Below are 72,089 nucleotides of genomic sequence, written 5' to 3'. Positions count from 1 at the left end.
CTTATCGCTCCAAGTAACAGACTAATATCCACCACTGAAATGACTTCATATTTTACCATATTAATTCACCACTAATCCTTTATAGGCTTCCTGAATAGCGTGCATCAACAAGCACTAAATAAATACAAACCGTTCTCCTCCTCTGCTATCATTCCAAATCCAAATAACTGACTAACCTATCCACTGTACTTGCATGTTTCACTATACTAATTCAACACTAATCCTCTATGGGTCCCGGAGTAGCGTGCTACTTGCCGAAAAAGCGATACGACGCCTCGTCAAGGGTAGTAAGCGCTATATAGATGCAAATACAATACAATACAATACCTCCCACCCCATCTGCAACATCTCAGCTGACCTCCGCCCCACCACGAGCAGCAACATCTCCTTTACCCCAGTCCCACTTCTGGAGGTGAAGATTGACAACACTCTTAATGAGGATGGAGGCACCAGAGGGAGGGGGCTGGCTGGGCCACGGTCACAGGCCCATGGGGGCAGGGTTGGTGGGAGGGTAGTGGGCCCACAAAGTGAGGCCACTGGTGCCACTGACACCAAGGCCAACATCGCCTGAGTCCTGGGAGCTTATGAGGCCTGAAGTTAATCAAAAGGAGACTAGCTTAAGTAAAGAGGGGGGTTAACAAAAAATAATAAATTTTTAGTTCAAAGGACTCAAGTATGTTTCGTCAGGGGGTAGTGGCAACTTGTGAGTGTGCTCATGAAGCCCTCACCCACCAACCTAGTTGGTGGCATGCTTCATCATCGGGCCCACCCAGTGACACCTAGCGTGTCCCGGGTGTGCTTCGACGCCTGATTACAGCGGATCAGGTATGCCGCTGAGTGTGCGGTGAAGAGTGTTATGAAAAGTGGATTAAAACGGCTTGGCATAACTGAATTCTTTGAGATCTTTGTCAAATTTTTTGATTTTGGCTTGAGTCAGGTATTCCTTGTACTCATTTATTTCTCTATTTTGGTCATCTAGCTTATGCAGTGATGGTAGCTTTGAAGTAGCTCTCTGTGGCTTGGATTTCAATCATGATAGCATCCGATAGTCGCTTTGCTATTTTGATAATGAGTATCATCCAGTCCCTGATGCAATGCCAGGCGATCTGGGCCCAGTCCTTCCTGAAGGTAGGGTCATCAAGGAAGATTCTGGGTGCGTTGGTTACTAGAAGGCCCCTTGGAGCCGTGTTGGTTCTAAGGTACTGGGCTAGGATTGTCCCATGAAGGATGGTTCGTATTCTGTTGCGCTTTTTCTCAGTTAGGGTCTCCCAATTGGTCAGCAGCGGCTCACAAAAACGAGGAGGAGGAGGAAGAGGAAGAAGAGGACAACGCTGGCCTAACAACTGGCAAGGAGGGCAACAAGGCCACTGTGTTGGAGAACATGATGGCACACATATTGGAAAAGGACCATAACACGACAGGGAACAAGTCCAATAGAGTCTAAGCAACTTCTATCCTATCACTGTGCAAGCTGACTTGGTACCGGAGTTCTACACCCAAAGTCTGTGCCGGACATTCCCAGGAACAGTCCATGTCCACTTCGTACTTCAAACAGTATCATATACCTGCTGATTTCACAAATGTTCAAACGAAGATAACATGGTGAAGGTACCTTAAACAGATCAATACAAAGAAATAAGCTAGGAAGCCATACATTTGACACCAATCACAGTCCACTTCTGGAGTACACAATACATGGTAAACTACACAAAGCAACATCAACAACATGTGCATGTGTCAAGACCTTCCTCCACAAACAGCTGTGCACATAGTTTGCCACAGCTGTACATACCTAATATGTATCCATAAACGTCCTCACAGCATCACACCAACATTCACTGTAACAGTCAAAGTCATGACCTCTCATAGCATACTTACACTCATTAGAAGAAGTTGTTGATGAGCTCTTGACGCATGTCAACTCATTCCTCTTCACCACTATCATCATCATTTGGCATTTCAGGATACTCACCCGGTGGCTCCTCCTGGTCTCCATCCTTTGTGATGAGAGGGATGTTCCATCGCAGTGTGCGGTCATGGAGCAAGCAGCAAGCAATGGTGATCTGACACACCTTCCCGGGTTAGTAGAGGAGGGCTCCCCAGTCATGTCAAGACATCATTCAAGAGCCCAAAAGCCTGCTCCACTGATTGCCATGCTCTTCCATGGGCCTCATTGAAGTGGAATCCTGCTGGCGTTGTCAGAATCCTCAGTGGTGTCAACATCCATTGGCATTTGGGATACGCTGAGTCTCCTAGATGGAAGACAGACAGAAGTGCAATAATGAGTCACACACTTTCAGAAGATGCGACCTGACATCACACACACAAAGGTTGAACACAATACTCACCAACAAGCCAGGACCTCTCCTGTAGTAGTTGTAATATCAGCTGGGGTATGGTGCTGTTCTGGAGTATAAAGGAGTCATGGGTACATCCTAAGGATCTGGCACAGATGTGTGTTATGTATAAATCCGATAAAGAAATCACTTCAACATTAATAGAATGGAAGTGCTTCCTGTTCCTATAAGCCTTTTCACTGACTTGCGGTGGTACTAAGGCAATGTGTGTACCATCAATAGCTCCAACCACATGTGGGATGCACCCAAATCCATAGAGGTCACACCTCCCCGAGACGGCCCAGAGGGACGCCCGGAGTACCGACTGGACGAGCGGTGCTCTATTTACCTGCGCCGCGGCCAGGTGAGGTGGAACTTTTCTCTCCTGCAAATATAGGAGAATGAATACACCTAGGAAATCCAGGTGACACTCGCCGTTTATTATTATTCCTTATCACTTTTGCAAGCAGTAGCGACAATCGGTCCTGAAGAATGCAGCTGACACCTACTGGGGTCAATTAGACTGCAGAAACATGTTGACCTATTCATACTTATAGTAGCTATTTGTTTAAACTACTATTCGCACTGGTTTTTTATTGACTTAGAAGTAGAGAGGTAACGATTAAAACTACTTTTTCCTCTTTACTCTCTAATTTTATCTTATGTCTCACCACATTTTCACTTCACTAGTTTCACGCACTGCTTTATAGTTGTCACCACACGTCCATATCCTTCCTGGATACACCGGTTCACAAACATTGTACAACCTATAGTAAAATCATTCTGGTCATGGTTGTAACATCTTCTTCCGGTCTGAAGGACCCCAAATGATGACAAGGGCGGTACCGGTCGACAACTGATGGGTATTTTTTCCACCATCAGAAGAGACTTTCCTTCACATTAGGTATATTTTATTCCACATATACTTTTCACTCGGATTGTTGGTCAGGTACCTAGTTAGCTTTCATTTCCAATGTCCTTTTGAACCACAGCTATTTTGTGTTTTTGTAGACACCGTTCAAATTAGCCACAGCTTCACGTCTAGGGAACTGGCTGGAGCTGTCCATTTGTCTCATCATTGCTGAAAGCACATCACGTAGTACACCATTGAACATAGGTTGTGACATTCTACAAGATATAGCCACAGTGTTCTGAAAGGAACCTGTGGCCCGGAAATACAGTGCTGCCATGAGTTTCACCATTGGTGTCAGAGATGTGGGATAGTTTCTTCGAGGACGTAAATGAGGCTCCAACTGGTCACATAAATCTTGTATTAACTGCCTATTGAGACAATACTTCCTGATTACGCCTCTCTCTTCTATAGTTTGACGGTCTGGAAATGGTCGGTATACTGGAGGCTGTTGTCTCTTCCCTCTGCCAGGGTACCTATGTGTGGAGTATGTATGGATAATGGTTACAGTGTCCACTGACATTTACCAAGACACACCCAAAAGTCATGAGACACACATGCCAGCATATGTTAGCACTGCATGAAAATTCCCAACATGATTTCATAAGATACAAATGCATACATATCAACATTTGGGATGAGGAAAGTTGTCGAGATGCCGAACAATGATCTGGAGCTGCGATTTCATACTTATCACCCATTGACCACTGTTGTATGAGAGGCCAATCCAAGCAGAAGACAGCCTCAAGTAAGACATTGATTGTCCTGAGAAATACGGGAGCCTTCTACATGAATTGGATCGAATGCCATTACTGCAAGTTCCACCTATCATCCCCAATCTGAACTCTACATGTGTCTGTAACAGCACTGTGCACATCATCAAACTTCTATTGTATGGTGGAAACCGTCAATGTGTGGAGCCTGCATTGCACAGATAACTACCGTCACCTTTTGTGTACAGTGCACTGCAGTAATCATGTGTTCATGCACAGTAATGTACCACAATAGCATTTGTTTATTGGTATAGGCAGAGGACTGGTGTCATACATCAGGTGACATGCTCTAACATATTTGTACTGGCGGAGACACACTTAGAAGATTATTTTCTATGTGGATTTCGAAACTGACATGGCAGATGTATGACCTCACTAATGGGACATGCTGAATCGCTGACCACCTGTGGATTTAAACTGTGCGGTAGATGGCTTCCTCCACAGCGATCACAGCTATAGGCTAACGTTGGATAATGTGACCGCCGCGGTTCAAGGGTTGTGTTCGTCTACATAGAAGACAGCCTATGTGGACACCTGACCTCGCTAATGGGACATGCTGATTTGCTGACCCCCGGCTGATTTAAACCGCGCTGTAGGCAGCTTCCTTCACGGTGGTCACAGCCATAGGCTAGCATTGAATAATGTGACCGGCGCAGTCCAATGCTTTTGGCCATCTACACAGAGGACCGCCAATGTGGTGTACGTGTTCGATGCCGTTTGAAAATCAAATCACTTGCCTCCAGACACTGCTGCTTACAACACCTCCTCAACTTCATCAGCTGTGTGCCATCTCTGGGAGCTGTGATTGCACACTGTATAGGGAGCAAGGCCCCTGCCTTCACTCTAGAGGAGCTGGAGACCCTGGTGAAGGGGGTCCTTCTCCTGTATCACCAGCTCTATGGCCCACCAGAGGAGCAGGTGAGTACTGCTAATACAGTCTGTACTCTGCAACAAATATCCTACCCTAACCTATAGGCCACAATGTGTCTCAGAGTCCCAGACTGACATCAGAGTTTCAAATAGTGTGTCCCTTACACAGGAAAATCATGTTATGGTTCATGTGGAACTGTACTTTGTGGACTTCATATCACCATATTGATGTGTAATCAGTCCTAAATCCTACACCGGTTACATGCACGTATCAAATGCATGTATACATGTTTTTTTGCCTATTATGAATTTGCTATTCAGTACATAGCAGATGTGCTAACAAATGTATAGGCCTTACACCCTAACTTGTGTATGCTTCCCGTAAGTTGCATGTTAGGATGATGTGAAATATGTGTACAGTCCCATATATCACTCAACATACATGAGGCCTCACCAAACTGTTGTCTGGGAGATACCAACACTCTAGGACCTCCAGAGACACCCACAACTGTCATGTCATAAATAGGATGCCACAAGATGTACTTTTAGGTATGGAAAATGTGGGCATATCATGGTCATGCGTGTACAGTATGCTCAGGCTGCAGAGAGCAAATCCTAACAATGAGTTGTGCCCTGTATGGTCCAGGGCCAAGGCTGTAACAGAGATAATGTGGCCTAAATGAGTGTAACTTTACCATGATTTGGCCTTGATTTACCTAGTATTACTGTAGTTGGTATGGTGCATGATGAGATCCCCAGACCCAAGACTACTGTCCATGGACCCATGTTGTCATTGTGTGTCATTGCCTTAGGACAGGCACCTTACTCCTACATTTTAGATTTTGTTGTCCTATGAGTGATGCTAGCATTGTACGGGAACATTACCCATGTGAAACATGTACACTGTGGATAGTTGGTTACATCTACAGTGCAGTTCAGATGTGCATCACCAGCTATGTTAGAATAAGCAATCATGTAGTATGTTTAATGGTATGTTGCTGTCATCCCATACACACTGCCACATATGGTGTATCGTGTGATTCCAGGACTTCCCACACAAACACATGCAGAAATAGTATGATGTCCAAATGAGTAAATCACATGTCCACTGATCCTCAGAGTGGAAGTTGTCAGTTACACACATGCCTGCCATTTCATTTTGACCCAAATCTTAGATTGTAGTCAATGCAATGGTAGCAGTGATGTCTTGGACTGTTTGAATAAAGTCATTTATTCAGACTGCTCAGGTGTCTTTTCAGTGATGCACTAGTACTGGACCCTTCAGGAGGACACAATGGCATGCTGTGGTACATGTTAACTAATTTCGGAGCAAATGTTGTGTGGGCCAGGGCTACTTGATGCCTGTGGGCTGGCCTAGTCGGTATATGCATATTCAGGATTGAGGGTAGCCCTTAGATGACTCAAATAGTGTATAGTAATGCTTTTTGTGGTACTCAGCATGTGCGCTTTATACATGCAGTGTGTGCAATATAGATCAATGGTTATGCTTGCTGTCTACAACCTCTTTTTCACTGTACCACATAACCTATATCTTGCATGTCTACTCCGTTTCTTCGTCTATTGCATCCATACAGGTCACGGCCCATCAGAATGTGTCCATATGGAAGGCCTTCGCCCGGAAGGTGCGGACCCTGGGGGTCACTCGTCGGCATAGTGTTCACTGCAGGAAAAGGTGGGAGGACAGGAGAGCTGGACTCGTAAGATCGTGGGGGTAAAGCTGGGGCTGACCTCCCAAGCCAGAAGGGGCAGGCACCGGACCCTGACCCCCCCTAATGGCCCGCATACTGACAGTGGCATACCCAGACCTTGTTGGGCAGTTGAGGGCCCACCAGTAGCTAGGAGGGGGGGTATTGGCCAGAGTGAAACATTCTGCATGACCATCTATCTTTTGTTACAGGCAGCTATTTCCCCATCAAGTTTGAAGGTGACTTATGTTCCACGCAATGGGATAGTTGTTGCATGTGTAGGTCTGGTAGGGGGTGCAAGGTGCTAACCATAGACTATTGTACATGTAACCAGGAACAATGCAGGGTCCAGTCAAATGGCAGTTTCCAGAGTTGAACAGCCACATGGCTACCTAATGTCACAGATCACCTACTTTATCTTTTGCTGTTATATGTGACATTAGTCCCAAACAGGCCACTTGTCACCCTTGTGTCTGGAGTGATGCTCCCTCACTACTGTATCTCGTGTGATGGTGGATCACTTTATTGTGGCATGGCATACAATGCACTCTAGATGCAGATACTGAGCACTACATACCTTTGGTAAGTGGGGATTGTACCGTATCATGAGGTGACTAACAGCACTGGGGCCATCTGTATTGATGCCTACATGCTGGTATGTGTACATTTATGTGTTGTACTTACATATGTACAACTGTTCCAGGCATGACCTGAGGCTCTGCAAGGTTTTCATTCTGATTGCTACACATTTGTATGTGTTGGCCAATGTGTACATGACACTAGAATTCCGTGATGGGCATACAGAGTAAATGTAACCACATACAAGGTTGCGTAGACATGGGTGGGTGAGTCACACACACCCAATGACACTGATGGATGTCAATAGCCAGGTCAAAGTGTTGAGGCAATGACATCATTGGAAGACTTCCAATACTATCTGGCAAGGTGAGTTTGCATGTCATTGAAAAGGATGTATTCAGTTAGGTGTGATACACATGTGCATTTTTGAAGGGTCATTCTGTGGCTGATGACATCCATGGGGGAGTGACATGCTGACATGTTGGGGTCATATGTAAGCACTCAGTAGTACAATAGTATTTGTGTTTGCGGGACAAGGAATGTAAAGTGTATTCCCTTCCCTTTTGAACATGAGTGAGGCCTCTTTATGGACTGAATATTTCCTGAGCCTTATGTACTTTCAGTTTTCTAATGACATTGACATTTGCAATGTGAAAAAGATGTGCTTACATGAATCAATCCTGACTGGGGATGTTCCTAGGCAGACTCATGTACAATGTTTCTTTGTGCTGAAATTGCATACCACTTGGAGCCACTCTGTCTCCATTCAACTCGTCTGTATTACATGTGACACCTAGCTAAGCTACTCATGTGCAACTTTCAGCTGCACCATCTGGCAGTGGACAGATGTGAAAGTATCGCTCGGGAAGTGTGAACAGTGTGAAATGGGCACTTCCATGTTACCTTCTACTTGGTAGTCACATATTTCTGCAACTTGATTGTATGAGGTGCACAGCAATTCTACATGTTGTGGGTTAAGGACACCTGACTGTTTGCTGATTGCAAGGCTGTGTGTGGATAGGTAGTAATGCATTTCATGTGGACATCCCATTTGATGACATCAGGGAACAATTGTTTGCTAACAGGGCCTAGGTTGACAGGGCGATGATATCTCCTGCTACTCACATGAGGCTGGATCTGGGAGTCACACATGCAGTTGGAGCAGACTGTGGTTATGACACCATTATGTGTGACTGTGCACAGGTCATGTAGCATTCATGCATGTGCTCATGTCAATGTTGGAGGGCATGTAGTCATCCTTCTATGTGTTGTGATATGTGCAATTGTGTAATGTGTTGTGTTAGGATCTGTTTGCCCAGTGTGTTCACGCAATTGCAAATAACCTATTTCTACTATTATTTCAGCATCAACCCAGGGCAGTGGAGGAGACAGGGCCAAAACCATTGTGGAAGCAGCTGGCCACAGTGGTTCCAGTTGCAACAGTAACAGAGGGAACCAGTGGCCCAGAGGGTGATGGGAGTGCCATGGAGGAGCGAGATGACACATCAACATCATCATCATCTCATTTGAGCTCCAGTAGCCACTCCCTGGAGGGGGTGGACACACCTGGACCTGCATCTGCAACATCCCTGTCTGTCACCCCCGTTCCATCTCCAACATCCCTACTTCTCCAAAGCCAGCTGTCCAGGCCCGCTCCCCTAAGATGGGAGGAGTATCCTTTGCACCAGGCACCTCATCCCCTGCCCCTATATGCCCTGCTGCCCTGAGTGTGGATGCAATTGACACCCTGTGGCAGATCTCTGTGGATCAGACTGCAGTGGTGAATGCCATGCAGGTGCAAAGCCCCCAGCTGACGCAGATGGTGTCATACCTGGAAAGCATTCACGCTGACATGTGTGTCTCACAGAGATCTTTTTAAGCTCTGGCTTCCACACTCACGGCAGCCCTCCACCAATTCCAACTTTCCACCCCACCTCATTCCTCTTCCCCATCCACAATCTCTATTCCCGTTCCTGCCTAAGGCACATGCACACATAAGCATGCATCCATCTCAACATTCACATGCAGCAATAGATAACAGAAATGTAAGAAAAAGGATAGGCACACAACTACTCACCTGGCAGTCGACTCCTGTGGAACATGGGTCGCATAGCAAAGTTAAAAATGGATTACAATTCTAATGACAAGAGTTTGCAAAATATTGGTGATTCCAATGATAAGAGTTTACTTGAGTTTAGTAATGTTAGAAAAAGTGTTAGAGTAAAGAAAATTCCCAGCAGATATCTTCAATAATAGGTTGTATTCTTATTTTATTAAAAAGAGGGAGATATGTGGTATCTGTACTTTGTGAAATAGTGCTCTTCTTTTATAGAGAATAGATATGTTAGAATGTTCTTTTGGAGTGGCTCATGTATTCTATATTTCTCTGTAGAGAATGTTGCTCTATGAATAGAGACTGCTTCTGTGGCAGTTGTACCTGCTAACCTGAGCCCTTTACACTGCTTTACCTATCTTCCAAGTATATTAATAAATACTACATCAAACTGAAGACTTCTGGCTCCTGTCTTCGATGTGCAGTTCCACTACAAGCAAGACTACTTCAACTCCCTCACCACGGCATCCAGTCACATACACCCAGACCCCACACCCACTGCACCACATACATACACACCACACATAGATCCAGATACCACACCAGAGGATACTGCCGCCGTTAGGTGGCACAGTAGTGTGCTGGACCACATACTAGATTTTGGACTGGCCATTGCCCTTTGGTTTTGAAGCCTAATACATACTCCCTATTTGACAACTTGCTTTGTTTAGAACACCTGTCACATTATTTAAGGGGCGCGCACACATTTTTTAATTAGAAGAGGAGCCATACTCATTAAAATTATTCTGACTGGACCCCTACCTCCTATTTTAACCTCACTTTCCACTACATCTACACTCATTAGGCCCCTCAAATGCACTGCACCATACAGCAAGGAACAAAAGATCTCTGCCAAAAAGCCCCTTCATGGGTGCCCGTCGGATATTGCAGCGCCGACCCAATGAGGAGCAGACCCAAATGATGAAGCATGACACCTAGCGGGCTGGGTGTGTGAGGGTCCTAGTTCTGACTAGAGGAATTCCCCCCTCTTACTGGACATCACTTTTTTCACAACCTGTTCATGTTTATCAGGAACTGCATACCACTTTTGTATGGTTGAACCACCGGCAGACCCCGGATGTCTTCAAGTCCTGTTCGTAAAGCGGTCCGCTCTCTGACTGGCTGCATTGGTCCTTTCTGACTCCACTGTGATGAAAATTTCCTGACAGAAACGGACTGCAGCGGTCGTATTTTTCTGTATTTGCAAGCATTGTAATCCTGCAGCCGGAGTGACCGCTTCTGACGAGACTGTCACGGTCCTACCGCCTCCGACAGGACAGCGGAAGGCGGTCTGACTGGCATTGTAATGAGGCCCTAAGTTTTCTTTCTCAACCATTTCATTTTACAAAAAATGTCCTACCTTTCCACATTTAAAACAGTCTTTCAAAATAGCAGTGCAGCCAGTTTGAATGAAATGTGTTCCTGAACCACATCTCGAACACTTTCATTTGTTGGAGTAGTTGGTATTCTTGACCTCGATGGACATGTTTCTGGTGTAATTGCATATGGTCGACATCTCAAACTGATTTTCCTTATCTTCATTCAACACTTTGAATTACCTGGCCGATTTTTCAACCCCCTTGGTAACTTCAATTACTTCTATAAGGGAAGGATTTTTGTGTTTTAGAAATTGCTCTTGGATTTTCTTATTGTAACAATGCATAATTACTTGCTCTCTTATGTATTGCTCTGCAATGTTGCCAAACTCACATGTAAAAGCTAAAATAAGTAATGCCACTACATCATTTTCAATAGGCCCAGGTGGCCATTGATGCCTGGAATAAAAAATGAAACGTTCCACAACAATATTTGGTACAACTGTGAAATTTAACTTTAGTCTGTCCAAAGTCTCTGAAAACTCATCATAATCCTCAATACCCTAAGGAGGAGTAAACTCTAGTAAGTGGTCAAAAATCTCTTAAGCTTCATTACCAATAGCCTTTAACAATAAACTCTTTTTTCTACTAAGTGTTAATGAATTGGTATTAGTAGCACCATAAACTTGGTAAACAAGCCCAACCATTTGCTCTATTTCATGGGCTGATCCCCAGGATTGTGTAACAAATGTGGCAGTGGATTGCAACATTGCTGCATGTTGACTGAATAACAAAGTAGAGAACACAGTACCTTGGAACTAGGGCTGCCACAAAGTTCAAAATTACTCAAGCAATAAATTGGCACTACTGTGAAAATGTGCTTAGGAATATAGCATTCGCAGAGGAAATAGAGAAAAATGAATAACACAGCAGACAGCTGGTCATATAACAGCAGATAGTCTCAAACGAAGTGCGCTGCAGAAATCAGAAGGCAGACAACATGGCCACACATAGTATGCGCCGCAGCCGGGAGGCTCACCGCACTAAAAAGCGTGGTCTTCCTAAAACAATGTGCACTGCAGGTAAGATGGCCACACAGAGAGCATGCAACAGCCGGATGGCTGTCCGCACAGCTGACAGTGGCGGCTGACACAATAAAATATGGGGCGGGTAGAGAGTCGCAGGAGGGGATCCAGCGGGTAGCATGGAGGGAGAGAGGGGGCCAGTGGAAAGCGCGTGGGGGATGTGCGGAGGGGGGAGACTGAGTTAATAATAAAAATAATAAATAGATACTTACCTGGTGCTGCCGCCTGCCTCGCACTCCTCTGTTGCACATCCTGAAGTCCCTGGCAAAGCATCAGACTCCGATCCAATTCCTGTGATGCTCTCATATGAGAGCAGCACGGGGATTGGCCTGAGCGGGCTGAAAAGACGCTCAGCTCAGGACAGGGAGTCTGTGGGGTTTCTCCAGCCTGGCTGTTTAATACAGCTGGGCTGGAGAAACCTAAGTGGGCATGTGTGTTTGGCCGGCCAAACACACATGCACACTTAAAAGTACAAGTAGTACTCCTCCTCCCTCCTCCCTCCTCCAATGACTCGGCCAGTCCCTTCCTGCACAAGCTGGCTCAGAGCCGGCAAATGACAAATATAACAATACTAAGATATCGTTTTATTTTTCATTCTGAGCCAGTGGGACGATGCTCCTCTGCCATGTAAATCAGTATTTTTTAGTGGAGGAGCCACCCCTGACAGCTGAGCGGAAAATTGTTGCATATGTTCGGTGCCGCAAGGAAGCGTGCAGACAGCAGGGAGAAAAATCTAGCGCCTCTCCCCTCTTTTCCATGGTAAAATGTATGACTAGGGACACTGGGCTCAAGTTGTCACCAAAATAAGGAACTGAATGGAACCTCATATAAGTTCAATAAAGGTTTATTGTAATAAGTGTCCACAGCAACAGAAAAGGAGCCACTCACAACAATGCGGCTGGGCCAACTCGCCAACGGTAAGTAGAATACATTTAAACCAAAGAATTCTTAAATACAGGAGTTCAGCCTGCTCTGAGTGCACGCAGTTGAACATTAAAACCACAAGCAAGAACATGTAACAACTATAATAACCAACGCAAAAGTACAAATCACCACACACTGAAACGGTTACAACAAATACCTACGTTCCTGCAATGCTATATTAACAGAAAACTGGTCAGCATATGACAATTCTGGATCATTCAGTCATCAAGGCTCCAGAATGGAACCACACTCACCTTAGAAAGCACATCACATAGAACAATATCAGGCTCCCAAGGAGCAATTATTGCAGTGTGTTCTTTTTGGTGTGTCTAAGTTTGGGGCACACTTCTGTTCAGACTTACTTTGTGCATTCTGAGGGCGTATTATGATGATGCACGCACCTACCTATCTGTAGGATTATGTTACAGACATAGAGTAAAAATTATTTAAGGTTGTTTAACATTTTCTACTTTAATCTTCACCCGCTTACCAAATGATTAAATGTCGGGGTATATTAAGAGCTTAGGGCCTGATTGCGAGTTTGGGGGTCTTAAGACCACCATCGCGTGGGGGTCACAGCCCACTGATTAGGCGGTCTGCTTGCTGTATTACAATGTTGGTGGTTTGCTGAACAAAAGATGCAGAAGCACCACTGCCAACCATTCGCCAACCGCCTCAGCATCGGTAGGGGAAAAGCAGCTGTCAGAGGACGGTACGGAGAAGTACACTGCCATCAAATTACAAGTTGGCTTTCAGATGAGCCGACTGTGGCGGGAAGACCACCTGCTAGACTCCGAAATCCAGGTAAGTTTGTCTTGTACCAATTGCCCATTGACTGGACTGGGCATATATGAGCCAGACACCGGCAATGGGAAAGTACTCGTAGTATGTATTTTTTCACATGTCATGCATATGTGTGCATTTAACACTTGTGCAGTCAAAATATACACATATGCATTGACACATATGAAACAAATATACACCGCTGTCAGAAACACCGCCGCTGTGCTAGCGGTGACATTGTATTATAGCAGGTAGGAGACCACAGCTGCAGCGGTATTCCTGGGACTGCTGCGGCGGCAGTACAGCCGTAAGACCGACAAACTCGTAATCATGCCCTAAGATAGTTAATGTGTCTATGTGTTTTTGCCCCTTTACTGCCTTCCCTGTGTCATTCTTCAAGGAAGGTTGTTAGTGTAGTTATCCATCGACAACTTCTCAACCAAAACCCAGAAAAGGTTTAGTATACGGAAAAACAAAACAGATATCAACCCATGTTCCTAATTAAGTGTAGCTAGTGAGGAAAATTCCCTCCTTCCCAGTCTTATGTACCTGTAAAACAACACATCACTACCGATAGAGTTAGGGCCTGATTACAGTCTTGGCGGATAGCCTACTCCGTCACAAACGTGACTGATATCCCATCCACCGTATTACAAGTTCCATAGGATATTATAAAATTGTAATTTGGCAGACGGATATCTGTCACATTTATGATGGAGTAACCCTGTCTTACACATATTTATCTACATACTGCCAGTTTGACGGTTGTAGCATTTCCCTAAAACCTGTTAGAAATATAAGGTTCTGGCCACCTGCCTCAACAGCTGTTGCACAGACATTTTCTTCTTCAGATCTAAGTAGAAAAAACACTTCATTCAAGCTTATATACAAATTTTTTATATTTGGGACTAGGCAAAAATATTGCAGCTAGACAAAAATATTGCACACATTTACAGCTGACTTGCCAAAGAATTAAATATAGCAGTGCAAACACAAATGTATATTTTTTAGGCCTGAGCACATGCATCTGTGAGTGGGTTAGCATGTGGCAGCTGCTCTAGTGGACAAAATACCAGGTCCTGTATCACTGACAGGGCACACTGTCCTTGTTTGCGGCAGGGCGCACCTTTAAACAGGTGCACCACATGCAAACAGGGACAGTGCACCCTATTATAATGAATGCGCAGTCTGCAGGGCAGTTGCGAACTTGCATTGCCTTGAGTGCAACGTATTCAGTGAATTAGGGAGCGGCTGCTTCAAAGCCACTCTGTGTTGATTAGTGCCACCTGCACTTTGAAGCGGGATTAGAGATCCCGGAGGCAGACAAGAGTAGTAAGTGGATCTATGAAACACCATTTCCCTTTTCCAGAGTGCTGCACTCTGGAGGAGCACTGTCTGTGCATCACTTTTTTGTGGCAGACTATCAGTGTGCCTCCTTTGGCATGTTTTCCTCCGCGGCCACATCTATAATATGGTGCAGAGTCAAAGTTAACCCTTGCAAATGAAGGAATGCCCTCTGAAGATGGCGCTGGTGTTACATGTGGGCCAGCACTATCAGTATTACAGAAGGGGATGCACAGCCATCTGCAGCTCCTTGTGCAATACTATAGTGCAAAGGGGCAAGAAGAACAAGGGCACACATGCCCGCTGTGCTCTCTGGCATTATAATTAATGCAGTCCCAGATGTCCAGGGAGAATCAGTCCAAAAAAGATGGACTTCCTTTAATAAGCCATTTAGTGAAATATGTGTTTTCAAAGTGGCAGTTATATTTTGAAGCAGCTTAGGATCTGCGACCGAAGGGCAATATCAGCATTTGAACATCTTCAGCAGGTCAGCAGTAAGACCAGTAAAAGTTATTGTGCTAAAATACACCACTTATTGAGTTCCTGCAAAACAGCATGTCAATGCTGTCAATTCTGAGAAAAAGCCGTTAAAAATAGGGAATGTAGCCCCTCCCCTCCATATAAAATTGTAAAGTGAAATCGGTACATTAAGGGCATTCCCAAATTAACAGTGAGTAAGGTGAACAATTATGATGCCAAACACAGATCCTTGACATCTATGACATCACCAGAAGCAGAGTCACCGATGTGGCGTGGGAACAGGTATGTCTCATGGATCACCCACCAAGAAGCTTCTATTCGTGGAGGGAATTCCAATGAAAAGTAACACAGAGCTCTTTCACTGTTCAAAACCAAATGAGGCACTGGAGTGATACAGGGATAGTTTTGAGGAGGACATGGACTCCTGGAACTCAGGCTCATGTTATCTTGTCATGCCTTAAAAGCCATCCATTTGGAACTCAACTTCATACAAAAAATAGAACCATCTTTAGCAGCAATTACCCATTCCCTCTTCTATTTGGCCCTTGAATGGCAAGGTCATCTCAGAATCAAAATACCTGCTTAGAATTTTAAAAATAGCAGCCAACTAATCCATCTCTCTACAATGGGCCAGTTAGGTCCAGTTGATGTGGAAGGTGAGAAATGTGTGAAAGATAGTGAAGTTGACACATAACATCCAACTTAAAGAGCCCACATTCAACGACAAATGGACCCCATATGCCAATGTCCGCTCCCCAACTGCCATTGCATAATACGCAAAGAGACATTCATGTCCAGACTTTATTTAACCCAGTGGGCATGAACATGCCATGCTATGCGCCATAGCAGAAAGTGGCAGACGGACATACTGAAGACTAATAGTATATTTGTCTCAGGCCCCCTCAGTACCCACAGAACATAAAATACAGTGAAACATGAAATTGTTATTATGAGCCCACCCGATACTGTCCGCTGGTCCATGGCCCCACTCGCACTCCTACATGCAACCCACACACAATAAATCCTAGACGATGCATTCACAACCTTGGAAGCCTGTACACCATTTGATTTCCCCTCATGTGTTAGTTTTCCTCTTGTGGCTCCAGCAGGCCCCTTCCTTACATCCCAAGTCTACTTCAACCATCTACGCTCCGGATGGAGGAAATCCGCCCTTCTGTAATAGTTAAAATCACTGCACTTGGTAACTGTTATGTTCCTGGAGGTCCGCCCCTGACGCCCTGGGTGTGGGGCGCGCTAGTCATGTGACTCCTGATAATAAAAAGAGGTCTCGCACGCACGCAGGCGTTCAGAGGCGCGCAGACCAAGCAACAAAGTTATTCCCAGTGTCCAACTGAGTTTATTCTAGGGCCACGTGTTAGGCCTAGTTAGGGTTAGCAGCCCCGGAGTGTAGGTCCCAGATTCATACCCCTAGGGCGATCACTTCCCCACTACAGGACACAACAATTGGCGACGTGGGTGGTTGCCGACCCCTCGCTTGGGGTGTGTGTGTGCCCGTTTTCGGGTGAGGCGGCTGCGAGCGCTGCTATTCGCTCGTGGCGCTCGTGCCTTGCTGCCCCACACACCCCCACACAGCGCGCCTGGAGAGACGACGACTTCCACTCCTGGCACTTTGGAGGTGAGCGGCGCTGCCCAACGCTACCCTGCTGCGCATCGAAGCACGATTGGTCGTGTGCGGCCATTCCCCCGCAGAATCACCCCATCCGGTGCCGCACCGTGCTCGGTGGCACGTGCGTGAAGCGCACCTCGGCCCGCCTGGCGAGACGATCTGGGCGGCGTCCGGTCCTGTCTGGCTGCTCGAGGGGACGTGGTGTCTGCCTGTCCCAAGGCGCTACATTGCCATCCGAATCCGGAGCGCCGGTCGCACGCGCTCCGCTGCGTTTGCTGAGGGACACACCGCGGTCATTGTCCGCACTGCCGGTGGGCATTGACACGTCCGTGCAAGACCCCAGTCGTCAACGACCTCATCGAAGTGCCCCTTCGGACCTCACCTCGGCCGGCCACGGGCCTGATCAAGCGCGTCCTGGGCGATGGCTACCATTCCGCCCATTGAACCGTTTGTGGTGGAGGGTGCACCCTCCACTCTCGCTCCGAAATGGAAGGAGTGGGTGGACAGGCTCCTAATATTCTTTGAGGCCACCAAGGTCCACAAGGAACAGAAGCGTGCCATGGTTCTCCACCTTGGTGGCAAAGACATTCATTCCATTGCTCGGACCCTCACAGAGGCGACCCCCAAGACTCATCATACCCTGATTAACGCTCTCAATGCGCACTTTGAGCCCATGGCGAACCAGGACTACGAACGGTTCATCTTCCGACAAGCACGGCAACTGCCGGAAGAGTCGCTGGATGCATACCACACCAGACTTAAGAAACTGGCACTAACTTGTGGGTTCCAGGATGTAACGGAGGAGATCAGGGGACAGATAATACAAGGGTGCGCTTCTGCAAAGTTGCGAGAGAGAATCCTGGAAGAATCGGGGAAGCCTCTGCCCGACATCCTCACCCTTGGCCGCACAAAGGAGCTGTCCAAGGCCAGGGCGGCACACATGGAGGCTGCACTACAAGCCAATGTGAAGGTGGAACCGATCAATAAGATACAGGTCCAAACACTGTCCAAATGGCCCAAAAGACCGACACCCCCCCAAGGTGGGGCATCAGGACAGTCATGCGGTTACTGTGGAGGCCCGAGACACCCGGCACCAGAATGTCCAGCACGGGGCAAGAGATGCTCAGGATGTGGCAAGATGAACCACTTCGAAAAAGTGTGCCGGTCCAAGAGGTTCCGCAAGCCACGCCAGACGGTGCACACGGTCGTAGAAGGTGAGCCCAGCAACAGCGACATGGATGACGATGACGAAGAGGAGCGGTCCGTACACAAGGTGCACATGATCGGCACCGCCACCAGACGCACCAGGACACTGCCCCAATGCTCCATCCAGGTGGCGGATCAGGAAATCATGGCGGTAGTGGACACCGGCGCATCTATAAACCTTATGAGTGCGTCTCTCTACAGCACCATGTCTACACCTCCGAGCCTCAGCCCCACCCCCATCACTGCGTTTGCCTATGGTCAAGACATTCCGCTCCGGATCCGTGGGAAGTTCAAGGCGGCAGTCCGCCATGGGGACAAAGTCACAAGAGCCAACATCTTCGTGTCGGAAGAGGGTCAAGGCATGCTCCTGAGCTGCAGAACAGCCGAAGACCTGGGGGTGGTCACATTCGCCTTTGGAGTACATGAAGAGTCGGTGCAACAACTGATCATGGACTTTCCAGATCTATTTGAGGGAATTGGGTGTCTCAAAGGTCGTGAAATACATCTGCACTTGGACCCCACAGTGCAACCTGTGGCCCTGCGACACCGTCGCATTGCATTCCACCTTCGGCCACTAGTGGAAGAAGAACTGCAGAAGCTGGAAGCAGCCGGAATAATCGAGAAGGTATCAGGCCCCACCCCCTGGGTTTCGCCCATCGTGGTCACGCGGAAACCGAAGCAGCCGGGAGCAGTCCGGATCTGCGTAGATATGCGCCTCCCAAATGCTGCCATCAAAAGGGAGCGCCATATCACCCCAACGATAGATGACTTAATCGGGGAAATGGCTGGAGCCTGCTGGTTTTCCAAACTTGACCTTCGTGCGGGGTATCACCAACTGGTGCTAGACAAAGAGTCAAGAAATATCACAACCTTCTCCACCCATATTGGACTTCGCAGATACACCAGACTTAGTTTTGGGATATCCAGTGCGGCTGAAGTCTTCCAAAATGTCATTCAGGAGCTGATTGCTGGCATACCTGGAGTGATAAATGTCAGCGATGACATCATGGTGCATGCCCGAACAATTCCAGAACACAATCACCGGTTGGCGCAAGTATTCCGCAGGCTCCGCAGTGCGGGGCTCACGCTACACCGAGACAAGTGTGAATTCTTGCAGACCAAAATAGGGTTTTTTGGGTATGTTTTCTCAGCTGAAGGCGTCAACCCCGATCCTGACAAAGTCAAAGACATTAAGGATGCGCCACCACCCACGACGGTCACGGAAGTCAGGAGTTTTCTTGGCATGGTAAACTACTGTGGTCGTTTCATCAAGGATCTGGCCAACCTAACCCTCCCGCTGCGTGAGCTCACTAAGGACTCCACTCCGTGGAGCTGGGGACCGGAACAGGAGAAGGCGTTCCAGGACATCAAGAGCTCCCTCTCCAGCAACACCACGCTGGCGTTCTTAAACCCGCGAAACTCCACACTTATCGCGGTAGATGCCGGACCGGCGGGGTTGGGGGCCGTACTGATGCAAAGGCCAAGAGATGAAATAGACTGGACACCAGTTGCCTTCGCCAGCAGGTCCCTCACGGACACTGAACAAAGGTACTCACAGATTGAAAAAGAAGCAATTGCAATTCATTGGGGATGTCGACACTTCCACCTGTACGTCTATGGTAAGCCATTCACGGTGGTGACCGACCATAAGCCGCTGGTGGCTCTGTTCTCAGGGACTTCATCGAAACCACCCCCAAGAATAGAAAAATGGATATTGCAACTGCAGGAATACAACTGCAACATCGAGTATCAACCAGGAGCGAAGAACCCGGCAGATTACTTATCGCGACATCCCAGGCCCGCGACTCCGGAAGAGATGGATGAGGCGGAAGCGTATGTGAAGTGGGTAGTGGCCAGGTCATGCCCGCGCCCCATATCCCTGGAAGACGTTGTGAGCGCCACGGCTCAAGACGCCTGCATACAGCGGGCCAAGGACCTCCTTCGGACTGCCAACTGGCATAAAGCTAAGGAGAGCTGGAAAGCGCTCACCCCGGAGGCTCAGAAAATTATGGAAAGTTTGTACCATGTCAGGGCTGAACTTAATGAAGATACGGCAGGATGCCTGCTGCGAGGACATCGCCTAGTAATACCAACGGCTCTCACGGGACAAGTGATACAACTAGCCCATATAGGTCACCAGGGGATGGTCAAGACCAAGGCCGGGCTGCGAATCAAAGTATGGTTCCCCCTCATGGACGACATGGTGGAAAGCGTGGTGAGGTCGTGCACTGCCTGCCAAGTCACGGGAGAAGCCTCCCGGGAAGCCCCCATCATTGTGGAACCTCGACCACAAGGACCCTGGGAGCGGGTCAGTATGGACTTTGGCAGTCTCCCGGACGGAAGACACACTCTGGTCATGATAGATGACCATTCAAAGTACCCCGAAGTGGAAATCGTGACAAGTACCAGGGCAGACTGTGTCATCCCAAAATGGAAAAGATTGTTGCCACTCATGATGCCATGAAGGAACTTCGAACGGACAATGGACCACCATTTCAAGGGCAGGATTTGGCTACCTATCTGTCATCTCTTGGGACACGCCACAGGCGCATAACACCTCGGTGGCCTCAAGCCAATGGGGAAGCCGAGAGGTTTATGAGGACACTGAACAAAGTTATCCGTATTGCTCACGATAAGGGACAGTCCGTGGAAATGGCCATTTTTACGTTTCTTCGAAGCTATCGCCAGACCCCTCACTCCACAACGGGGGTTGCCCCAGCACATCTTCTCCTAAGGAGAGTGGTGACGGACTCCATCCCTCATCATCCACAGTGGTCACCTGAAGTGGTAAATGAAGAGGTGGTCGTGAGGAGAAGAAACACCACGTTTGCCAAAATCAGCCAAAGACGACGGGCAGTGCCACCCCAATTCAGACGAGGAGATGTGGTGCTTCTTCGCAATCGCATCACTAGTGGCAAGTTCAGACTCAATTATGAGAAAAGGCCGTGGCGAGTGATTGGGGAGAAAGGCACCCGTCTCACAGTGATCCGAGGACGAGAGAGGGTGACTCGCAATGTGTCTCACTTAAAACTGTTTCACTCTGCAGCCCCGGAGTCAGAGCATCGGCAGGGTGTTGAACAAACTGAAACTGCAACTAATTCACCAAATGTTGAATCAACACCCAGTCACGAGGTCAGACAAAGTAATGATCCACAAGCCACCAGTGAAGAAGTGGGAGGTGACGCGGAGGCCCTTGAGGAGGCCCCAGATCCGGAGGGGGCCGACAGAGAGGCGCCAAGTCACGAGTAAGAGGCTGGAGCGGAAATGCTGAGTCACAGGGGGTCGCAACGTCGATTAAGAGATAATCCCACCCCCTCCGGCTGGTTACGAGACTACTTCACGTAAGACTGTTCCCATTTGAATATGCATATAGCCGAGCAGACCAGCAAGTAAAGTGGTGCTGCAATTAAAGGACGCTGAAAGTGTCGGTCCTAATGTTTCCTGAGACTGGGTGAAAATGTTTAAGTTTTGGTTTTGTTGTGTTTTGGTTTTTCCTTATTTTAGGAGGAATGTTATGTTCCTGGAAGTCCGCCCCTGACGCCCTGGGCGTGGGGCGCGCAAGTCATGTGACTCCTGATAATAAAAAGAGGTCTCGCACGCACGCAGGCGTTCAGAGGCGCGCAGACCAAGCAACAAAGTTATTCCCAGTGTCCGACTGAGTTTATTCTAGGGCCACGTGTTAGGCCTAGTTAGGGTTAGCAGCCCCGGAGTGTAGGTCCCAGATTGATACCCCTAGGGCAATCACTTCCCCACTACAGGACACAACAGTAACCCCTCTTTTGTTTACTGCACACAGAGGTAATTCAACATCTTCTTTACTAGGAATAGACATTTATGGTATAATCTTATGTGGATTTATTTATTGTCATTCTCCTGCAGGCTATAATCATAGAAATCATGCTCAATCCACGGTTTATGACAGTAGCATAGCCTCACTCCCATTTACACGAGTCCTTCACATCCTTATCCGAATAGCACACAACTTACAACACGTAGAGCACACACAGAGGACCTGTGGTGGACGCACAGTCACTCACATGTCTACACGGCCTGCACTCTCATTGGCCAAGTAGAATACCTCACCTGACGTTTTCCTCTCTCTGCATCACGGACAACCTCCTTCTATCTGATCAGTAGGCTACCTAGATTCAACAAAATGTTAACAGAAGAATCATCATACCACATCGCCAGTGCCTCCATTCAGCATAAGTGTCAATTCCCCAAAATGCCACGGATAGTGGAAGTGACATCACATACTTTTTAACCACAATTACATCAAAGGAAGTGACATCATATGACCCTTGACCCTGCTTTTTTCCAGGAAGGCATGTCTTATGAGACCCTAACATCACACTCTACACTCACTTACACTCATTCTTATTCATTCTCACTCACACACTTGCATTCACTCCACCGTCCGCTGTAGGACCGCCAAACTCTTGGTGTGGCCGCCCGCCTGATCAGGTGTTAAAGCTGACTGCAAGGCTCTTAGAAGAGCCTATAATGCAGACCGCCACAGTCAGATCGCCAACAACACCGTTCTGCATGGTGTGGCATATATGCCACACTGTGCAGGAAGTGGGGGTGCAAAGAACTACATCTGCCCCCCTGCATGCACCACTTGGCCCAAATCCAGCCGGGGCCCTACTAGGGCCCCCTTTGCTGCCTTTCTGCCACCCTTTTCATGGCGGGATCACCAACATGAAAAAGGAGACAAAAATGCAACTTGTAATATGCTTGGCGGTGCCGGCAGCATATTACAGCTGGTTGCAGACCGCCAGCCAAGCGGGATTCTTGATCCTGGTGGTGCCGGCAGTATCGGGGCGGTCCCGCCGCCGCAGTCCTAATACTGGGGGCAGTCTCGCAGTGTGGCAGTAGTCAGACCACCACCACGGGCTCTGCGGTCCTATCGACCGCTGAACTCATAATAAGGCCTTTAATCTCGCTCATACTCATTCTTAATTACTGGCACTCAGACCAAGGTTTTCTAACATATTGCACGGTATTTGTGTCACTTTTGTGTTAGGGTGGAATTTACTATCCGAAGCAAATTCTCATTTCTGTTGGATAGTAATACAAAAAAGCGCAAAATTGTGCTATTCACTACTTTGCGTTAGTTTGCATCAAGTGGGCTTTCCATGCATGGTGCATGGAAGCCTTCATGCTGCCAACCATGGATTTTAATACAAATTCCTGTCTACAAACATTGCTAGAGAGGAATTTGTGGCAAAATCTTTCAACTTCTCGAGCAGGCATAACAAGCATAATGTATTTCTCTCCTTTTCCAACTTTGCAATGTTTGCTGCATGCTGCAGCAAACACATATAGTAGGAAAAGTCTTAAAGCATAGTTTTTTTTACTGGAAGCAGCGCTTTACAGTGGAAAACATATGCTTCAGAGAACACACACACTCTTGCACTGATGTGCAAGGGGTGTGTGTTGGCGAGTGGATGCCAAAAGCACACAAGCACACAGAAAGAGAAACAATACACCACATTTTAGTACATATGATGCATTTTTCCTCTTTCCTTTTGACGCAACGCAGCACAGCAAATTGGGTGCAGCATTGCCTTGCATCAAAGAATAGTAAATCTGGGTCTCAGCCCCACAGTCTCAAGCTCTACTTGTCGCTGACTCTGGCTCACTTTCAGTCTCACACACACAATACTTACACTTATAGACAGATGATCACACAGACCTACACTCTCTCTCACATAAACACATTCTCACCCGCAAGTACGCACACAACTGACATTTAAAAACATTTGTACTTCCCACAGCTGCCTCCAAAGGTCCTGTGCCAACTAAGGGCCACATGTATGCAAACGGGTCGATTTGCAGAATTGGCCTGTTTGCGAATGCAAAAAAAGATGTTTTCATGTATTAAACCCTATTTTGCGATTCAATAACCTGTTAACTAAATCGCAAAATGGGTTTGCAATTCGGTATTTTGGAAGGGGCGTGTTTAGGGCGTTGCTTCCAAATAGCGAATTGCAGCGGTATGTATGAATGTTTTGTGACTGTGGTCGCAAAACATTCTCAACTTCAAGTTGGTGGTAACCCATTCACAAATTTTGAAGGGGTCCGTCCCTAAGAGACCCCTTCCCCTTTGGGAATGGTTGCGAAAAACGTTTTTTAAGAGCAGGCAGTGGTCCAATGGGCCACTGCCTGCTCTTAAATAATGAATGTAAACTTTTCACTTTTGCTTTTTAAACGCAACCCGTTTTCCTATAAGGAAAACGGCTGCATTTTAAAAAAAATGCTTGCTTTATTTACAAGCAATCACGAACATGGTGGTCTGCTGACCCCAGCAGGCCACCATCCCTGTGATTTTAGCTATTCCTACGGAGTCGCAAATTGCGACCTACCTCATTAAAATTAATAAGGTAGGTCGATTTGCAACCCCCTACGAATCGCTAACTGAAACTCTCGGCATTTCATACATTTGGAATAGTGTTTACCTAATTGCGATTCACTGAAAATCGCAATTAGGTAATCTCAATTCCAAATCTCGATACATGGGGCCCTTTGTGTGCTCCTTTTTATTACGCTAATAGTGAATAGTAGAATATTATTCAATATACAGTATAAAGACAAACGGTCTGAAAATAAAGATGCAGTGCTGCCCCTGTGTTCTTGGCACTGATTCTGTCACCTCGAAGGACAGGGCACGTAAAGGCAATACCAGGAATGGCAAGGGGCAAGCCAGGGGTCACAGCAGCAACCCCTAAATGACATCCATGCCATTCAGGGGATAAGTGAACAATGATGCCAGAGACTGGACTACAATACCCACACTGCACTTGGAGCATCTGGAGGCAGGGTTTTGGTGCTAAAAAGTGCTCTTTGGTATCCTACTGTGTGGGACATGTGAGCATTGTGCATCTGGAGGCGATATTTTGGTGCAATGTAGCAGAAATTGGTATGTAGCTTCGCGAAAAGCACCTGGGTGAAGACCTGACCAAGACGAGCCTATCAGAGCCTGGGCGAGGTTGGGCCAATCTCCCCTGGTTATTCAATTAGAGGTCATTTAGTTAAATGGCATTCATCATGGGCCAGAGGAAATCTGGAAATGCATCAGGTGGCAAGAAATGTATTGCAACTCCTCTCTTTTTAACTTTTTGTTGAATGCAATAAGGGTAATCAATAATGAAATTGTTAATGTTTAGGAGAGACTTGAGGAGACTCAGCGTGCTGTGTCGAAGGCACTTAATAGGGGAGCTGTGACCAGGGCGTCTGTCGCTATTTCAGATTAGGTTTTACCTTCTATGGATAATTCCAGTGGTTTAATGACCAACCCATGTTTGTCACATGTTCTAGTGTGTAATCATTCAGTCTCTTCCCCCCTTGTATTCTGTTCACCAACTGTGGAAAAAGAAGAAAAAATAACCCGTGGGTGGCAAACCACAGATACGATTCGATCTTGAATGAGAATGGTTCTTGTACATTTAAAGATGGTGGCCAGCTTGAGTTGTTCGGGAGGGAAGAGCTCACTGTATTGCAACAGTCTCTGTCTGATTCGACAAATAGTTGCCTACAGTCTATCTAGGGTGCCATTAATGGCATGTTTGTTTCCGCCCTTTCCAAACTAAAGGGGTTTATATCTACCCTTTCGGAATCTGTTAATGATCTGAAACGGAATAAACAGACTGGGAATATAAATAATAATGATAATAATGATGGACTGTTATGAGCAAGCATTTGGCGAGGCCTGTTAGTGGCACAGGAGAGGGCGAACAACATGTCAGTCTTGATGTTTACTTCCCTGTTTCAGTCTTGGTATTTGTTAGACATGGCATCCTTGGCATGGTTTTGACCCTAAACTTTTGCCTTCAGACCTCGTGTTTTGCTGACTTAGTTTTTGCTGGCCTGAAGACTCTGCGATTTACTACTGCCAACAAGTGCTAAAGTGCTTGTGCTCTCTCTTCAAAACGTGGTTGTTTGGCTTATACCCAATTAGCATATTTAATTTACTTGTAAGTCGCTAGTAAAGTGACAATACCTGTGCCCATGGCCTGTCACTTAAATTCTACTAATGGGAGTGCATCATGATTGTGCCACCCACTTAAGTAGCACTTTAAACATATCTCAGGCCTGCCATTGCAGCCTGTGTGTGCAGTTTATAAACTCTCATTTCAACATGGCAAAGTATACCTTTTGCCAGGCCAAACCGTCCTTTTTGATACATATATCACACCTATGGTAGGCCTTGGAGTGCCCAGAGGGCAGGGTGCAATGTATTTAAAAAGTAGGACATGTACTTTTAAGTTTTACATGTCCTGGTAGTGAAAACTCTTAAATTAGGTTTTTCACTGCTGCAAAGCCTACCTCTCCCATAGGATAACATTGGAGTTACCTTGGCACACAAAGGGCTGCATAACCCCTGCAGGTAGTCTGGAGCCAGGGTAAGACGCCAGGGAAGCTGTGCACTTCAATGGCATGCCTCTATTAGCTTCTTCCCACTTCAAAGGCACAACTGGGTATAAACACTGGAAATCAGACACAACCACTGCTGTACACATTCCTGGAAGTGTGGATACTCTGCCAAGAGGAAGGACTGCTGTGCTGCTACACGAACTGTCACTTTGATGGACTGCTGCCTTGCTGTGCTGAACTGCTGCCCTCTTCCCTGGGTGAGAAGGACTGGACCTGCAGCTTTTGAACCCAGAACCCAGAAGTGGCTCCAAGGGCAATCTGAAGCCTCAGGGATACAACAGGCTTCCAACAACCTTGCTCCTGCACCTGGACTCTGCCATCTGTGAGTCTTCCCTTCCAAGTGGTGCCACCCCAGTCCTTGACCCTTAGAAGTGGGCTTAACGTGCTCTGCCAGCCTATGTGGAGACAGATAAACTGATGCATTTTCCCTGCTGTGCAGCCAAACCCGAGCAGAACTGACGCATATGCGCTGCTGTGTGGATTGGACCTGTCGCAAAGACCTGTATCACTCTCACAGCCCCATTGGAACCGTCGCTGTGCAACACATCCTCGGCGCAAGCCCTCTCATCTCTCGTCGATGGCAGCCTCGACAACAATGCTAGATTCTGTATCGCAGCCTCCCACCTCATCAGATGCGACACATTGCCTCGACACCAGACTTCGCATTGCAAACGGGATCCTTGACAACGAAGTAGGCCCTCGCATTGCAGCCTCGCTGTATCTCAGAACCAACGCATCAATTTTTGTCATTTTGGTCTTGTATTGTTTATTTTAAAAAGTTATATTTTCTACCTTGCTGTGAAATCCTATTTGTGTGGTGTTTTCACGTTATTACTGTTTGCAATGTTGCATAAATACTTTACACATTGCCTCTGAGTTAAGCCTGAATTCTCTGTGCCAAGCTACCAGAGTGTTGAGCACAGGTTAATTTAGTGTTGGCTTGTGCCTCACTGTGATAATGTCTGTAGTTGCTGCTTGACCAGGGCTCACACCCCAGGCAACCAAGAACATAATTCCTTACAGTATCATTTCTATTCCAAGGGTAGGTTTTGAGGCTCCGGTTGGACCCTTATCACTAAAAAATGTTGTGGTTAAGATTTATGGTGGATCTTGAAATATTGATTATTAAGCTTTGTAATATTCTGTTCAGCCATCATAGTATAGATATCACAATTTCACTAAAGTTGGGGGAGCATTTATGTACTCCATACAAAGATTTACATATTGATTGGGCTGAGGATTTTAATTCCCACCTTTGCTCTTTTCCACCTGAACTGTGAATTGGGTGGTCAACTGGGGAGAGGATCAGCCTCATTTCGACTATGATCAGTATGGTGTTATGTTAATCAATGTTATTTGTCAAATATAATTTCAGTTTTGTGCATATCTCTCCCCTGTCTTGCTCTGTTCTACCTGTACACAAGTTCTCTGATAGGAGTAGGTCTAGTGCTACAGACTTTCTATTATTTACCATAACCTGTGAACCATTGTTTCTGATTTTAATATATCCCTGAATTATGCCAGTGATCAGAATTCTTTATCAATTAAGTTTAGACTGGGATTTCAGTCAGAAAAGACAAATGACTTAATAGAGGATATTGTGATGGTCTAAACCAATGTGGCAATGATTAACCAGCCACTTTTGGATTTAATTTGTCTGAACTATCATGATTTTACGTTCTGTTTACAAGACTGATCAGATGAAAAACCTAATAAATATGTCTTTCATGCCATTTCTAGCAGTACTAAGAGACTGTTGCCCTGCTGAAAATGCCCAGATAGGGATAATTATTCAGGCTGGTTTGACTGGGAAGTCCACACGAGCATGAAAATGTCTGGGTTACCCTCACAGAAAAAGAAGTACGAAGATGTAGGCGTAGATATAAAATTGTCCTCCAGGGCAAGAGAACCTCGCCAAGGGAGAATGCCTGGGCTTCTTTGGTAGTTGGTGGTGAGAATACCGACAGCATTGTCTTTTAGAAGGTCATGTATTCTCCCTTCTTTAGCGAAGCTTCAGCACTGTCAATTGATGTTAAGATCCCATCTAGCAAATGGGTTGAATATTTTGCTGGAATCCATGCATATGTACCATCGGAACGTGTTTTTCCCAATAATAACCTCCTGACTTGTGAATCTGTGAGTATTCCGTTAACATGTGAATTCACTGAGGTTCTTGTAGCAATCAATATGAGTTGGGTTGGATGGGTTCCAATTGGGCATGTTTAAGTAGAATACTGACTTCTGGTAGGCCGCTTAGATAAATGTTTTAAGGGCGGTGTGAAAGTGTGGTCCTTCAAGTTCATGGTCTGAGTCTAATATTGTCCCTATTTTTGAAAATGGGGACAGAGCTAGACTCTCTAGCTCAGTTGGGGGAATAGTATTGGCTAGACTAGACAATGAAGTGGTAGATATTTTGTCAGATGTCTAGTTTGGATTCAGGAAAGGCTTGGGCACAGTGGAACAATGCTTAAATCTGCACCTATTTATTGATAAATATTCCATTGCCAGAGAAGGGTTGATTCTTCTAACTTTTATGGTTATCAGCAGTGCTTTGTACTCTGTGAACCATTCTAAGCTGTGGTCCATCTTATTAAGTCTGGCTGTGGTTCTACATCTAGTTCCGTTTCTGCCACATATGTACACAGATGTTTCAGCGAAGGTACGTTTTGTCCCAAATGGGGAATGCACAGATTAATTTGGTATAAGGAATGCGTCCTTGCTCTTTTTTTGTTTTCCTTATACAGAAATGATTTGGAAAGGTCCTCTGTGGTCAAAGGTCAAGCAAGCCCCATCTAAGAAATTACCTGATTCCAGTTCTGCTTTACAGAGACAATGCTGTCTTGATGTTGAAAACTGGACCTTAAAACCAAACTGAACCTGAGTAAAACATTTAAGTTGATCTGTGAACCCAATGCTGCGAAGACTCGCCCCAAATGATCTACGGCCCAAAATGTGGGAAAGTCTATACTTTCTCCTATTTGGAGATCCAATTAGACTTGGCCGGGAATTGGATCCATTTGAGAAATATTAGGAAGCAGCAGTTTGAACTGGCCACTGCGGCACTTTTTAGAACTGCTTCTAAATTATTGTTGAAACCCCTAAAAGAGGTGTGCACTTTTTATAAAAACCCATTGTGTTTCTGTAGCTTGCTTTGGTTTGGACCTGTGGGGCTATATTGACAGGTGAAATTTACAAAAAAATTAGAAAAAGCTTTTTGACAAAACTATTGACTGTGGCGTAGCTGTTCGAACCGTATTTTTCACATGGAACCGTTATGAGTTACTGGAGGATTTGAGTAGCTTTAAAAAACTTTTTTTTGTTTGATAAACCAAATTTTGTTGTTTTTTGTTAATGTTTAGTATAGTCTGTTGCAAATGAAACACATTGAAAGCATTTACATGCCATTCCTTTACTCCCCGATCACAGGCCTGCCACCCAACATTCTCCAGCCCATAATAAGATCACCACTTGCCCCAAATTCCAGTATGTTTTGTGGACAGCCAGTGGCATTACAAACAGGCTGTTCCATCTTGGCACACCAGTCCACCCCCACCTGCCACTCTGCCAAGGTTGGAGTTGGGAGGATTTCTATTTGCGAGCAATGTCCCGCTTGGCCACCACTGTGGCCACCCTCACCATTCTCCTCTCACAACACGGGCCACAGAAATCCTCCAGCATACCAAGCAGACCATCTTTCGGAGGTAAAACGCCTGCCCTGGACAAAATTTGGGACATCGTCCTCTCAATACCCTGCCAAAAGCCCATTATCACATTGCTGGCCCATATCGCATGGAAGAAACAAGTATCTGTTTGAGTACAACAGAAAGACTTCAACGACTTTTATTTTGACATTTGGTTCAGTTCAAATCCCTGACAACGTTTAATAGGTTGATACTGCGTGATTGTTTATCCTTAGATTATAGTTTGCATATCCCTCGGTTAGGGTATGTTAAAAAAGTGTGTGTGAGTTTGGGTAAACTTGAATTGTTTGATAATCTTGAACCTATCTGCACTGTCTCCAAAGACGGGCCAGCTTTAGTGCTGTTGGCACCTGGTGCAACAATAATTTTTGGCATCCTCCCCTCCCCTCCCCCACTCCACCCACACCCCTCCCCCCCCCCCCATCTCCCCCATGACCTCTTCATCAGATTTCCTTGCGACCACCGGGCAAAACTGCCCCTCATCTCTCCAGAGGCACTCTCTCACATACATTTAATTAGTTTTAAAGCACTGCTAAAGGCTGAATTTACTGATCAGAATGTATATCTACCCAAACAAACCCTTTTCAGCAACATTAGGAATAGATAATGAAAGACTGGGCGGAAAAACATAAATTCCTACCCTAATTTATGCAGTTTGCACGCAGCTCGTTGATTACAGTTCGTAACAGTCACTGTTCTATATTAGGGCTGTATTTTATCAACTGCTGTGATAGAAGGATCACTGTGGCAAAAGCAGTAATCCACTCGGCTATCCACATAAAATGCAGATCTGTGATCTGTACGGTTAGAGTTCTTTGCAGCAGACATATTAACCCTCTGCGTTACTTTATGGCAAGTGAAAACTGCCACTAGACAAAACTCTCATCTCTCTTTCTAGAAGGAACATTATCACAAGAGTAATCTTGACATTTTCATTGCTGCCCGAAAACTGGAAGCACAAGTAACTCTGCAGCAGGTGTTTATAAATCATATGTTATTGCTAAACACAGGGACACACGGAGGTCAGCGTCCCCCTCCCCAGGTCAGGGCCCAGTGCGGCCGCACCAGTTGCACTGCTCTAAAGCCGGCCCTGTCCAAAGGTAATATCAAAACGCTTTCCGCAAGTTTTTGCGAATAGAGCAGGGAGCAAAGGAAGGTTAATACATCAAAAAATATAACTCGCCTAGTGCTGTTGATAAATGAGGGAATGCAATTTAATTAGGCATAGTGATTAATCTTCAACACAGTTCATGTTGCCATGTTTATGCCTTAATAGTGCCCATTGTTTAGTAGCTGTTTCCAAGATAGGAGGTTGGTCAAGGGTCCCTCATTTTTTTTAGGTTGAGTCTGGGCAGCGCATGCGCTGCTCTGTGAGTCATGCTGTATTCAGGTATGGACTTGCAGCTCTGCCTATTTTCATCCCTTTTTCAATTGGCTCCTGTTACTGTCGTTTTTAAATGTTTTATAGGCTTATTAGTCCCTCCTTAGTACCGCATTGTCTGCATTTGTAACCTCCCATAAGGACTGGGCTCTCCAGGCGCCACGCTACGATTTCAGCAAGGCGCCCGCTTTCACTTTTTTATTGGGCCAGCATCACAAACAAATGCTTTTTTGTTTGTAAAAGCGCCTAATACCGCGTTTTTACTTTAATGCCAGCTGCACATCTTTCTTTAGACGAGCCGCGTCTAAAGAAAGGGGTGTGGCTGCCAATAAAGTGAACGGGGGGCATATAGCGTTTTTACCAAAATGAAGAATTTGTTTGTCAACTTAACAAACTTAAAAAAAAAAAATAAAGTGCCCCGTACCACGCTTTCCCTTAAATGGTCGCCACACACCTTTATTTAGATGCGAGTCATCTAAAGAAAGGGGCGTGGCCGCGATTAAAGTGAAAGTATGGCATGGGGCACTTTTACAACAGTTGGAACGCAATAGGTTTCACATTTGCAAGACTTTAAGCTATTGGCATTGTAAATGACAATCCCTTTTATTTATGTGTTGTTTTTTAAAACATAAATAAAAGGCATTGTCATTTACAATGCCAATAGCTTAAACTCTCGCAAATGTGAGACCTATTGCATTGCAAATGCTTGTTCCCCATGCCATGGTTGTTCTATGCGGTGACCCCCCCATTTTATTGTTTTCTTTACATTTTATAAGGTGCCAAAGCTATGCTATTTGAGGCCATTGTTTGATAAGCTTTTTATCAGACAATGCAGACCTGCATTTTCATTTTTACAGCAGCTGTTACCAGTCAACATCTGTTTGGCCCTAATATCCTTTGGCCAACAGACATTAAGGCTAACGAAAAGGATACAGGTTACTGAATGAGATGATTTAGTATTACATGCCCAGTATTGTAGATATTTTGCACCACTATCTTTTTTCAGCCTATTAAAATTAATTAGATTGTATGAAATGTATTTCTTTGCATAAAATGTATGGTTTTGTTAAACTGAATAAAGAATGTATTGTTTGATTGAGCTTCCATTCAGTACTCCCATTGCCTCTACCCCTGAGACGTCGCTCTGCCTAGAGACCCCAGCAACAAGAAAGGCACTGAAGGAATTCGCAGACACATTCCTTTGGACTTTGGACATCAAGCGTACATTTTGAAACCAACACACTCCAAAGACAACACTCTTCACCTAATCATGTCAGACTCCGCCCCCGTCCACTGCATGGCCACCATACCCATAGATTGGCCATTATACCGCTCTCTTCTCCATCCCCCACTCCACCGAGTTGTAACACAGCCAACCAAAAAGAAACAGACCTCTTGTTCATTCAAAGACTTTCCCCTTTTAAAGCAACTCCTCAGCCTCACAAACACCCACAAGCCATCATCAGATGTCAGCACAGTACATAGCCCTGAAAAACCTTTTGAAACCCAAGCCACTCTGACACACCTTGATACACCCAAGAACTCTCAGGCAACAAGCATGCTACACGAAGACAAGAAAAGGAGAAGAACCATTGACCTCACCCAACCAAAGCAGACCCCATCTTCTAGAGTCCACTGTCGGTGAAGTAATCAACTGAAGCAAAGCTTCAAGACTTTCAATCAATGAATCAACAAACTCCCAAACACGTCAAACCCTTAATCAATCGACAAGTGCAGCTCCATAAACCACTTCTTATATGAGTCAATAAGCAACTCATGGCAGAAATCCGTGTGACCTATAATTCTGAACAGCTGTAACCTGCAGTGGGCAGACTTTAAAACTAACCAATATGCTTACCACAGTCAAGGCCACTACTGAGAAGATGACATTCTGCCATCATACTTAAACTGTGAGGGGGTTTGCATACAGCGTCAGTTCCATAAAGATGAGCGCGGACGGATAGATTCCACAAAATTTCTTTATTCTTTAAACCCATCAAGGTTTTTTCATTATGTGGATAAAATATCTAATGTGTTTTGTTCCTTTTCATTAGATGAACTTCTTCAGGGCCAATACAAGTCCAGTTACTCATTACAACACCCGTGTTCGATTACACACGCTTTTTTCACATTTATTATTCTCATCAAGTATTAAGAAGTGATGGGTGAAGTCCGTCACCCCAAGTTGCGCACAAAAGCATGTGTTCAAAGGTATTTTCAGGCCTCCCATCATACATCATGGACTCCATTCATGGTGCTGTCCAATGCCCCTCTGCATCATCATCAATGCCTGACACAGGCAAGAAACGTTCCAGAATGACCTCAAAATAGGATAGATCCTCCTCCTATTGATCAAAGATAGCTTGAACCCAGAATATCTTGCCAGCTATTGGCCCATCGCTCATCCCTTTTCCATCAAAAACATCAACAAGAATGCAGTCTCCATCCAACTACAGGATCAGATGATCAAGAACAACCTCCTCCTTATCTGCCAATCAGGCTTCAGACCAGGCTGTAGAAAATAGTCAACTTCCCTGCATGTACTCAACAGTGGCCTCTTCTACAAAAGGAATTGCCCATACGCCCTGGTCGTGTTTCACCCATTGGCCTCGTGCGACACTGTCAACCAGCAATCACTGATCAGCTCTGTAGTAACATGCCTAGGCTTCGATGACACAGTCCTGCACGAGTTGTATTTTAGTCTCATTAAATGTTCAGAAGATCCAGGCACACATAGCAGAGGCGTAACATAAGGCAAGGAGGATTGCAAATGATGTGCAGCTAGACCAAGGAGTTCATACAGAACCAAAAATGAAATCGTACCTGACCAATGAAGCCACAGAATGACAAATAAGGTCCAGCTAAACAAATACGTCAGAAGTAGATACAGTGATAGTACCACCTTCACAAATTAAAGTGTCCATGATGGTCTGGGAGGTTGGCTTTCATGCCTGCTAATATTGCCACACTAAGGTATACAAAAAAGTGATGGATGGAATGCTCGAATTAATCTCAACCACTGGTAATTACTCCAGGCCTCATCCCAGTCTATTGGTATTTTTCCCAACCTGCCATTTCATTGTGGAACCAACCATATGCAAATCAGTCGAACGTGCTCCAATGAGAACACTTCAGCCCTGAACCATAATAAAAGCAACTCAGGACCAGTTTCGCCCTCGTTAGGGCTTATCAGCTAGGTATAGCTTGGTTCCAGTGACGCAATGTGCATGGGATTCACATGTAGGCATGCTCGCCCCACTTAGGGCGACCCAACTCCTGTGCCGATAAATTACCGGTGGTTGAGATTAATTCAGGCATTCCATCCATCAGTTTTTGTATGCTTTAGTGCTAATATTGCCAGGCACAAATGTGATGCTATGCAGTCCTTCAGACCTATTTTAAAAATGCCCCTCCATCCACTGACCTGGAGGTGGCAGAACCATGGTACAGTTGGCAAAAGGTGGTGTCCTGTAGAGTGATTTTAGTCTATTACCACACAGATATGAAATTGACCATTTAATTGTACAGGGTGGAGGTTAATCATTGATGAGGGGAAAAAAGTGAGATGGGAGCATCGCCAATATGCTGCCTACCACACCTCTCCTATGCAGAAAGTACTCATGTAGGCCGAGTACAATCATAGCTTAAGACATCATTGGGACTGCTGGAGTCGACTAAGCATGCACATGGCATTTCTCTCAGTTTGAAATAATGAAGTAAGCACAGCAAGCTTTTCCCTCATAGCTACATTTTTGCTCACAGTGTGTTTGTGAAGAATTTGAAATCTACTTAAAAGAAAAGATTGCTACGTTTTGAATGTGGAAACGGTATCAGGTACAGCTAACTCTCTGATAAAGAATGTCAACACATCGCTGAGAATGCAAACTTGAATATCTTTTGGCAAACTACCACTTAGATTAATACCTACTTAGAACAGTAGAGATCAACTGTTAATGGGCGTTGGTCTATGATAGTTTTCTTTTTATTTTCATAAATCATTGACCAATGGTTAAACCGAGCTAGGAGTGCACTTTTATACAATGCCTTCTCGTACTTATGAAAAGTATTTACTGAATTAACCTCACATCACCTTTCATTAGGTGCACTAGAGACAGAGAATGATATTGCCTACATTGAAAGGTAACTATATTCTCTACTTGGTATATCACCAATACATTAGTTTTGAAATAGAGGTATAGGGGAAGCATTTAAATAATTATCTTTTTTTTCTTTTCTTTAAACTGAATTTTGCTACAGAGCGTTCAAAACTCTGAATGTTAAAGTGGATGGGTCTTAGGCCCTGCCTAAAACCAGCCTTAGTTGTTTGCTGTTAAAATAACTATTGTGCAGGGTGCCATTTTTAGACTGGGCTTTTGGCCAGACCATTGCTTTTCATTGGCTGGCTTTCCTATCAATCGCATTATTTTGCTTAGTATTCAATGTCTTTCCTTCTTTTCTTGTACCTCCTCTGGAAAATAGCTTTTTTGGCATCATTTTTATTGGATGAGTTGTATCTTTCCACGGCTTACATTCAGAGAAATAGAGGCTGTTCTCGCTGCTTTCTCTGTGCCACTCGCTAACTGCTGCCTGACATAGCGCTAGAGCGTATATAATTATTAATAGCGCTTTGTATTCCTCTAGCTGCCGCCTGTCATAGCGCCTTACCGCTCTAAGCATTATCGTGTGTTTATAATTAGCAGTGCCTGCCAGCTGCCGCTTGTCACGCGCTTCACCATTTTCTGCATTATAGAGTGTTCATAATTAGCAGTGCCTGCCTGCCAGCTGCCGCTTGTCATAGCGCTTTACTATTTTGAAGCATTGCCGAGTGTTTGGAGCTGCTGCTGACGATTTCCAGAATTAGCACTGTTTGCATTGTTGTGCGCAGGGCAAGTTGCACACGCGCTGTTGTGGCTTTGACCCTAATTGACATCGTTGGAACTTCAATTTCTGTGGCGCTTGCTTCTCAGGGTGTTTATATCCATCACTTACTCGCTGTGCCCCATCCTGTTGCCTGTTTCACTTTAGCCACCATTTTGTTGTTGTTGTGCCTCGGAGCCAGTCCCCTACGACCCGATCCCGCCTCCCAGCTGATCCTCCCTCGCCCCTCCCTTCCCACCATCCATATATGACGATGCTTTTGCGGGCAGCTTTCACGCGCAGCGGTCGCGCCCCATGCGCGCCGAAGGTGCGCCAAAGGTAAGCCCGTCTACGCCCGTCCGCGCCTGGACCGCACCCAGCGCCAGACCCCCTGCCCCCCGCAAAGCACACTCCTCCAGCATAACATATGACGCCGCCACCCTCCTAGCCCTTAACCCCGGACGCACACCTCTGTGCTGCGTAACTGCCCCAGGACTCACCCATGGACCCTTCTCCTGCCACTACTGCAAATTTACCAGCATCAAGACCCACACCACACCCACTAACCCCAAACACAGCTCCGACTCTAACCACCTGAACTGCATCCTGCTGAACACCTGCTTGGTCCACAGGCACGCCACCGAACTCTGGGATCTACTCGACACTACATCACCGGACGTCGCCTTCCTTACTAAAACATGGATGAACGCATCATCAATACCCGACATCGCCATAGCCATCCCGGACAACTACAAGATCATCCGAAAAGACCGCACCGTCCAAACAGGAGGAGGCATCGCCATCGTCCATAAGAACACCATCAAAATCACGACCAGCTCCGACGACATCCTCACAACCGCCGAACATCTTCACTTCCAGATCCACACCGACCCTAGGACCACACTCAGAGGCACCCTCATCTACAGACTTCCAGGAACCCGTAAACAATTCAGCGAATCCATCACCGACTTCATCACTCCACATGCCCTCGCCTCCGAGAACTACATTCTACTGGAAGACCTCAACTTCCACCTGGAAAAGAAAAACGACAGCAACACCACCACCCTTCTTGACAACCTGACCAATCTCGGCCTCAAACAACTTGTTGACACCCCCACCTATATAGCCAGACACACGCTCGACCCAATCTTCACCTCCAGCAAACACATCTCCTTTGATCACACCACAGCCCTCCATTGGATGGACCACAGCTGTGTTCACTTCAGCTACAAAACCACCTCGACCCACAACCCCCCACAACCTATTCCCCGAAGAAAATGGAACAAAGTCACCACCGACCAACTCCTCACATCGCTCAACCTAAACCCACCTCCCCTCTCTTGGGACCCAAACCAAGCGGCCTTCAAACTCAAACAATGGATCACCCACAGCGCTGATGAATTAGCACCCTTGAAAAACCATCACACCAAACAAGACAGCAAAAAGGCCCCCTGGTTCAACGATGAACTTAAGAAATCCAAGAAACTATGCCGTTCTCTCGAGAAAACTTGGAGAAAAAACCCAACCACCGACAACATGACCACTTTCAAGGCAGCCACCCGCAAACACCACCAGCTGATTCGATCCACTAAGAAATCAGCATTCAAGAACCGACTCGACAACAACGCCCATAACAGCAAGGAACTATTCAACATCGTCAAAGAATTCACCAACCCGACCGCAGCCTCAAACGACATCACTCCCTCCCAAGACCTCTGCGATTCGCTATCCTCCTTCTTCTACAACAAAATTGCAGACATACATAACAGTTTCGAAAACAGCTCCAACGAACAATCCTCTCCACCCCCCTCAGAACACAAACCACCCTCGAACAACCTCAACGCCTGGAACCCAATCACCACCGAAGACACCATCCGCCTAATGAACTCCATCCATTCTGGCTCGCCAACAGACCCATGCCCCCACCACATCTTCAACAAAGCTGACTCCATCATCGCACCCCATCTCCGTGATGTCATCAACTGCTCCTTCAACTCTGCTACCTTCCCAGAAAGCTGGAAACATGCCGAAGTCAGCACCCTCCTGAAGAAACCCACTGCGGACCCCTCTGAACTTAAAAACTACCGCCCCATATCCCTCCTCCCATTCCCGGCCAAAGTCATTGAGAAAGCCGTCAATAGCCAGCTCGCCGCCTTCCTTGAATCCAACAACTCCCTCGATCCCTCACAATCAGACTTTCGAGCCAAACACAGCACCGAAACCGCCCTCATCGCAGCAACAGACGACATCCGAACACTACTAGACAACGGAGAAACAGTGGCCCTCATCCTACTCGGCCTCTCCGCCGCCTTCAACACTGTCTGTCATAGCACCCTCATTCAACGCCTTAGCAACATCGGCATAAAAGAAAAAGCCTTGGACTGGATCATCTCGTTCCTAGCTGGGAGAACTCAGAGAGTCCGACTTCCCCCGTTCAAATCAGAAGCCACCAAAGTCATCTGTGGTGTACCACAAGGATCATCACTCAGCCCCACCCTCTTCAACGTTTACATGAGCCCACTCGCTTCCATCGCACGTCAACACAACCTTAACATCATCTCCTATGCTGACGACACCCAGCTGATCCTTTCCCTCACCAAATACCCCAACACCGCCAAAAGGAATCTTCACGAAGGCATGAAAGAAGTAGCCGTATGGATGAAAAACAGCCGCCTAAAACTTAACTCAGACAAAACGAAGTGCTCATCCTAGGTTCATCCCCCTCTGCCTGGGACGACTCATGGTGGCCTTCGGACCTGGGCTCAGCACCCATTCCAACAGACCATGCACGTAACCTTGGCTTCATCCTAGACTCCTCACTCTCGATGACCAGACAAGTCAACGCCGTCTCATCCTCCTGCTTCAACGTACTTCGTATGCTCAAAAAAATCTTCCATTGGATCCCCGCCGAAACAAGAAAGACGGTCACCCACGCACTAGTCACCAGCCGACTGGACTATGGAAAGACCCTCTACGCCGGAATCACAGCCAAATTACAGAAAAAACTCCAACGCATCCAAAACGCATCAGCGAGACTCATTTTGGACATCCCTCGCCAAGATCACATTACCGGCCACCTGAAAGACCTCCACTGGCTTTCCGTCAACAAGAGAATAACATTCCGTCTCCTCACCCACGCACACAAAGCCCTCTACAAACTAGGACCCGAATGCCTCAACACTCGACTATCCTTCCACGCACCCACCCGCCAACTTAGATCCTCCAATCAAGGCCTCGCCGCAGTTCCGCGTATCCAAAGATCCACGATGGGAGGTAGATCCTTCTCCTACTTGGCGGCCAAGACCTGGAACTCATTCCCCACTCAACTCCGCCTTACACAGAACCACATCTCCTTCAGAAAAGAACTTAAAACCTGGCTATTCGATAAAAAATAATTCCCCCCTCCCCCCCCCCACCCCCACCCCAGTGCCTTGAGACCCTCTGGGTGAGTAGTGCGCTATATAAATTCTTGAACTTGAACTTGAACTTTTACCTTTTGCTTTCGACACTTCATTGGGGTGTACATGTTGTTGCGATTGCTCTCACTCTCCTTTGTGTGTTGCTTTCACCTTCAAAGCACTGTGGCCCTGCGCTCTCCATGTTGCTTCACCCTGTATTTTGCACCCCCTCTCCCCACCATTCACCCCGCACAGCGCGCATTTGTCACCACATTGGAACCAAAAGGTTAACTAGTTGTTGTGTCCTGGTGTGGTGATGTATGCTTGGGCATATAGTAATGCACTGGGGCTTTTCTATTTAATTTTTGCCCGTACTGTTCAGAATCAGCAATAAACGTTGTTCTTTTTCCAATGCTGAAGAGAATCAGGACAATGTAAGGCAAAGTCAAAAGGCGAGACCTATTGGTTTCGCCAGCGCTTGTTTTTCGTTCTGATCTTCTGACAGACTCTATTGTACTGTTAACGTACGCTCGGTTTTGTCTTTTTTCCAGTTTTTTCAGAGAAGTACAAACTATGGCCTTATTTTCAACTCTTTTGCGCTGCCGGTATTTCATCTTTTTCCCCATACTAAAAGTGATGCACCGGTGGCGGCGCAAGTGGCTTGTAAATGAGCCCCTAAGTGCTTGCTGAATGAATGAGCAATAGTGATGAGGACATTGCCCTCTACTGGCGAAATATATATAACATTTAAGCATGCATTATAGGTATAGTAAAATCGCATGTTATCAAAAGGAAAATAAACTTTTTACTGTGGTATCAAGGTTAACAGGCGAGTAAGCATTGACACTTAATTTTAAGACTAAAGCTATGGTATTCATTGCATTGCATGCAAGTATGTGTTTTTGAATTTATACGTATATATTGACATCTAGGACGAGACGTATTTTGGGTAGACATTAGTTGTGACGACGGGTAGCCTTCGCCCGAAGATTTCTATACAGAAGCGTCTCTTGCAAGGTCATTGACAATTTAGGCCGACCGCCGGATTGGTGACTAATTTTGACCTGCCGTATCGCCCCTACAGGGAAATATAGGCATTTACCGACTTCTAAGCAGGTCTGGCTACTTCTAGAAGATATGTAGTGGTAATGAATATGCGCGTTGAGCGCTAGAAATGGAATACAAATATTTCCGGAACCTCCACAGAGTGGCTGCAGAACGGCCATCAAATGCATTTTTTTGAACTCTTGCCCTAAAGAAATTGTTAAAAAGGACAAATATGATTGAAAAATTGTTCTGATTTCCTCATAGACTACATTTGCATAGAGATTAATGGGTAAGGGCACCCACTGAAAAGATCTATGTTTCTCCCGCAGGTTTCAGGATATTAAAGGGGTAAACTGGTTCATGTGGTAAATATAATTGCTGGAGAGCTCTGAAGGCAATTCTGGCCACAGGTCTGGCTCCCTCTAAACCAGGGGTCTCAAACCATTTATGCAATAAGAGCTGCTTATGTTTAATAAAAATCATACCGAGCTACTAACATTATAAGTGCGATATTAGTGACCATGTCTGACAAGATTACCAGCAGTGACTATATCAGGGCAATAGCAAGTTTGGCAACAGTAATGTGAAAATGGCTTTATCAACAGGGTTAATATATAACCGCCATAGCTGCAATCCCTCTGGCACAATAGTTAAAATGTTACTAATAAGTCTCCCCAATGCCTCTGGATTTAGCCTGCAAATATCAGCTTTAAATATATTTTAAGAATCGAGCCATTTGTTTTAAGATTTCTGAAAATGCACACTTTTTTTTACCTCAAAAACATTCTTTTCAATTTTGGGATACATATATTAATTCAGACAAGCTCAAACATCTACTTTGGTAGGCTGGGTTGCACACTGGAGAGCTACTTACAGGTAGCTGGGGAGCTGCCAGTAGCTCATAAGTAGGGCTCCCGGTTGTATAGTATTTATTTTTTTGCCATTTCCGTCTGTATTTATTCATATTTATTTTTGGGGCATTTTATCTGTATTTATCCACATTTATTTTTGCAGCAATCAAAAGGCAGCGCTGCAGCTAGTATTTTTCCACATTTAAGTGGACAATGTACACAGTCCTGCTTCAGGTGTGTGCTTATGTCTTCTACTGGGAGCTCCTGCCCTCTTGAATTATGATAAACTTGAGTTATCATTGAACCACAATTACTTGAAGCCATGGTTAATTTTTCATTTGTTACTATATTAGGTACTGAACATGCAAACTGCAGACCAGCATTGCTGTGTCAATTAATTCATTCTCTCATAGTGCATCCTGAAAAAAGAAATGCTTCTAGGTGCTCTCAGTTTTATGATGCACACTAGGCCATCAGCCTGTACCGTATACCAACTGCTAATGCAGATTAGCATCCCCTCTAGGCCAACAGCTCCTAACATCTGGGCAAAAGCTATGAAGGAATACGTAAATACGCACTTCCTTAGTGATGTTCACTTGGCCATCAGTCTAGTAATTGCCACCCATGAAACGCTAGCACACCCCAGTCAGGTCAGGGCACCCCATATATATCATGTCACCTAGCAGAAATCAGCGCTTCCTATAGAATGCCAGAAACTACAGGTCTTCACCAACAGAATGTCAGACCATGTAACGTGTATTTGTCCTTCGTTCGCCCTCTCCCTTTCCAGACGGTGCAGTTTCCAGACGGTGCAGAATCAGGATGAATATCCAGATATTTATAAGCTTGGCTACCACCAGGTCAGGGGAATCTTCGAAAGGCGCATTTCTGGATCATTTCATATTGAGTTAAGAGGTTCTGTTGGCTGGATATGAGAAAGCCCATCTAATCCTGTGGAACTTGTGTCATTGACACCAGGCTGCAGCCATGTGTATGAAGGGACCAAAGCGAACACATGAGCAGCAGGGCAAGGATGCAGACACACTTCTGGCAACTCGGGTAAGGATCCTCATTGCATTTTGGTGGCTGCAGTTCATGATAAACTCAGTAACTCAAAAATAAGGCGGTGTTGGGAACACTTAATGACACCCAGCTCCAGAATTAATCATGAACTGCACCTGGCAGATTGGAACGTTTGCTGAGTTAGGAGAAGAGTGCTTCCCCTCCCCACACACACACACCTTCCTATACCTGCCTAACTCCATCCCAGGCCTACTGCATCATATGACGACGAATAAACATAAAAACATGAAACGGGGGCATTTACAGCATCCATATTCATCCAGAGTTATATTGCGCTATTGACAAACAACTGATGCTTTTTGTTACCCAACTCAACAATACTGATCAACCTTGGAAGGAAGAAACGTCATGTGAATCTGTTGCAATTTCAACCCATGACCATGGGGTCAACACGGCTCAGCACACATTTCATATTAGGGCACATTCATTTTTGCCAGTCACGGGGAGATTATGGGGAGATTATGTGACAGTACACCGCACTGCAAGAGCAACCTGCCACAAACACAAAGATTCCAGCCCCAACCACGATTGGCTCAGGGGCACGGCAGCAGGTCAAAAAATACCCTTATTAGAAGGAATATCCAGCAAATCACGAGCCCTGCAGCCAGCAGCACAACTAGAGTCAAATTTAGTGGGGGTGTGGGGCTGGGAAAACATTTCAGGGGGAGGGGAGCTGACTCTCCCAGCAATAGTTAGATTGGCTATTCAGAGGCTCTAGAAGTGGTGACAAAACAACACTGCCTCATTAACAAGTTAGAGGTCTTTTAAAGACCTGTGAAGTACTCGGGTACGGCTGTGCCCGGGAAGGTGACTCAGTCCAGGCAACAACACACGCGGGGGGCCTGTCTGCAGCTGAGGGATCTGTCTGGCAAGTCACCTCGGCTGGAGCACGGCAGCATGCACAATTTACTAGTATTTAACCACATCTACATATAAATACAGACAAAGGAAAAGTAGTTTTCCGTTTGTATTTATGTATAAATATCCGTTTAAACGGAAAACCGGGAGCCCTACTCATAAGCTACTCGTCGGAGAAACCTGTTCTAAACTAAGTCAGAGGATTAACCCCTTCCATGCTGATGACGGCCCCCAGCCGTCATGCATCACGGTGCTCGTGTGCTGATGACGGCTGGGGGCCGTCATGAACCCGCCCACTCTTAAAAACGGCCGCACAGGCGCAGAATCACGACCGCGCCCAAGGAGTTAATTGGGTTGCAGCAGTGCACAGTGTATAATGTCTTGTTACTTACCGGTAATCTTCATCACCCCTTATCCACATCCTCATCGTTCCATTCCTAATTTGTGAGTCGGAAATGCCTTACAAGTTGGGACTGGGATGAGGAGGATGGAGATGAGCGGTAATATGTAAATGTAAATGGATACTTGTATAGCGCACTACTCACCCGCAAGGGTCTCAAGGCGCTTGTACGAATACCGATGTGGAACCCATCCTGGCTTTCCCTGAGAGGCGTCCACTACTCCTGGGCACCCCCAAGGTGGAGGCCAGGCATTCTTAGCGTTGTGGGGGCCGTTGTGGAGATTAAGTAAGCTATTGCCCAGAGTTGCAGAGTGGGACTCCATGATTGGAATAGGCACCGAGGCGAGAATTATCTGGTCCGTGGAATTTTGAGCCCAAGACCCGCCAAGGCGGGGAATTGAACCCTGGTCCCGGGCTAGAGCTCTACATCAGGGTCTGCCGCTCTAATCATTGAGCCACAGTCACAGATTGGTATTTTATGTAAGACAGGCCAGTGGCTACGGTTGTCCTCACAGAACAGCATCTGCAGCATGTGCTGCACTTGTTCAGGCAGGGCACTTCTCATTGGTTTAGAGGTGCTCCATTTATATCGTACCAATCCCTAGACTGAGCATGGTCTCCGAAAGAGGGGCACCAGCAGATTGTTTTCCCTTTCTGAGTGTCTCTTAGGCCAGGTTCAGCTGCTGCTGCTTGTATTCTTCTGGTACACATAACGTGGAGCCACGTGTCAACTATGTTTTAAGATTTTACAAAGTCTTCTATTTCATTTCACAAACTACTTGTTTCATATGTAAAACCAAAAGTGAACTTGCCTCACATATTTTGTGAGTATTCACTCTTTCATTCACATCATGCATTAAAACAACCCGTGACAATGCAGATTGTTTTCTTTTGTGTAGGAAGAAGTTTTTTAACAAGCTTCATAGCAAAGATACAACGTGCAGCAGTTACGTAAACTTCTCTAAAAAACACAGTAAGTAATGGGCAGGTGGCAGTAGCAGGAGGACCATCGCACCCTTCTCTCACACATACTGGGGAGGTACAACACACTAAAGAGGGAGCGGTAGGTTTGAATGACTATTTCATGTCCTCCATAAATAGAAATAGAGACAAAACTCCTGGATGAAACAGCCAAACCTTTTATCGAATTGCCATTTGTAGGAAGGTGGATATCTGACTATGGTTGCCCCAAACATTTTTGCCTGGTGTTTACCTGGTTTTTGACTTAGTTGGCCTGGGATCCTGCTATTCAGGGCCCCAGGCTAATTGCTCTCTCCTTAAAATGGACTCCATGTACCTTAGGTATATACACAATTGGGAATGGTTCACCTTATAGGCCCCTGTAACAGTGCACCCCAGGTACCCAGGGCATAGGTGTATCCAAGGCCTACCAGGGGCTGCAGCATGTATTATGCCACCCCTGGCCTGGCCTCCATATTTGACACAACTGGCTGATCAGTCAGCTGGGGTAAGTTGGTGTAATCACCTCTTACTTAGATATAGTATATCTATATCTAACATATCTGGCCACATGTCAACCTATAAGCCACTCCTATGGAAGGCCTCGACAATCCTGGATATTTACAACAAGGGGTGGTGAGGGACAGAGTCTCTGAATTAAGCAGAAAGCTCTCACCCAGTCAAGAGATCAGGGCTACATCCAACACCGTTTTTTAGCTCACTGCACCATCCCAGTTTCAGAACCTGGCTGTATGCAAATTAGTCTGTTCCTGTCCCAGTGCATTATGGGAACAGGGCAAACCAAACTACAAAAGCCAATATTTACACTGGGAAGGAAACAAGCTCCCGGGGACCGGTTTCTGGCATTACAGCCGTCTTCGGCCCGGTTTGCTTGAATCCTGATGATGCAATGAGCAAGGGTCTCACATCTGAGAATACCCTTCCACGCTTAGGGTGGACAAAAATATTTACAACAAGGGGTGGTGAGGGACAGAGTCTCTGAATTAAGCAGAAAGCTCTCACCCAGTCAAGAGATCAGGGCTAGATCCAACACAGTTTTTTAGCTCACTGCACCATCCCAGTTTCAGAACCTGGCTGTATGCAAATTAGTCTGTTCCTGTCCCAGTGCATGATGGGAACAGGGCAAACCAAACTACAAAGGCCAATTCTTACACTGGGAAGGAAACAAGCTCCCGGGGACCGGTTTCTGGCATTACAGCCGTCTTCGGCCCGGTTTGCTTGAATCCTGATGATGCAATGAGCAAGGGTCTCACATCTGAGAATACCCTTCCACGCTTAGGGTGGACAAAAATATTTACAACAAGTGGTGGTGAGGGACAGAGTCTCTGAATTAAGCAGAAAGCTCTCACCCAGTCAAGAGATCAGGGCTAGATCCAACACCGTTTTTTAGCTCACTGCACCATCCCAGTTTCAGAACCTGGCTGTATGCAAATTAGTCTGTTCCTGTCCCAGTGCATGATGGGAACAGGGCAAACCAAACTACAAAAGCCAATTCTTACACTGGGAAGGAAACAAGCTCCCGGGGACCGGTTTCTGGCATTACAGCCGTCTTCGGCCCGGTTTGCTTGAATCCTGATGATGCAATGAGCAAGGGTCTCACATCTGAGAATACCCTTCCACGCTTAGGGTGGACAAAAATATTTACAACAAGGGGTGGTGAGGGACAGAGTCTCTGAATTAAGCAGAAAGCTCTCACCCAGTCAAGAGATCAGGGCTAGATCCAACACCGTTTTTTAGCTCACTGCACCATCCCAGTTTCAGAACCTGGCTGTATGCAAATTAGTCTGTTCCTGTCCCAGTGCATGATGGGAACAGGGCAAACCAAACTACAAAAGCCAATTCTTACACTGGGAAGGAAACAAGCTCCCGGGGACCGGTTTCTGGCATTACAGCCGTCTTCGGCCCGGTTTGCTTGAATCCTGATGATGCAATGAGCAAGGGTCTCACATCTGAGAATACCCTTCCACGCTTAGGGTGGACAAAAATATTTACAACAAGGGGTGGTGAGGGACAGAGTCTCTGAATTAAGCAGAAAGCTCTCACCCAGTCAAGAGATCAGGGCTAGATCCAACACCGTTTTTTAGCTCACTGCACCATCCCAGTTTCAGAACCTGGCTGTATGCAAATTAGTCTGTTCCTGTCCCAGTGCATGATGGGAACAGGGCAAACCAAACTACAAAAGCCAATTCTTACACTGGGAAGGAAACAAGCTCCCGGGGAATCCTGATGATGCAATGAGCAAGGGTCTCACATCTGAGACACTCTGTTCATCACCACCCCCTTTTCTAAATCGTTTTTGGCCACTATAGGTGTGGCAGGGTATACTCAGACATGAGTCTCTTTCTCACTGCTCCATCAGGATTCAAGCAAGCCGGGCCGAAGAAGGCTGAAATGCCAGAAACCGGTCCCCGGTAGCTTGTCTCCTTTCTGGTGAAGAATTGGCATGGTAGTTTAGTCTGCCCTGTTCCCATGATGCACTGGGCCAGGGACAGACTGATTTGCATATAGCCAGGTTCCGAGCTGGGATGGGGCAGTGAGATAAATAACGGTGATGGATCAAGCCCTGATCTTTGGACTGGGTAAGAGTGGTCTGCTTAACTCAGACACTCTGTTCATCACCACCCCCTTTTCTAAATCGACAATCCTGGAGGCAGAGTGCTTGGTTTCATGTGATATGGTGCTCTGGCACGAGCTGAGCGTGTCTGCAGCTGTCGGAAACAACTCCCTTAGCTGTTCCGGGATATTGCCATACCATATACTCTTAAGGGCATTATAATCCTCGCGGTTACTTGCAAACTTTGTTTTGGCTTTATCAAAACATGTTGAGTAAGGTGTCATACGAATTGGGATACTACCCCCTCACAAATTCTGGTGACGGGGGTAGCATTCCACCCTTCTAGAGGGACACGACATGTACATAACCTGAACCCCGGTTAAAGTTAAACTCGAGCCTCAGCATCACAAAATGGATGCTGCCACCACAGACACAAGTCTGACCTCCTGCTGCTGGGAGTCCTTCCAGCGAGGGAGGCTTGGACAAAGGGTTTCCTGCCTTGGGAGGTGCAAGCACCACCCCAGACAGGATTTTGTGTATTGGGTAGGACAGGGCTGAATAGAATGAGACATGCCTGGGGCACACAAGGTGTTCCCGTGCATAAGCCAGTCCAAACCGGTGCTGGGGCTTTCCAGCCCCAGTCCTGGCGCGGAGCTGGACAAAGGAAAGGGGATGTAACCGCCCCCCTTCCTGGTCCCACCCAGAGGAGGGACCTAGCAGGTGATCCGGCCCCCAGATTTGGAATAAGAGTAGGAGCTGTGTCCGAAGACTTCAGATCATCCTGAACTCGACTTGAAACTAAGAAGAAAACTGGACTTCGACATTCTGCTGCACAGAAGCCTGAAGAGCATCTCCCTTGTGGCCAAGGAGTGACCACCCTGTGAATACAGGCACCATCGATCAACTCAATGTCTGTTTTGCCGCCGCCTCCCACCGGAGCCAGAGCCCAGAGCCCAACAAGACCCAAACTCCCAGACATCTCAGAGAACGATCCACAGTCCCTGAAAAGAAGAGACCCGTGGAGGCACCAAGAGACGTGGGACCGGCCATCTTGAAAGACTCACGAGAAGCTGACTGCGCAGCACCCAAGGCACCCTTGATGTTGTGCTTTGGGGCTTGAGAAGCCCCAGCACCGAGCAGCATTTGCACCGAAGATCAGCCCCTCAGCATCTCCACAATCTGCGTGGGGCCCTTTTGCATTTTGCCACTGGAAGCGTCATCCGGGTTTCTGGCCCGCTGGCTAGTGGCCATCTTGGCCACAAAATCCAAAATCAACACTGATGGTCTGGTTGCTCCAGACTGGCCCTCGCTTCTGTAAAAAGGAGCACCCGCTCTGACCTTGCTGGTTCGAGTGAGAAGCCTGCATCGTTTCCTGTGTGGCTTGCATTAGCCAAGGCCTGTTTGCTCTGATCAAGAAGCCGGCACCGCCATCAGCTAGAGCCTTTGTGGGACAGCTTCTGACCGACGCTTGGATGTCCTCGACCTCTGCGTGTCCATGTGGCTGCAGAGACAATCTTTACCTCTTCGCCTGTTTGCACCCGACATCGCCTGGTTCCATCCTGGTTCCACGGTAGTCACTGGCTAGTGACCTTGAACATTGTCCCCTCTGCTTTCAGGTCTTTACCTCTTCAGATCCACCCTTGGGTCCACCAGAACTCTCCTCGACGACCCGCCTGCAGCATCTTCATCTACAGGCTCCATAGACCAGCGCGACGAAACCCGACACACTTTGAGACATATGCACCCGCTTCCTGTGGGTGAGGTAACCCTGGCACTCCGGTGCTCCTGTGTAGCAATACACCTCTAGTGCCTATGTTCCAAGTTGCTAGGTCCTAAGTCATCCGGAAGGTTCCCTTTTCAGTAACTTTGTAACTTTTACGCACCATTGACTTTGCATTGGTGCATGCTTGTGCTTTCAGAGCTGCACCCGAGTCCCGCGGGCCTTTCCCGACTTCTTCACTGTTAGTCCCGAACAGCTCGTGCAATTCCCCAGGCCCCTTCGCCTACTTCCTTTCCGATTAGTGGTACTTATACCACTATTTTGGGCCCCTAGGGCTCATCCATATTGTGCAACTTTTGTATATTTAAACTGTGTTTTGTTTTAACGCATTTGCTTCTGTGCTCATAAAGAGTATAGGGGATATTTGTAGTAAATAAATATATATATTTTCAATATATATCTGTGTGGTGTCCTTTAATTTGGTATTCAAGGGGATTGTGTATGGTAAAACAGCTTGCTTCACATGCCTTTACAGAGTTTAGCCTAAGACTGCTTTGTCCACGCTACCTCTAGTATAGCTGGTCTAGAAGGTTGACTTACAACCAATCATCATAAGGGTTGCTTGGAATGGTGCAAGGTGATCACTAGAACTAGTGAGCATCATATACCAGGCCAACTTCTCACATTGGTGGCAGCGGTGGGATTTGAGCTTGCTGTTGTTTTACCATTACAATCTTTGAAAGTATCATTTGAAAGATCATACAGGTACCTGCTAGGTACATATAAAACAAGACTAGTATACTTAAGTTCTACTGAACTTAGTTGTTGTAGAGGATAGGGAGTAGCACACCCTGACTACAACTACTAGATAGGTTTAGTAGGTAAACACCAGTGTAGGTAGATTGCAACATATCCACCCACACTAGAGCAATGTCTGGAGCAGAAGGGGTCCACTGGACCTGCCCCTGTTGAGAGTGACCCTCCAAAGGCACCATCCAAATTTGCAATGTTAAACTTTAAAGAACTGAGGCAGCTCTGTATCTTAAGAGGTCTCAAGACGGGTACAACCCCTACCACAGACCACCTCAGAGAGCTTTTAGACCAGTCTGAAGCTCTAAAGACCTCTAAAGCGACCCCACAGGGAATGTTGAAGGAGGCTCCCCCACTGAAGATGATAATACTGACCCCCCTGTCCCTGTTGTCCAGATACATGAGGAAGACCAAGTCACTGGAGATACTCAGCCTGAGGAGGAGGAGGAAGAAGAGGAGATAGAAGGGGAGAGCAGTGATTCTGATGATGGCAGAAATAGTCAGGTGCCAGCCAGAGGGCTTAGCCAGGCTAACATAAGCCTATTTGGGACTGAGTCAGGGTTAAACCCATTCAGAACCCCAAGTGGACTTAACCAGGAGCAAAGGAGGAGGAGGAATCACTCAGGTGAATCCAATACCTCCCAAGCTTCTAGAGGTTCTCATGGTCACTCCAGAAGGAGAATGACATCCCCTCAGAGGAGGGAACATGAGGCCAACATGAGGGAGGCTGAGCTTAGGATCCAGAAGCGAGAATTAGAAGTTGCCCTGGCCCAAGAGAAACTTGCTAGAGCAAGACAGCCTAGAGAGGGTGGATTAGGATCCACTGGTGGCAGCACTATCCCTAAGGATAAAGACTGGTCCTATGACAATAGAAACCTGAGTAAGGTTGTGCCCCCCTACAAAGCTAGGGATGACATCCACAAATGGATGACTGCACTTGAGAGAGCCTGCAGAGTACAGCAGATCCCTCAGGAGTAGTGGGCAGCAATCTTGTGGCTCTCCTTTGAAGGTAGAGGCCGAGACAGACTCCTCACAGTTAGTGATGGGGATTCTAGAAACTACCTGGTCCTGAAGAGTGCTCTGATTGATGGGTTAGGCTTAACCACTGAACAGTACAGGTTAATGTTCAGAGAGACCCAGAAGACACAGACTCAGGACTGGTCTGAATTTGTTGAATGTGCCACTAAGGCTCTGGAGGGCTGGTTGCTGGGAAGTAAGGTTGCAGACTATACAGGATTGTATAATTTGATGATGAGAGAGCAAATCTTAAATAATTGTCAAAACCAGCTTCTACATCAGCACCTCGTGGACTCTGATCTGACCTATCCACAAAAATTGGGTAAGAGGGCAGACAAATGGGTCAGAACCAGGATCAGGCATAAGAACCAGGGTGGTGACCAAAAGAAAGAGACTACCAAGCCGCAAGAGAAAGGTGGGGATAAATCCAAAGAGAAGACTTCCCCACGGCCCCAAAACTCCAATGAGGGGGGTGGGTCCCAGAACACTTCCTCTAACCAAAGGAAACCTCATTGCCATACCTGCAAACAGATAGGCCATTGGAAAACTGACAGCAGTTGCCCAAAGGCCAACAATAAGGAGAATATACCTCCAAGTAAAGCTCCAACACCTCCTATCACTGTTAGCAGTGGTCCCCCAGGTGGTGGGAGCACCCCCAAGAATTTGGGTGGGGTTACTTTCGGAACTCAGGTGGACCCTGGCCTAACCAGGTCCCCTACTATCTGTACTCTTGTCTGTGATAAAGGCATGGGGTTTGCCAACTTCACTGATTGCCCAAACACTTTGAGCAAGTATAGACAGGAGCCCCTCATCAATGGTCTGAAAGTTGAGGCCTTTAGAGACACAGGGGCTAGCATCACGATGGTGACTGAGAGCCTAGTCCCCTCAAGGCAACTTTTACCTGGTGCCACATACCAGGTGACAAACATTGATGGAGTTCAGAAAAATCATCCCATAGCAGTGGTAAATCTCAGCTGGGGAGGTGTCACTGGCCCCAAGAGAGTGGCAGTGTCCCCAAACTTGCCTGTAGATTGTCTACTGGGGAATGATTTGGAAATCTCAGCCTGGGCTGATGTTGAACAACAAACCCATTCTAGAATGGTAAATCTCCATGGAAAGGTTAGTGGGGCTGTGATGGCTACAGCCCCAATCCAAGATGTCCTTCCTGAAAAGGTTGATAGGACCGTGCAAGTCTCATCCCCATCTTTAGCTAACTCCCTTCCTAGACAGAATAGCAGGGCTGTGATGGTAACAGCTCATACCCAAACTGAGTCTCCTCCTGAAAAGGTTGGTGGGGCTGTGATGGCCAGAGCCCAAACTCAAACTGATTCATGTGTTGTGAAGCCTGAAACAATGGATCACTCCACACAAACAGAGAGCATTGAGGAGGAAGAGAAATCTCCCTCCCACCAGACTTTAGGAAAGGATCAGCCTCCTCAGGGAACTGATCTTACCCCGGATGAAGGAACTGCCCCAGAGGTGGTTAGGCCTAGCCTGACAGAGCCTCTGATGGCAGTGGACCCTTCTCAGGTGGGACCCAGTCTGGAGCAGGTAACCTGCCCCTCTCTACCTTGCCTTAGTCAGCCCAGGGCTGAAGAGGACAAGAAGGACAATGAGCCCCAAAGGGCCCCCTGTCAAATAAAGCACCCCTATCAGCAGATTAGGGGCACCGGAGCTAGCCGCCCTAGCCAGGTGAAAACTTTAAAAACTCCTGAGGGATCCCCCTTAAAATTAGTTAGGGACCTCCCACAGATGGATTCTGTTGGGCACAGCCAAACCTGGGACCCAAAGGGCCCAAACCTGAACTGTCCCTCCAGTAAGCCAACCAGAGGGACCCAGCCTCCAGCTTTAGGTAGCCAGAGGTTGACCCTGAGAGCACAGTGCAACTCAGTCAAAGAAAGAAAGGCCTACATGGTGAAGAGTGATTGGAGGAAGCTGAGTCCTACAGAGGAATCTCACTTCAGTACTCCATCTCAATATCAGCCTTTAACTTTGCCAAGACACACCACAGGTAGAGATTCCCTATGGTGGAGACCCTCAGATACCCTTAGGGTGAGGTATTGCTTAGTGGATCATGAGACAGGGGGTAACCAAGCCAGTGCTGGTACTTCCTTATATGGCCATTTAGGCAATATAGGCTTACCTGGTCAAGGATAGCCTTATCTCCTTTCGTTTGGGGGGGGGGGGGGTTGTGTAGGAAGGTGGATATCTGACTATGGTTACCCCCAAACTTTTAAACTTTTTTGTCTGGTGTTTAGCTGGTTTTTTACTTAGTTGGCCTGGGATCCTGCTTTTCAGGGCCCCAGGCTAATTGCTCTCTCCTTAAAATGGACTACATGTACCTTAGGTATATGCACAATTGGGACTGGTTCACCTTATAGGCCCCTGTAACAGTGTGCCCCAGGTACCCAGGGCATAGGTGTATCCAGGGCCTACCAGGGGCTGCAGCATGTATTATGCCATCCCTGGCCTGGCCTCCATATTTGACACAACTGGATGATCAGTCAGCTGGGGTAAGTTGGTGTAATCACCTCTTACTTAGATATAGTATATCTATATCTAACATATCTGGACACATGTCAACCTATAAGCCACTCCTATGGAAGGCCTCGACAATCCTGGAGGCAGAGTGCTTGGTTTCATGTGAGATGGTGCTCTGGCACGAGCTGAGCCTGTCTGCAGCTGTCGGGAACAACTCCCTTAGCTGTTCCGGGATATTGCCATACCATATACTCTTAAGTGCATTATAATCCTCGCGGTTACTTGCAAACTTTGGTTTGGCTTTATCAAAACATGTCGAGTAAGGTGTCATACGAATTGGGATACTACCCCCTCGCCAATTCTGGTGACGGGGTAGCATTCTACCCTTCTAGAGGGACACGACATGTACATAACCTGAACCCCGGTTAAAGTTAAACTCGAGCCTCAGCATCACAAAATGGATGCTGCCACCACAGACACAAGTCTGACCTCCTGCTGCTGGGAGTCCTTCAAGCGAGGTAGGCTTCGACAAAGGGTTTCCTGCCTTGGGAGGTGCGAGCACCACCCCAGACAGGATTTTGTGTATTGGGTAGGACAGGGCTGAATAGAATGAGACATGCCTGGGGCACACAAGGTGTCCCCCTGCATAAGCCAGTCCAAACCGGTGCTGGGGCTTTCCAGCCCCAGTCCTGGCGCGGAGCTGGACAAAGGAAAGGGGGTGTAACCGCCCCCCTTCCTGGTCCCACCCAGAGGAGGGACCTAGCAGGTGGTCCGGCCCCCAGATTTGGAATAAGAGTAGGAGCTGTGTCCGAAGACTTCAGATCATCCTGAACTCGACTTGAAACTAAGAAGAAAACTGGACTTCGACATTCTGCTGCACAGAAGACTGAAGAGCATCTCCCTTGTGGCCAAGGAGTGACCACCCTGTGAATACAGGCACCATCCAGCAACTCGACGCCTGCTTTGCCGCCGCCTCCCGCCGGAGCCCGAGCCCAGAGCCCAACAAGACCCAGACTCCCAGACATCTCAGAGCCCGATCCACAGTCCCTGAAAAGAAGAGACCCGTGGAGGCACCGAGAGACATGGGACCTGCCACCTTGAAAGACTCACGAGAAGCTGACTGCGCAGCACCCGAGGCACCCTTGATGCTGTTCTTTGGGGTTTGAGAAGCCCCACCACCGAGCAGCATCTGCACCAAAGATCGGCCCTTTTGCATTTTGCCACTCAACGCGCCATCCCGGTTACTGGCCCGCTGGCTAGTGGCCATCTTGGTGACGAAATCCGAAATCAACACTGCTGGTCTGGTTGCTCCAGACTGGCCCTCGCTCCTGTGACAAAAGGAGCACCCCTCTGACCTTGCTGGTCCAAGTGAGAAGCTTGCATCGTTTCCTGCGTGGCTTGCATTAGCCAAGGCCTGTTTGCTCTGATCAAGAAGCCGACACCGCCATCAGCTAGAGCCTTTGTGGGACAGCTTGTGACCGATGCCTGGACATCCTCGACCTCTTCGTGTCCATGTGGCTGCAGAGACAATCTTCACCTCTTCGCCTGTTTGCACCCGACATTGCCTTGTTCCATCCTGGTTCCACGGTAGTGACTGGCTCGTGACTTTGAACATTGTCCCCTCTGCTTTCAGGTCTTCACCTCTTCAGATCCACCCTTGGATCCACCGGAACTCTCCTCGACGACCCGCCTGCAGCATCTTCATCTACAGACTCCATAGACCAGCGCGCCGAAACCCGACACATTTTGAGACATATGCACCCGCTTCCTGTGGGTGAGGTAACCCTGGCACTCCGATGCTCCTGTGTAGCAATACACCTCTAGTGTCTATGTTCCAAGTTGCTAGGTCCTAGGTCATCCGGAAGGTTCCCTTTTCAGTAACTTTGTAACTTTTACGCACCATTGACTTTGCATTGGTGTATGCATGTGCTTTAAGCGCTGCACCCGAGTCCCGCGGGCCTTTGCCGACTTCTTCACTGTTAGTCCCGAACAGCTCCAGCAATTCCCCACGCCCTAGGCCTACTTCCTTTCCGATTAGTGGTACTTATACCACTATTTTAGTATATGGTTTAGGTGGCCCCTAGGGCTCATCCATATTGTGCAACTTTTGTATATTTAAACTGTGTTTTGTTTTAACGCATTTGCTTCTGTGCTCATAAAGAGTATAGGGGATATTTGTAGTAAATAAATATATATATATATTTTCAATATATATCTGTGTGGTGTCCTTTCATTTGGTATCCAAGGGGATTGTGTATGGTAAAACAGCTTGCTTCACATGCCTTTACAGAGTTTAGCCTACGACTGCTTTGTCCACGCTACTAGGATAGCTGGTCTATAAGGTTGACTTACAACCAATCATCATAAGGGTTGCTTGGCGTGGTACAAGGTGATCACTAGAACTAGTGAGCATCATATACCAGGCCAACTTCTCACACCATTTATTCACATACTCATAAATGATGATGAATCTTCTCCTACCTAGCATGGTATGCTTCATCCATATTGTTCCATCAAAAACTATGAAGCATCCGAGAATATTACTGGCCAATGGTCATACAGTCTTTCATGGGAGCTTCGGGAGCTTTAGCAAATGTTTGACAAAAAACTCTAAACCCAGGTAGGTATACGCTTGTCCGGCAATGGAAATGTAATTAACAGTTCAGGTCCTAGGCAGGACAAACAGACCTGCCTTCATTATACAAATAACTCTTTCCTGATACATAGATGAGATTTAATAACTGAGCATTCTTGCTTCTGCAGATGCAATCCTGAGAAGCACTTTCAAGCGAGAACATCATATCCCGCTCCCCAGTCTTCTCATGCCCCCAGGTGCTGAGGTCTGCAAAATATCCTTAATTAGTAGTCGCTGAGCTCAAGCATGTATTATTGCTGTAACAAGGTGCTCATGTGACACAAGCAAGATGGGGTAGGTTTCGATTTTGGATTTGCAGCCCAGGCGTTCACAGTATGACACACTTATATTTTCATTTAAAAGCCAGACTCTGCACCCAGAGCTTGAGCAGCATGGCCATGCCATGGATACTAGAGTGTGGGGTAAGGGTACATTTTGTGGGAACTGCCCAAAGACCATGGTAGACACTCCCGGCGTGATTGTCACAGCTGAATTACATTCCCAGTGGTCTTGGGGGCAAGAGCACTGAGCTCAGGGTGTGGCCAAAGGCCAGTCCCTTCACCTTGGCCCCATTGGCCATGGTCGAAGTTCAAGCCCAGCGGACTCTGAAGTGCGGCTGCCAAGAGTGTCTTCGGTGATGTCATTGATGTTGCCAATGGTGATATTATCTGTGTTTTCATATCATCTGTGAAGTCAGTTAAATGAGAAAAGTTAAGAACGCCTAGCTTATCCTAACTGTTGAATGATACTCTAAAAAGTATAGGAATTCGCCTAGCCAACCTGTACTTGGGTCACATTTGTTCAGAATGAGGTGCGCAAACCTACAAAGCTTGGCCCTGTTAATGGGTGTCAGAGCAAAAATCACCGCTTTTCTAAGACACCAAAGACATTTGAGAGAATTTTAAACCAAGAGGAAGTGTGTGCAAATGTTAGTCTTTCTCCAGATAGCTACACATATTTAAATTGTTATGTTTCACAAACCAAACTGCTGCACATTGTTACACTGCACACCATAGAAGGTTTTGGAGGTGAAAGAAGCCCTTCATTTTTGCCATGAATGGGTGAATCTGTGCAGTGATTTCTGATGTGTAATTGAGAAAAAGCCCAATACCCAACATGCACATTGGCCACTAACTGCAAATTGCCCTTGGACCTGTGTAAACTGCCCAGCAGTTGATGGTGTCCCTGAATGAGCCAGATTCTCTGTAGATACATTTGTTCAATGTGGTGATCGCCTCTGCGTGAGCCTTCTATTCTTAAGTACTCTCCTCCCACTGATATCTTACATGAGTATGTGTGTAACTTGTAGTTGAATGTGGATGCGGTGAAGCTCTTTTCCGAGGTAGTCACTGTCAGTGGTGATGATGGCGGGCTGCCGCTGCACTTTCACTGCCTTCACATGCGGTTCTGTTCACTTGCCCTTCAGCCTCTGACTCTGTTTCCCATGGGAGTGATGTTTATTTACATGTTAAGCTGCATGCATGTTTACATTGGCTATTTATTAAGCAACATACAATTTAATCTAGAAATATTTCACAAACGCGCTCCTGGTGGATAACAGTATCTCAGATTTTGTCGTATGTGATGAGAGTTCTACATGCTGTGTATGAGTGTGAGCCGCACACTGACAGGCAGGTCTGGACAAAATGAGTGCATTTTTCATATTTACCTACTGCAAAGACAGGCAGGTGTACATGTGAGAGCAAAATAAACGATAACTCCATACTTACATTGGATGAGGGGTGTAAGAGGTCAGAACGAACATTTGCCTTCTTGTTACAGGAGAAGATTGGCCGGCCCCGATTACATGGAGGCCATTTTTATGTGCGGAGACAACTGTGTGGCCCGAAATAATGTTTCCCACCAGTGAATCTGGCTGTCATGATTATTTGTCCCTAGAATGGGTGAGTTCACGCGGGATCCGTATTTGTCGAATGCAAATCTGCATGTATGCAGTGTCTCTATGGCATTTCGTTGTATGGTATGGTATGGTACGGCCTGTCATTGTATAATATGGTATAGTATGGCCTGTCAATGAATGGTATGGTATGCTTAGCCGGTCACTGTATACTATGGTATGGTTGTAATATGGCCAGTCATTGTAAAGTATGGTATGGTATGGTATGATATGTTCTGTCATTGTATAGTATGGTACGGTATGGCATGTCATTGTATGGTATGGCATGGCTCATTGTATATTATGGTATGGTATGGTATGCCTGGCCTGTCATTGTACATTACAATATAGTATGGTATGTCCAGTCATTGTATAGTATGGTATGGTTTGGCCTGTCATTGTATAGTATTGATATTTAATAATGTTATACAGCGCGCAAATGCCCGGGAGCATCTTGGCACTGCCATATGCTACATTAAATGATGAAAAACAAGGAGCTGGGATTAGATGCTAAGAAGTTCCCATAATTGATCACACAGGACAAAAAAATAACCAGGTTTTGAGGTGTTTCTTAAAATAAGATAGATTAGACTGACATCTGAGATGTCTCTGTAAGTTATTACAAAGTTGGCACATGGTGAGGATAAAACTTCTACCACCCCTATCATTCTCTTAATTATAGGGACATTAACTTTTCTAGAGGTTGCCAAATGCAAGGTTCTTCTGGAGATATATCAGGAGATATTTCTCTTCAAGTAATCTGGGCCTCCACCATGCAGTGACGTTTGTGCCAAACGCATTGCTTTAAATAATATTATTTTCTTCACCGGGAGCCAATGAAGCTCAGTTATTGCTTCTGAAACTGCCTTGAACTTAAGAATATCCACACAAGTCGAAACGCTGCATTCTGCAGGCACTGGAGTTTCTTGAAAGATCATTGGTGAATGCCTACATATAAGGCATTGCAGTAATCCAGCCTAGACAAAACTAAGACAGTGACCACTGTCCTTTGAAGTTCATTTGGGATGAAAGGGAGAACTTTTCTTAAAGTAATAGGAAGAGGTGAGTTTATAGATCTGTACTTTTAAAGAAAGACAGGGGTAAAAAATCACCCCCCAGATTCCTAACTGTAGGTACCAGAGTAGGGAGAGGGCCCAGAGTCTGAGGCCACCAAGATTGGTCTTAAAAGGTTGTGTCCTTGCCAAAAAGAAGAACCTCAGTTTTGTACAAGTTCAATTTGAGGATATTATTACTCATCCACTCAACTACCGCACCCATACAGCTGTTGAAACAGTGAGCAGTGTCAGCTACATCAGTAGAGATAGACACTACAATTTGTGTCTCATCCACATATGCAACTCGAAAGAAACCAAATGCACGGCTCACCCTAATCGGGGAGGGGAGGGGGGGGGGCTAATGTTAAAAAGCATAGAGCTCAGTGACGAACCATGAGGGACCCCACATGGCATTGAAAAGGGACTAGTTACAGAGTCCGCCATGGTGCCTGATTGCTCCAGGCCCGAAAGAAAAGAGATCAATAGCTGAACCACTGGTTGCAACCCCGCCAGGCATTCCAGCATGACAGAGTGGCTCACAGTGTTGAAGGCTGCAGATACATCCCACAGGATCACCACAGCCTTCTTTCTGTTGCATAAAATACTTCTTATCCCCTCAATGGCCACTACCAAAGTCGACTAAGTGCTATGATTTGGTCTAAAACCAAATCGCACAGAATCCAAAATTCAGTTAACGCCCAGAAACTCACAGAGTGTAATATTCATATGCTTCTTGAGAAATTTTGCGAAGAAGAGAAGGCGAGGGTGGTCATTCTTTGCCTCATTTGGGTCCATTGAAGGTTTCTTTAGCAATCAGAGGATGGAGGCCTTTTTCAACTCATTCGGAAAATAATCTGAGTTGATGATAGTATTCAGTAATATAGTGAGAGTAGGAGCTACTGCCCCTTCAAAACTGTTGTAAAAGATTTGGCGGACAGCAGTCAGATGGGGCCCCTGACTTTGTTTGACCTATAAGTTCAACTACTCTTGCCACAGTATGAGGAGGAAACTTTACAACATTTATTTTTATTAGGTGCTTTCCCATTTAACACAAAAGCGGAGGTTAAGGTCGTATAGCTGGAATTAATTTTTCTATGTATATCCTCCACTTTGTTTTTTAAGAATTCTTAGCTTGTAACAAAATGCTTGACTAGAAGACAATGTGCAGCTAGACGCTAAATTGAAGAGGACCTGGACTGTTTTAAAAACTTCTCTCATAGATTTCATGGCCGAATGGATTTTTTCAGAGAAGTATTTAGCTTTTTCAAAAATGATCAATTAATTTGTAGCCTTTAATGTACTGATTATATTGAACCTTATCTTCAATGTGATACTTCTTCTCGATACTTTCTCTTGCCTGCGGCATTTCTGTTTTAATTCCCTGAATTGAACGGAAAACCAGGGAGTGGTGGGACACCTTCTATGATATATAATAGATTTAAGAGGATCCAGATTAGTAACTGCCACCCTTATCAATTCAGATTAGTTACATACTGTTGAATTTAAATCATCTGTGATTAAGGGCTGAGGCATATCAAAAATATCAATTAGTTCTACTTTATTACTTTTATTCCAAGCTTGGACCTTCTTTCTTTGCATAATTTTATTAGTAACAGGAGTTAGAGGTGGGAGTTTTAAGCTAAACTCGATAGCCTAGAGATGTGACTAGATAATAGGTAAAATTGCATCTACCTGTAAATGTGGATTATTCGAGAAAATGCCATTGAGTGTGTGTCCTGCTACTGCTGTAGCTGCATTCACCAACTGAATAAGATTAAAACCACTCAAGATGTCTATCACTTGTATGGAATGCTATGTGCCATTGTTGTATAGGATGGTATGGCCTGTTACTGGTTGAGGAAGGTTAAACCCTACTTAAACAGAAACCACAATGTTTGTCAGGATTAAATCATAAGAAAACCCTAAATTAACTTGTGCTCAACTCTCTTGGCTCAGAACAGTCAGGCTTAACTCAGAGGCAATGTGTAAATTATTTGTTCAAACAGTAACAGAGTGAAAACACACCTCAAAAGGACCCCACACCAGATTAGAAAAGTAGAGCAATTTTGAATTAATAAAACAAGATCAAAAAGCAAAAATATAATCAGTAGAACTCGATATACATGTTTTAAGATTTCAGTAAAAATAGCGCCAAAAAGCACGAAGTGCCAACTATGGATATCTGGTTGCGCTGCACCCAGGTAAAGTCACTAGTTCAGGTCATCCATACTGGAGCGTGGGCCGGCTACAGGTATTCAGTTAGGCATACATGACAAAGTACCTTAAGTTAGGGTTGTGGAGCATTGCACGGTTTCATGTTGTGAACGTGTTGCACAGCCCAAGCGATGTGTCGGTTCCAAGGTGCTGCTGACCAGTGATGGGAGTTCCTGCATGTTCATCGAGGATTCCGTAGGCAAGGGGCATGCAATACGTCATGCAGTCGGAGTGATGCATCTGTTCTGAGGAGCAGTGAGGCTGCGATGTGAGAATCTGAGTTTTCGCCGAGGCTGCCATCTATGAGAGATGTGGGGGCCTGTGTTGAGTAAGTTTCGCATAGGCAGTGGTTTTGATTCGTTTGCTGGGTCAATGCGGAGTTCTTTGTTTCGTTGGAACCCTTGCAGCAGAGGTGATGCATTGTTTCTGCTTTTGTTTGTGCCACCCAGCAGAGGAGATGCGTTGCTCTATTGGGTCCACAGATGAACTAGCAGAGCACCTTCAGACCCACTTCCAAGTGTACAGGACTGGGATGGCACCAAATGGCATAATAGGACACTCAAATGGCAGAGTCCAGGTGCTGAGTTCAAGGTTGTTGGAGGCCCGTAGGTCAGTCAACTACCCCATGGAGTCACTTCGGTGCCCAGGGAACAACAGATCAAGTCCAGTCCTTCTCACCCAGGCAATAGGGCAGCAGGCAGCAGGTCAGCACAGCAGGGCAGCAGTTCCTTCAGAGCAGCAGTCCTTTTAGCAGCACAGCAGTCCTTCTTCCTAGCAGAGTGTCAACAGGTCCAGAAGTGTTCGAAAGAAGTGATGTCTGAGGTCTGATATTTATACCTGGTGCCCTAACTCTGGAAAGTGGGAGAGGCTTCAAGAGGTTTCCCTTTGAAGTCCTCAGGCAGCCTGCCTTAACTGTCCAAACTAACTACAGAGGGTGCGGCTGTCTAGGATGAATACAAAAAGCCCAACTGTCAGATACACCCAGTCATGCAACCCAGTGACAGGCTACAGGCACTAAACAGCAAAGGCAGGAAAATGCCAACTTTCTAAAAGTGGTAATTTTAAAATTGTAATTCAAATCCGACCAAGGGAGGATTTTTCATTACAATTTCAAAGACATCAAACATGAACTGGTTAACTTTTTAGAAACCACAGCTTGAATGGAATTAGCAAATCCAATGTTAGCCTATTGGAGAGGCAGGCGTTGCAGTAGTGAAAAGTGCATTTAAGAGTTCTTCGCTACTAGGACATGTAAAACATACAATTACTTGTCCTACTGTTTTAATACACTGCACCCTGCCCTCTGGGTTGTCCCAAGCCTACAATAGGGGTGACTTATATGTATCAAAATGTAAGGGTTGGGCCTGGCAAAAGGTTAATTTTGCCCGGTTGAAATGGCTGTTTAAAACTGAACACACAGGCTGCAATGGCATGCCTGAGGCATGTTTAAAGGGCTGCTTAGGTGGCACAATAAGTGCTGCAGGGCCACTTGTAGCATTTCATTTAAAGCTCTGGGTACATGTAGTGCCACTTTACTAGGGAATTATAAGTAAATTATTTATGATAATTGGGTATGAGCTAATGACACCATGTTTTACGGAGTGAGCACATGCTCTTTAGCACTGGTTAGTAGTGGTTAAGCGTCCTAAGCCCAGCAAAAATGAGATTCGCAAAAAAAGGAAAAGGAAGGCAAAATGTTTGAGTGAAGACCACCCTAAGGCTGACAGATCTAACATGTGTCATCCCTCGGCTGAAAGTGGGGCTAATTATCCAACCACTTGGCAGTTTTCATCACTAAGGCAGAAGAACCTGGATATACCATCAGCATTAGTGTGGTCTGTTCCAGGATGGTGTTCCACAGTAAAGCAATGGATATCTCTACAATTGTGAAGATACCCATCCGTTTTCGATCGGTTCTGCCCTGTTCATCATTTGGGACTCCTCACACCAAGGAGATTATTCCTACCACAGCTCGATGATCAGAGTAGTGGTAGCCCTAGTATGTAGTAAGGTATAAGGCTGAGAACCGTGAACACTGAATAGAAAGCAGTGCAATTTTATGATAGTGTGATAATAGTGAAGGGATATAAAATTGGAGAAAATAGGAGAAAAAAGCTTTATTAGGTATCCCCTATGTTTCCAATTCTAAAAAGTGCTAGAAAATAGTAGAGACACAAATATCTACTATTATTAGTGTGGTATGGTCGACATATTTCTGCAGACTACGGGCCCTCCCAGGTGCCCAGCTGCATTCCTCAGGACCAAGTCTAGCTACTGCTTGTGCATCCCAGTGTGAAAAGAAAAAAGGGATATGTACTAATTAAATGTTTAAAAGGAAGAAATTATTTTACATTACGTTCCTGTAAGTGAACCAGGTGTCCCTTGACAGGTGTAGGTCCTCCTTGCTGAAATGCAAACAAATAACATGACATACTCGGACAGGCACAAACACCACATTAAGTAACAATTATTCGAGCTTAAACATATAATATTGTTTTGAAGCAAAAAGCTTCAAAACAATAGCGGGTATGTCAAATACATATCCCAATTGAGTGAGCCAAGCTTCTAACTCCCCAAAAAGATTTCTGGTAACCCCGGCTAACTTAGGGGAAGGAGGTACGCTCTGCGCCTCACCTGGCTACGGCTCAGGTAAGTGGATTCCCGCGCTAAAAAGTAAAAACACGTACATACACAAAAGAATGTCAAATCCAGCCACAAAACCAGTTTCATTTAAAGTCGGTCACCATTCAATTATATGGGCTCTTTGTCTTATTCAAGTCTTTAACATAGCATATTTTTAAGTGCCTCAATTATGTGGGTTCATTGTCGTGCTCAGGTCTTTAGCATAGTATATTGTTTAGTGCCTCGCCTTCTTAGATGTAATTATATGCGAGTCCATCTGTGTCATGTATATCCAACATAGTATAGACTGCAAAATTCCAGCTCACTCACTCTGACTGTATATACGATGTAAGATAAAACGAGCGCAATGGATGCTCGAATTTTTAACATAGCGTATTTAATCAGTGACTTGCCTTCTCTGGTGTACCTGTAAGCGAGCGCAATGACTGCTCAGCATGACAACCCGCTCGGATCTTTGTCATAGCGTATTTATTCAGTGACTCGCTTTCTAGGGTGTTACTTGAGGCGACTCTGTTCGTGTCAACCACATGTAGCATGATGTAAACAAAGTCCACACCGCTCCCTCACTCTGGCTATGTAAACGATATGGAATCAAGCGAGAGCAATGGGAGCTGATGGCGTGGTTCCTCGGCAAAGTGATCCTGCTTGTAAAGGCGCTTACCTTTCCGTCGGTACTCCTGGCGTCCTCTGTGCCGTTTGCGGAGGTACAGCGGAAAGAGTAAACACCATCTTTGAGCCGGCGTGCACCTGAAAAACCTTGCGAGAGTCGCATGTCTAGGCCATATGGGAAATTTTGTTTTTTCTCCCTCGTCTTATTATTGCGGTAGTTATTTGCAATACTATGCCTCCTTAGAGATGTAGTTTATGCACTATGCCCCGTAGAGTATACTGTTCATAACTGGCCTCGTATTTTGTCCGTGTCTATTCGTTTTGAATAGGAGGTGCACAGTTATTTTAGTTTAGACGCTGTGCACCGCCCCTCCCTCTACGTCGTTGGTTGTCTGCATTGGTCACGTGTATTAGCAAGACTGCTCGGGATTAACATTTCATCTCGTCCCGCGTTGTCCAGTGAGCTCCTCCTGACATTCAACAAAACACAATGCCCGGGAGCAATCCCGGTATGTTTAATCGAGCATGATGTACTCAGCGTGCTTCTATCAAGAGTCACAACAGTTCGCATTTTTCATTTTTATTCGTGAACATACAGACAAATCTTCACAGCAGGGCCTGAAGGGCCTGTTTGTTAAGTATATTTCTATTACCCATCCATAATCTCAGCATTTCCAGGCAAGCGCAATCATAAAGCTGACATGGCTTAGGCTGGATACCCACCAGTTATGGTACTGCTCATAGCGAAGCCCAAGGGATGTCTTAATTTAAGCCAGTCTTGTCAATGTTGAATTTGTAGACCCACTTCTGTTCAATTTTAAAGAGATGTTTACTGATGTCCACTACATGATTAGGAATTGTCGGTTTCTCTATCACTGTCCATGTGAAGTCAGTGGGGCCATGACCCACCTCAAGAAAGTGGTTTGTGAGCCTGGTTGCCTACTTTCGGCACCTAATGGTACTTTTATGCTCAGATATTCGTACCCTAATCTTTCTAGTGGTCATGCCCACACACAGCAGCGGACATGGGCAAATGATTAAGAAAATTAAATTCTGACTATTGCAGTTAGTGAAACGTCGCTGCTGCCAGGGACGATCGCTACCAATGTCAATGCTAGTAGATTTGGATGTTTGAGGACATGCTGCGCAGTTTCCACATGGGTGGTGACCTTCAACTGCAGGCATATCCCACAGAGTTCCTACAGTCCTTGCGTCAATGGTCTTAGGCCTTGTGTGCACCAGTCTATCCCTTAAGTTGGTGCTGCGCTTGAATGCAAACAGTGGTGGTGGTAACTGTTCTGATCCTGTGTTCAGGATCGACCAATGTTTTTTTATAATTTTCTGGATACTATTTGACTGGGTGGTAAAGGTGTGCATGCACGTCATCCTCTGGGTTTTCTCTTTGGAGATCGATGGTTCTAGTAGTGCTTCCCTATTGTTGTTACCACTCTTTTCATAGAGCGTTGCACCAACTTTCTAGGATAACAAAGCTGGGTCTCTAGCTGGGTCTCTAGCATACTGACATGTTCTTGAAAAGCTTCCTTGGTTGAGCAATTTCTCTGAATGCGCATAAATTGCCCATACGGTAGATTGTCCCGAAGTGCCTTGGGGTGGCAGCTATCGTAACATAGCAAGGAATTTCTAGCCATTGGCTTTCTGAACAGTTCGGATTTTAGTCCTTCCGGAGTTGTCTTTAATAAAAGATCTAAAAAAGCCAGCTGTTCCTTGCTATGTTCAATGGTGAACCGCAAAAAGGTGTTCCTTGAGTTCAACCATTGATGAAATTGAAGCAACTCTTCAACATTACCTTTCCACACTACTAAGATGTTGTCTATATATCTGCGCCACACCCGCAGAGATGCGGGTATGGGTTCTCTGCCGTAAGGATGTGGTCTTGTTCGAATTTGTGGACATATAGATTTGCTAAACTTGAAGCAAACACACTGCCCATACTGGTCCCAGATGTTTGTAGGAAGACAGTGTCCTCAAACTGAAAAAAGTTTTCTTTCATGGCGATGGTGGCTAAGTCCATGATCAAATGTTGGGGATAATAGAATCCCACTGCCTCTCTGATAGTAGGTTTTCTATCACCTGTAGGGTGTCGTCCTGGGGGATGGATGTATAGAGCGATTCGACGTCGAATGACACAAAAGTGTCAGTCGACACGTCGAATTCGATCTCAGGAAGAATACGAAGGATGTCTTTCGTATCTTGTAAGAATGTCGTCATTTCTTTGATGATAGGTTGTAAAAATACTTCTACAAATGCTGACAATGGCTCTAGCAATGACCCGATGCCGGATATTATTGGGCGGCCCAGAGGCAGTCTCTGTGCCTTGTGTACTTTTGGCAGTACATAGAAATAGGGCATGACAGGATTGCAAACCCTTAGAAACTGTGCTTCATTGGCAGTCACCCATCCTTCTGCCAGGGCTTCCTCCACTATATGACCAATTGCATTAGTTAATTGAGCTGTGGGGTCTTCTTTAAGAGGTTTATATGACCTACCGTCCTGTAGTTGCCTCAAACATTCTGCTTGGTACACAGTTGTGTCTAACAGTACTATCGCCCCTCCCTTGTCTGCCGGTTTTATTGTCAGAGAGACGTCGTTGGTCAGCTCTCTCCATGCTTTCTGTTCATTACTCGGCAGATTTATGAAAGGGCGTTGAGGTTGTTGATTAATCTTTGCAAATCACTCTCTACAGCCTGTTCGAAAGTCACTACTTTCGCTTGTAAGGGAGCCGTCGGGGGATTAAATGTCGATGGTCTTTTAAGGCCAGTGTTGGTTTCAGACCCCCGTTCCTCATTCTCTTTGTTTGTTTGCAAAGAAAAAGTGGAGTTGTTTTTTTCTGAAAAATGTGGACATCTCCATCTGGGTCAAAAAGGGGTCACCGGTATTTGTAGCTACAAAACCCAGACCTTTATTAAGGACATTCTCCTCATCTCCAGTCAGTTGTTTTGTGCTCAGATTAATTACTAGGCTATCCCTGCACTGGGTCCTGTCTGTTCCTGTGGTACCTTCCTCCCACTCCACAGGTCCATTGATGGGGTAGGTTCCATTTCACCTGCCCTTGCTGTGACCGTCTTCTGCCTCGTGTTGTGCCCCGGCCATACCCTAAAAAAAGGCCCTGCATGCTGAATTCGGGATTGAAATGGGGACCATAGGTACCTAGTTGTTATGGAAAGGGTGGTCCCCCGTGCATCCACGGCTTTGGTTGCCACCAAGGCATATACTGGTTCTGATGAAAGTTTTGTCCACCCCATCCACTGCGATTACCTCTGCCTCGATTTCTTTTAAATATCTGTTCCGGATTAGAGGAATCAGAGTCACTCGACAGCTCATCCGAACTGGAAGTTTTCTTTTTTTTCTTTTTTTTTTTCTTTCTTGTCTTCCTTGGTCAGTCAGGCACCACTGATTAGCTTCCATTAGACCCACAATCATTCACTTGTGTATTTATAGTTTGAATGGCGAGCATGATTTGAAGCGGTCTCTAAACTTTCCCTTGGACCCTCTTTTCGAAATGCTTGTGATATGTTCCACAGTAAAGGCCATTCTTTTAGGAAGATAGACCACCTCTACAGTTTTGGATTTTCACCCATCATTTGCATGAGCCATCTGAGGGGCCTGTTGTCTGTCTGAGCCTGGAAGTGAGCCCAAAACAGGAATGGCCCCAGCTTTTTCAGCATCCAGACCACAGTGAAGGCCTCACTTTCAATCCCACTCCACCTCTGTTCCTGGGGAAGTAATCTCTTGCTAATGAAGGCTACCGTTTGGTCTAGGCCCTCCTTATTTAACTGTGATAAGACAGGCCCTGTGCCATGTTCTGAAGTGTCTGCCTTACAAAATAGACTCCTTAGAGAAGTCAGAAGTCTTGAGTGATAGTGCTGTATACATGGCTTCCTTAATGGTGTCAAAGGCTATCTGTCAGTCTTCTGTCCAGATCACCTTTCAAGCCTGCTTCTTTTAAGGCAGTTCTTTTTTACGGGAGCAACAATTGTGCCACATCCCTTAACAATTCTCCTGTAGTATCCTGTGAGGGCCAAGAAGGTGCTTGCCTCTGTCTGTGTTTTAGGGTCTTGGCAGGCCAGAATAGTTTCAATCTTGGCCTGGAGGTGGGAGGAGGCTGCACCTTGCCCCTGCCCACCATGTCACCCAGATATTTCACAGAAACCTGCCATATCTGGTACTCACTGGCCTTGATAGTCAGACTCGCCTGCTGCAGGGCCTGAAGCACCTCCTGGAGGTAGTAAAGGTGTTCCTTCCAGCTGTAGCTGGAGACAACTATGTTGTCCAGGTAGGTGGCACAGATTGCCTCCTTCCCAGCTAGGACCGTGTTGACCAAGCTCTGACAAGTGGCAGAGGCATTCTTTAAGCCAAAGGGCATCACTCTAAATTGAAAGTGGTTGAGAATGCAGACCTCTCTTCTGCCCACTCAGTCAGGGCAATCTGCCAGTAACCCGAGGTGAAGATTAAAGGTACTGAGGAGCTTCGTAGCACCCAGACAGTTTGATGAGCTGGATGAGCTGGATGATCAGTGGATGAGGTGTGCAGCCGTCTTCATGACGGAATTAAGTTCCCAGTAGTCCCCACAGAACCTAAGTTCTGGAGTGGTGCCTGGAGGGGCAGCCTTGGGTACCAGAGCCACAAGGCTGGACCAGGGACTGTTGGAGGGCTCAATCACCCCTAACACTAGCATCTTGGAGACCTCTTCCTTGATTGATACTGGCCCTCACCTTGTCTGACAGTCTGTAAATTGTATATTTAACATGCGGACTGTCTCCAGTGTCGACGTAACAGGTTCACAAATGTGTGAGCCCCAGGATAAGGGTAAACAGGGAGAAAAACGTTCCCAGTAATAAGAAACAGTCACTCTGCTGCTCTGGGGTTAGAGTAGGGGAGAGGTTGACACCATTTACTGACCCATTATGATCTTGGGTAGACTGGAGGTCAAGTAGAGGCTCCGTGCCCTCTTCCACCTCTTCATATGTCACCAGGAGCATGTTGACTTCAGACCTCTCAAACTGTGGTTTGAGGTAGTTCATGTGGAGAACCCTCAAGGGCTTTCTAGGGAGCTTGCGATACAGCATGTAGGTGGACTTCCCCATCCCTCGCCTTCACCTCATATATGCCTATCCAGTGATCTTGAAGAGCTCTGGGTCCTGAAGGCTTCATAAGCACACCTTCTGGCCAGATTGAAACTCTGCCACAATGGCCTTCTAGTCATACCAGAGCTTCATAACCTTTTGACTGGCCTCATTTGCCTTTTTCTATAAGCATTGCACCTGGTTGCGGAGGGCCAGCATGTAGCTGACCACACCCTGAGGTGTTTCCTGAGAGCTTTCTCCCACCCCTCCCTGACATGGCTGAGAGGTTCCCTAACATGATGGCCTTAGAGTAGTTCAAGAGGCTCAACCCCAACCTCTTCTGTGGCACCTCCCAAATAGAAGGCATGGGAAGAGAATGACCCATTTAAGCTTCATGGGCTCAGGTAGGGTCATTATCAAGCCTTTGGGGGGTTTGTTGAATCTCTCCACATGCCTGGTGTCGAGAAATTATGTGACTTCAAACTAATCCCACATGGACTCCATGTACACTGACATGAAGTTAGTGCCTCTGTCATACATTACCTCTTTGCGGAACCCCATACAGGTAAAAATCCCTATCAAGGCCTTGGCCGCTACAAGTGCAAACACCAACATCAGAGGAATGGCCTCTGGGCAGCGAGTGGTGTGGTCCACCAAGACCAGGATGGCTCTGTTGCCTAAAGGTGTCTTGGGGTCCAAAGGATGCCCACTCTCTCAAAGGGAGTGCAAACTGCAGTTACTGGGGTCAGGGGAGCCTTGAGCTTTTCCCCTGGCAGGTGGCACAGGATCTACAAAATACATCTGCGGCTGTCTTAATCTGGAGCCAACAGAAGTGGGCAACAAGCTTGGCGAAGGTGTTGTCTTGTCCCAGATGTCCTGCCAGGTGAATATCATGAGCCAACACCAGTAGGACGGTCCTATTAAAATGGGGGACCACCAGCATATGGGGGATGCCCCAGCTCCTGGAACCTTAGGCTCACAGTTTAGGAGGTTGTACTATCAAAAGATAAGGCAATCTCCAGAGGTATCATCTGCTGCTTAGACCTCAGCTTACCGCCTCAAGCCCTCTAGAATGGGGCACTCTTTCTGTGCCTTGAAGAATTCCTCCCTAGTTGCCCAACCCTCAACTTGCCATTGGCAAGCTCAGGCAGGTCGCCTTGGGCGGCAATGTCCTCCCTGGTAGGCTCAGGGGCATCCTCCTCAAGTACCCAGTCAATCTGGACTGTGGAAACTTTAGGGTCTGATTTTCCATGCCCTTTGGCCTTACTCTTCTTAACAGCAGCCTGGGTTATTGTTCTATGCTCCAGCCTCCTTTGACTTCCTTCCTGGGCAGCCTTGGACATTGTGGTCATACAGACTCATTTCAGGCAATCCCAATATCTAAAAGTGGTAACTGAGCTTTTTCTCCTTCAAAATAATGTGCACCAGGTCATTGCCTAACCGACAATCAACAGGCCTGGCAAGGCTTACAGCTACTATTAGAGAACCTGAGACCAACCCCCCACTATAGGGAACCAGAACCACTATTACATGACTCTCACGGTTGTCTACGACTATAACTTTGAGGAAAAGTTAGGGAGGACAATATGATATGTCATTGCTTAGTGTGCTAAGGTATGACATTATGTTGTATTGTATGGTATGGCCTGTCATTGTATACTATGGTATGGTTTTGTCTGTGAATGTATGGAATGGTATGGTATGACCTGTTTTGTACAGTATAATATAATATGCCACTCTATAGTATGGTATAGGATGGTCTGTCGTTGTTTAGTTAGATATAGCAAGCCGTTGTACAGTACGGTATGATATGTCATTGTATTGCATTTTACCATATGGGATGGCCTGTTAATCTATAGTATGGTATGGTTTGGCCTATCATTGCATAGTATGGAGTTGCCCTGCCATTATATGGTGTGGTATAGCCTGTCATTATATAGTATGATATGGTATGGCCCGTCATTGTGGGGTATGGACTGTCATTGTATAGTATGGTATGATTTGAAAAAATGAGTCCAACAGCATTGTTCACACTAGTAGTAGAAATGTATATTGCACAGGTTGCATATATTTGCACTGCACACCAAATTTGCATCAATCAACCGGAGCAAAAAATTATGATTTTGCACCAGGGGTCAGGTGCAAATGTAGCCGATACTAAATTGGCATGCATCAGTGCAAATGTAGGCAATGACCCCCCTGCAAACATTGTAACAGTTAAAATACAATGCATCTGTGTTTGTTTTCCTAGTTTGCTCAGGGGCATTCCGAACTAAGACAGTTCAGAGAAGAATCTCGGTTGAATAACAACACCCAGAGAATATT

Source organism: Lissotriton vulgaris, chromosome 2_1, assembly GCF_964263255.1.
Source record: "Lissotriton vulgaris chromosome 2_1, aLisVul1.2, whole genome shotgun sequence".
In the NCBI taxonomy this organism is placed as follows: domain Eukaryota; kingdom Metazoa; phylum Chordata; class Amphibia; order Caudata; family Salamandridae; genus Lissotriton; species Lissotriton vulgaris.
Note: the sequence above shows the minus strand (reverse complement) of the source record.